At 38.5% G+C, this 72,089-nt stretch overlaps 1 protein-coding gene across 1 annotated transcript; it reads left to right on the forward strand.

Moving 5' to 3' along the window:
- Window positions 1-20,482: 20,482 nt before the first annotated feature.
- Window positions 20,483-23,910, forward strand: LOC131276887 (olfactory receptor 7A10-like). Its single transcript, XM_058290467.2, has 2 exons — window positions 20,483-21,390; window positions 23,871-23,910. Exons 1-2 carry the CDS (start codon window positions 20,483-20,485, stop codon window positions 23,908-23,910), a joined length of 948 nt encoding a protein of 315 aa, XP_058146450.2.
- Window positions 23,911-72,089: the final 48,179 nt, after the last annotated feature.

A 72,089-nucleotide genomic window follows, 5' to 3' on the forward strand; every position in this document is an offset into this window, starting at 1 on the left:
ATGGTGTTTGATGAAATGCAAATTCAAGTGATTTTCTTATTTGAGTTCAAAATGGGCCATAAAGCAGCAAAGACAATTCACAATATCAACAATGCATTTGGCCCAAGAACTACTAATGAATGTACAGTGCAGTGGTAGTTCAAGAAGTTTTGCAAAGGAGATAAGAGCTTTGAAGATAAAGGAGCATAGTGGTCAGCCATCAGAAGTTGACAAAGACCAAATGAGAGAAATCATCAAAGCTGGTCCCCTTAAACTAAACAAGAAGTTGCCAAAGAACTCAACACCAACCATTCTATGGTCATTCAGCATTTCAAGCAAATTGAAACGGTGAGAAAGCTCAATAAATGGGTGCCCCATGAGTGGATTGGAAAAAAAATCGTTTTGAAGAATCTTCTCTTATTCTATGCAACAACAAATCATTTCTAGATCGGGTTGTGATATGTGATGAAAAGTGGATTTTATATCAGAACCAGCAATGACTAGTTCAGTGATTGGATGGAGAAGAAGCTCCAAAGCACTTCCCAAAGCCAAATTTACAACAAAAGAAAGATCATGGACACTGGCAGTTTGCAGCCTGTCTGATACGCTGCAGCTTTCTAAATCCCAGCCAAACCATTATATCTGAGAAATATGCTCAGCAAATCGATGGGATGCACCAAAAACTGCAATACCTGCAGCAAGCATTGGTCAACAGAAAGGTCCCAATTCTTCTCTGAGACAACACCTGATAGAATTTCACCCAACCAGTGCATCAGAAATTGTAAGAATTAGGCTATGAAGTTTTGCCTCATCCACCATATTCAGTGGAGCTCATGCTAACCCACTACCACTTCTTAAAACATCTTGACAATTTTTTGCAGGGAAAACACTTCTGCAACCAACAGAGGGCAGAAAATGCTTTTTAAGAGTTCATCAAATCCCAAATGATGGATTTTTATACTACAGGAATAAACAAACTTGTTTCTAATAGGCAAAATATGTGTTGATTGTAATGTTCTTATTTTGATTAATAAATGTGTTTGAGCCTAAAAAAATGCTGTGTTGATTTTTATTGTGATGACACTAAATATATAGATCAGTTCATGTAGGTAGACATTTTGATGATATTTAGTCTTCTTATCCACAAACAGGGAATATTGTTCCATTTATTTAAATCTTCTTTGATTTCCTTTATGAGTATTGAGTAGTTTACTGCATATTGGTCATATACATCTTTAGTTAAATTTGTTCCTAAGTATTTGATTTTCTTATTTACTATTATAAATGGTATTTTTTCTTGACATCCTCCTCAGATTGCTCATTATTGGTGTACAGATATGGAACTGAATTTTACACACTGATTTTATAACCTGCAACATTACTGAACTAATTTCTATGTATAGGATCATGTTGTCAGCATATAGTGAAATTGTGACTTCTTCCTTTCCAATTTGAATGCCTTTTATATCTTGTTCTTGCCTCAGTGCTTGAGCAAGTACTTCTAAGACAATGGTAAATAGGAAGGGTGACAATGGGCATCCTTGTCTTGGCCCAGATCTTAGTGGGAAAGATTTTAGGATTTGAACATTGTTAATGATGTCAGCTTTGGGTTTTCCATATATACCCTTGATGGTGTTCAGAAAATTTCTTTATTTTCCTATCATTTGCAGTGTTTTTATCAGGAAAGGGTGCTGTATTTTGTCAAATCATTTTTCTGCATCTATTGATATGATCATATGATTTTTTTCTTTGCTCTGTTTATGTGTGTATTACATTGATTGACTTTCTTATGTTGAAACAGCCTTGCATAGCAGAGATGAAATTAACTTGGTCATGGTGTATAATTCATTTGATGTTTTGTTGAATATGATTAACACGTGTTTTTTGTTTTTTTTTTGAGGATTTTAGCATCTAGGTTCAGTAGACATTGTTCTGTATTTTTCATTTCTTGTGGTGTCTTTTTTTGGCTTTGGTTTTAGTGTGATGCCATATATAAAACTCATAGGATGAGTTAGGCAATGTTCCTTCTATTTCAATGTTTTAAAAGAGCTTAAGCAAGATTGGTATTACTTCTTTCCAGAATATTTGGTAGAATTCGCCTGTGAAGCCCTCTAACCCAGGGCACATCTTTGTTGGTAGGTTTTTAAGGGCTAATTCTATCTCTTTACTTGTGATTGGTTTTTTGAAATTACCAATTTCTTCTTTCACCAATATAGACTTTTTATGTGTTTACAGGAATTTGTCCATTTGTGCTTTATGGTGGCATTTAGAGTCTCAAAGTAACCTCTTAAGTTAGTCTTTATTTCTGTGGGGTCATTTCTTATTTCATGTATTTGCTTTTTCTCTCTTTTCTTTGTTATTCTAGCTAAAGGTCTGTCAATTTTATTGAACTTCCCAACTAACCAGCTCTTGGTTTTGTTTGTGTTTTTTTCTAATGCTCTCTAATTTTCTACATCATTAAATTAAGCTGTGATCTTTGATATTTCTTTCTTTCTTCTTCCTATTGGCTTAGTTTGTTGTTTTTTAACTAATTTCTCCAAGTTTGCATTTAGGTCTTCTAAATTAGGTCTTTCTTCTTTTGTTGATATATGAATTTATGGTTATGAATTTCCCTCTCAATACAGCTTTTGCTGCATCCCACAAATTTTGAAATGTTGTGCTGTCATTTTCATTAGGATCAAGGCTGTTACTGATTTTTTTTTATGAGATTTCCTCCTTGTCCTACTGTTTACCTAAGAGAGTGTTGCTTAACTTCCATATCTTTTGGCTTAATCTGGTTATCTGGCCCTTGCAGATTTCTAGATTCATTCCAATTTTGTCAGATAAATTATTTTGTATGACATCAATCTTCCTGAATTCATTGAGATTTTATCTGTGGGCTAGCATTTGTTATACCTTGGAGATTGATCCATGTGCACTTGAGAACAATGTATGTCCTGCTGTATTTGGGTGTAGTGTTCTATATATGTATATCAGGACCAGATCCTCTAGCAATAGTCACAGTCTTTGTTTCTTTATTGATTCTCTGCAGATATGTTCTGTCTAATGTTGATAATGGGGTACTAAATTGCCCTGCTATAATTGTAGAGACATCAGTTTCTCTACTTAGTTTTTCCAATGTTTGCCTCATGTATTTTAAGACATCTGGTTAGGTGCAAAAATGTTTAAAATTGTTCTTTCATCTTGAAAAATTACCCCTATTACTTATGTGTAGCATTCTTTGTCTCTCACAATAGTTTTTCATTTAAAGTCTATTTTGTAGTATATTAGTATAGCTCCTCCTGCCCTTCTTTGGCTATTGTTTTCTTGTAAGATTGTTTTTCAGCTGTTCACTTTCAACTTCCTTGAATTCCTGGGTCAAAGTTGGGTTACTTGTAGAGAGCATACAGTTGGGTCGTATTACTTATTATTATTACCTTTCCCATTTCGCCAATCTGAATCTCTTGACTAATGAGTTGAATCCATTAATATCCTGTGTTATTACTCTCGAGGAATTACTTACATTAGCCATATTTTCTTTGGATTTGTGTATGTCATATGGTGTTTTTTATTTCTCTTTTTGTCTTTTTAGTTGTACTTTTACTCTCCTCCAACTCTGTCTCAATATCTGTACATCAGTTTCAGTAAATATGATATGAATAAGTTAAACGATTATCGCTGTGGAAGAGAAAAGGTTTTATAATGCATATGTGGGAGTGCTGTATATTGTATATATGAATTACTGTGATCTAAGGCTCTTGTGAGGAGAAGCTCAATAATTAGGGAAAAAAGAAAAGAAAAAGATAGGATGTAGAATTTTTCCAAATCAATACGTATTCTATATCTAACTTTAAATTCATTACTATACTCCATTTTACTATTAAGAGACTGTTCAAGGAAATCAGAGAAGACCTAAATAAATGGAAAAATATTCCCTGTTCATGAATAGGAAGACTAAATATTATTAAGATGTCTATTCTAACAAAACTGATCTACACATTCAATGCAATCCCAATAAAAATCAACACAGCCTTCTGTAAGGAACTAGAAAAACTAACTATGAAATTTATATGGAAAGGAAAGAGGCCCCGAATAGTCAAGGACATATTGAAAAAGAAAAATGAAATTGGAGGAATCACACTACCTGACTTCAAAACATACTACAAAGCTACAGTAGTGAAAATGGCATGGTACTGGCATAAGGAGAGACACACAGACCAATGGAATCGAATTGAAATTCTGATATAGAATCTCATATATATAGCCATATAATATTCGATAAAGCCACCAAACCCTCTCAACTGGGAGAGAATGGCCTATTTAGCAAATGGTGCCTGGAGAACAGGATATCCATATGTAGAAGAATGAAAGAGGATTACCATCTCACACCTTATACAAAGATCAACTCAAGATGGATCAAAGACCTAAATATAAGAGCCAAGACCATAAAGACCTTGGAAAGAAGTGTAGGGAAACATCTACAAGACCTTGTAATAGGAAATGGCTTCATGAACATCACACCAAAAGCACGAGCAGCAAAAGAAAAAATAAATAAATGGGACTTTCTCAAAATTAAATCCTTCTGCACCTCAAAGGAGTTTGTCAAGAAAGTAAAAAGGGAACCTACACAATGGGAGAAAATATTTGGCAACCATACATCTGATAAGAGACTTATAACCTGCATATATAAAGAACTCCTATACCTTGAAAATAAAAAGATAAAATCCCATTTTAAAAATGGGAAAAAGATTTAAACAGATACTTCTCCAAAGAAGAAACACAAATGGCTAAAAAGCACATGAAAAAAATGCTCCAAATCTTTAGCTATCAGGGAAATGCAAATCCAAACTACAATGAGATACCATCTTACTCCCATAAGACTGGCAGCTATGAAAAAAACAGAAGAATACAAATGCTGGAGAGGATGTGAAGAAATGGGAACGCTCATCCACTGCTGGTAGGAATGCAGAAGGATCCAACCATTCTGGAGGACAGTTTGGCGGTTTCTCAAAAAACTAACCATATGTGGGAAAAGTGGCCATGGTGGCTGATGGGTATGGGGAATGGGAGGAAGAGATGAGATGTGGAGGCGTTTTTGGGACTTGGAGTTGTCCCGGGTGGTGCTTCAGGGACAATTACCAGACATTGTAAATCCTCCCAGGGCCCACTGGTTGGAATGTGGGAGAGTGTGGGCTATGATGTGGACCATTGACCATGGGGTGCAGCGATGCCCAGAGATGTACTTACCAAATGCAATGGATGTGTCATGATGATGGGAGTGAGTGTTGCTGGGGGGGGGGGAGTAGTGGGGTGGGGGTTGTGGGGTTGAATGGGACCTCATATTTTTTTAATGTAATATTTTTACAAAATGAATAAAATTAAAAAAAACAAAAACAAAACTAACCATAGATTTACCACTTGACCCAGCAATTCCACTGCTGGGTATATACCCAGAAGAACTGAAGGCAGGGACACAAACCGATATATGCACACCAATGTTCATAGCAGCATTGTTCACTATTGCCAAAAGGTGGTTTGTAATTTTTGTTGCTCTCTGGTCATCATTTTGTCTTGATGGTATTGTTTAGTTAATTAGCATTTCTCTCTTTCTTGGGATTTATTTAATTGTTCTTTTTCCATGTGTGTTAAGTCTCTTTGACACTTTGTTTTTTTTATTTTATCAAGGAAAAAGATTAAGGCTAGGGAAAGCAAAAGAGGTCAGAAAAGAAAAAGTATAATAGTAGTATTGACAGTAAATGTTGGCTGAAAAACTGTGTAAGACCTAGAAGAAAGAATAATTAAACTCATGTAAGCATTATAGAGTTACAGGAATAAAAAAAATGAGGGCCCACAATGAAATGGGAAACTGAATATGGAGAAGAATATATTATGAATTAAAAGGCCAGTGTGATGATGAGAGAGGGAAAGAGAAAGGAAAGGACAATAACAGAAAGTGTTAATAAAAGATAGAAATGGATGGCAGACTTGGCCAGTGGTTAGAGTGTTCATCTACTACATGGGATGTCCACGGTTCAAACCCTGGGCCTCCTTGACTCATTTGGAGCTGGCCCATGTGCAGTGCTAATGTGCACAAGGAGTGCCCTGCCACGCAGGGGTGTCCCCGTGTACGGGAACCCCACACACAAGGAATGTGCCCCTGTAAAGAGGGCCACCCATCATGAAAGAAAGTGCAGCCTGCCCAGGAATGGTGCCACCCACATGGAGAGCTGACACAGCTAGATGACGCAACAAAAAGAAGCATAGATTCCTGTGCCGCTGATAACAACAGAAGCAGAGAAAGAAGACACAGCAAATAGACACAGATAACAGACAACTGGGGTGGGGGGGGGAAGGGGAGAGAAATAAATAAATATATAAATCTTAAAAAAATTAAAAACAAAAGATAGAAATGAGAATAGAAGTGTTAGAAATAAAAAGCCATAAAAACTGGGGTCTAGGCAAAGAAAGGTGGAATAGAAGTTGGAAGATAAAATGATGTAGGAGGGAGAAGAAATGTCATTGGTAGCCAAAGTCTGTACACATGGAAAAGAGGAGATCAAGGAAGAGGAAACATATCCAACAGGAAACTATCCCACCGCACAGTTTTAATTTCAGCAATCACTATTTTTGTTGCACTCTCTCCATAGCAGTATCCTGAAGCATCCTGTTTTGTGGGTTCCCAAAATAACTTATTCATGCCAGATTTTGTCCCCACTCAGCCATTTTATTGCAGGAGAGAAGACGTGGCTGCCCTTACTCCAATGCCATCTCGCCCCTCCCCCTATCATTTTTGACTGCAAACTTCTCTGGATAGAGAATTCTTGGCTGGGATTTTTTCCCCAATTAGTACCTTAAATAGGTCATACCCCTGCCTTTCTGTCTCCATGGTTTCAAATGAGAGATCAGCTCCTAATCTTATTAAATTTCCTGTATATGTGGTGGTTGTCTTTTCTCTTGCTGTTTTCACTGTTCTCTATCTTGAACATTGGACAATTTGACAAGTACATGTCTTGGAGTAGGTCTGTTGAGATTTATACTGTTTGGGGTCCATGCACTTTCTTGAACTGTACATGCATTTCTTCTATAGGTTTGGGAAGTTTCCAGCTATTATTTCCTCCAACATCCCTTCTTTTCTCTTTCTCTTTTCTTCTCCCTCTGGGATGTCTATGCTACATATGTTTGAGCATTTTGTGTTTTTGTTCAGATCCTTAATTCCCTGCTGTTTTTTTTTCCCTATCTTTTTATCTGTCTCTTCTATTACCTCTTTGATTTTAGATGTACTCCTTTCCACATTGATAATTATTTCCTCTGCCATTTCAAATATGCTGCTATGTGCTTCCGAAGTATTTTTGATTTCTTGGATTGGGCCTTTCATCACCATCATATCTGTTATCATTTTATCTATGTCCACAATTTCTTCAGTATGTTCTCCCAGTGTCTTCTCAATATCCTTAATTTCTTCTTTCACTCCATAATTGGTCATGATATTTGTTTGGACAGCCCTGATTAGTTGTTTCATGTTCTGCATCTGCTCCTGGTTTTTGGTTTGTTCATTAGACTGTGACATATTTATCTGTTTCATAGTATGGCTTATAATTTTTTGTTTATATTTAGGTACCTCTTTATCTTGATGGATTTATTCAGTTGACTGTTTTCTCCCTCTTTTCTAGGCTTTTATATAGTTGCTGTATGTGTGTTTGTGTGGTAAGTTTTCTCTTTGACACTTTGCTGATCTGATTGTTTTCTTGCTGCTATGTTTCCTCGATAGCAAAAGATTAGGTCCAGAGAAAGGTAAAGAGGTAAGAGAAGAAAAAGAATAATAATAGTAGTAGTAAAAGGAAGGAGAGGAACTATATAAGACATAGGAAGGTGAATAATTTATTTATCTAAGAAATGCAGTGGGATAAGATAATAAAGTGGTATACAAACAATTAAATTAAAAAAACAAATAGAGAAAAAATATCTAGAATGAATATAAATGGCCAGAATGATAAGAAAGGGAAAGAGGAGAAAAAAGGCAGTAAGAAAAAAGTTTAAAAAAAGAAAACAGAGAATAGAAGAGATAGAAATAAAAACAAGAAAAATTGAAGACTAAACAATCAGAGTTGAAATTAGGAAGAAAAACCGTAAGCAGAAGATAGGAAGATGAAAAAAGGAAAAGAAATAGCATATGTAGGCAAAATTAGTATACAGACCAAAGGAGAAACAAAGGAAGGGTATATATAGCAAACAAGAAACAAGACAGGAGCACCTAAATAAAATGAAAAGGGAGTGTGGGTAAAAGGAGATTTTAAAAAACACACAACAAACAAACTTTCAAGCAAGCAGTCAAACCAAAACTTAGAAAAAGCAGCCTTCTCTCTTAAACACCTGAGGAGCTTCTCAAGGTGGTGGTGTTTATCAATTGCCTTGAAATCTGTCTCCACAGATTTTGGATTGGGGTTTGGCAAGTAAGCTAAGTTAAAATTAAAGAAATGAAACTTATTTTTTAAAGAAAAATAAGAGACCCAGGAGAAGCTAATTCAGAAGTATTATCTATGTGTTCCCCATCATAAGGTATCAGATGGGTGTTTGATAATCCTGCAGATCACTCACTACTCTAAGAGAGCTGGGAATTGAGCCAGAGACCTTGTGTTTTCGAGGCAGATACTCCTCCACTGAGCTAAATTTTCTGATGGATCTGATAGCTAGAGAGCTATCCAGTCGCATTCCTTAGGACAGGTTTGACTCCTTCAGTTGGGTTGATTCCTGGTGATTAGGACCCTGTGTGTCCCTGCTCCTTTATATTCTTATTAATTTCTCTACCAGGGCAGCAGAATTCAATAGCCTGTGTGATGGGATCCCCACTTACCTTTCCTGGTCAGGTTGAGTTCTCTTCTGAAATACAAATGCGACACTGGTATCTGAACTCTCCATAGAGAAATGAATCTCAACTCTTCCAACATCCCCCTCCACCTAGGAGGCCCTTGGAAGGGTATTAAGCATTTCCTACTGCCTGCCTCCCTTATAGAATTTGGAATTTTGATAGCTTACAGCACTAGATTAGTGAATCACCTGATCTTGCCCTCTCCAAGCCCAAGTTCCTCTCTCTCAGGTGGGCAAGGTAAATGTCTGCCTGTGCTGATTAACCTTGCCCCTCCTCCTGGGGCTCCCTGTTGCTAGCTGGTATGCTTTCTAAAGTTTAAAGGGGGTCCAGGTAACCAAACCCTCTGAAAGGAAGCGCCCTCCACCCTTTGCCAGATAGCTCTTACTCCCAAGGAATGCTCCTTCTTGCTCCTTGGCTGGTGGGAGTGAAGGTTTTTGCAGCAGCTTTTTGCCTTGAGGATAGGGCTTAGCAAACCACCATTTCCAGCCAGCAGGGTGAGAAACTCATGGTTTTCCCTTGGGCTTTCTTTTAAGATTTATTTTTTATTTATTTCTCTCCCTCCTCACCCACCCCCAATTGTCTGCTCTCTGTGTCCATTTGCTGTATGTTCTTCTGTGACTGTTTCTATCCTCATCAGCAACACCTGGAATCTGTGTTTCTTTTTGTTGCATCATCTTGCAGTGTCGGCTCTCCATGTGTGTGGCACCATTCTTGGGAGGCTGAACTTTCTTTCACACTGGCCAGCTCTCCTTACAGGGTTCACTCCTTGTGCATGGGGCTCCCCTATGTGAGGGACACCCCTGTGTGGCATGGCACTCCTTGTGAGCATCAGCACTGCACATGGGCCAGCTCCACATGGGTCAGTGAGGCCCAGGGTTTGAACCATGGACCTTCTATGTGGTAGGCAGATGCCCTATCCATTGGGCCAAATCCGCTTCCTTCCCTTATGCTTTTTATGTCTTTGTCCAGTTCTCTCCAGATTGATGTCCTGATGTCTCCTGCTTTGTCAGTTCCCAAAACAGCTCAATCGGGCAGGATCTTGCACCTCCTCAGCATTTTTTTGTACGAATGCTAGTGAGTGCCCACTTACACTGACACCATCTTTCTCCCATCTCATAGTTATTTCTATTCCCCATTTTAAAAAAAGATTAGTTTATTTATTCCCTCTTCCCTGGTTGTTTGCGCTTGCTGTCTACTCTCTGAGTCCATTTGCTATGTACTTGTCTACTCTTTAAGAGGCACTGGGAGTGAACCTAACTGAACAAGCAATCTACTGTGTGGGAGAGATGTGCTCAATCACTTGAGCCGCCTTAGCTCCCTGCTTTGTTGTGTCTCCTTGTGTCATCTTGTTTCAACTGCTTGCCAAGCCTGTCCAATTGACAGGTCACTGTCTTGCTCTTCTCCAGGAGACACCAGGATTCAAACACAGGAACTCCCATTTGGTAGGCAGGTACTTAATGATTTGAGTCATACCCACTTCCAGGATTATATGGTTTATGAATGTGTTTCAATACCATTGATTCTAAAAGCAGGGTAGGTATATTGGCCACTGCCAGCTAAATATTTTTTTCAGGTAGTTATCTCAGATATTAGGGGAAAAAAAAGGTGTTTCTATATAAACCCACTGTATTCTCTGTGAGTTAGAAAAAGGCTAATGCTTCATTCATCACCTGATGTCAGAGCCATTATTTAGAATGGAAAACCAGAGTGGCATTTTCAGGTTAGTAATTGTTCAGAGCTTGTGAACCCACTTTACTATTATAGAATCTCAAACTCTTCAACATTGACAAGTTTGTCAAATCTTCAGCTCATATTTGAAATCTATACAGCAAGGTCTCTATTATCTTTTTTTTTTAATTTTTTAATTTTTATTGACTTTGTAATAATATTACATTAAAAATATATATGTGAGGTCCCATTCAACCCCATCCTCCCACCCCCCCTCTCCCCCCCCCCCCAACAACACTCGTTCCCATCATCATGACACATCCATTGGATTTTGTAAGTACATCTTTGGGCACCTCTGCACTTCATATACATTGGTTCACATCATAGCCCATACTCTCCTCCATTCCATCCAGTGGGCCCTGTGGGGATTTACAATGTCCAGTGATTGCCTCTGAAGTACCATCCAGGGCCGCTCCATGTCCCAAAGACGCCTCCACCTCTCATCTCTTCCTATTTTGTGACTAAATGAATTATTTATGTCAGGCAAGGTTAGGGATGAATTTAAAAGAAGGGAAATTTATAAGTTTGAATGACTATATAATAAAAGAAAGATCACAATCAATATTATATCTAAAATCTGGGGGAACTATAAAAAGTAGGACAAACTGAACTTAAACCTAATTGAAGGAAGGTAATAAGAAATATATGAGTGGAGGGAAATGAAATAGAAAATGCACAAAACAATTGGTAGATCTAATGAAATTAAAAGTACTTGGAAAGATGATAAATTTGCAAAGATTTAGTTAGATTGGAAAAGAAAAAGAAACACGCAAATTATTAAAATATAAAATGAATTTGGTGACATTGCTAGATATTGTATGTATTACAGCAATTATGAATGAATACTATGAAGAATTGTTTGCCAACAATCTAGATAATATAGAAGAAATGCACAAATTCTTAGAAACACACAACTTACCTAAATTGACTCAAGAAAAAAGAGATATTCACAGACTTACAACAAATTAAGAAATTCAATCCGTATTTAAAACCTCCCAAAGGGTACTTATTTGGGGTTGAAGCTTACATTCACAAGGCCCTAAAGAGTCAAACCCAAGGTATTATAAGAGGTACATTTTGACCCCAAGTCTGTCGCCATGTGTTGATGCAAGATAGTGGACAATGTCTATGAGGGTTCAGCCTTCCTCCTTCCTCTTAAGACTTTGTGACTCCAGCCTCTTTAAATCTTCAGCTTTGAACTGGCATAAGGCTCATCTCTCTTCCTGGGGATCATCTCTTTCTGGCCTTAGCTGCTATGCTCTCTCCACAATGTCTGCTGTAGACCATCACTCATCTCTCTTCCCAGGGTCATGCCTATGGAGCACTCTCTCATCCTGCACATCTGCTCCTGTGTGTCTCCTTCCAAATGAGAGTTTGTTTTATCAGACCAAGGGGACTATGACTCATTACTGAGACACATTCTAAAGATGTGGTTGGATCAAAGCCCTAATCATAACAGAATTTAATCAGACAGCTGAATCCAATAAAATCAAAGGGTCTGATCATCCCAGAGGATCAGACAAGTTTACAAACATAATCTATATTTCTTTTTGGAATTCATAAATATTATCAAACTACCACCCCCAAGATGCAAGGATTTTCAGCATAAGAAAATCAATAAAACGCATAACATAATTATTGGGGAAATCATGTGAAAATTTCTATTGATGAAGGAAAATCACATGAAAATCTCTGTTGATGTAGAAAATGCATTTGACAGAATCCAATGCATTTTCACAAAAAACACTCAGAAAAATAAGAATACAAGGTACATTCCTCAACATGATAGAGTTTTATATATATGTGTGTGTGTGTGTGTGTGTGTGTGTGTGTGTATGTATATGTATACATTGTATAATACTAGGCTAAGTTTCAATTTTACAAGAAAAGGTTCATATATATAATCATCAATATGAGGGGCCTGGAGTCATGGTTGTTCTTCCTTCACTATTCACTCTCCTTGTACAGAGGAGATTCTTGAAGTTCTATTAAAGTGTAGAAGGACACCCCAGGATGGGAGTTCAATATTCTTTCTGTTATTATGTGGGTTTCCACCCACTTAGAGTATAACCAGTGAATACTTGAACATATTCATATGCCTGGAGGCATGTCCGAGTTGCACCCCTCCACACATTTCCTATCACTTACAAGCCACACCAAATATCCTCCTTTGCCACAGTTGTGACGATTCTATGATGTAAAAACTCTCCGAAATCAAAGCCAACAAAATACTCAATTAAAATAAAAAAGAAAATGAAATAATAGCTATAAAAATAACAAATATAATACAAAATAATTTTAAAAATTGAAATAAAATCTTTTTTAGACATTTCCTCTTTCATCACTGTAAGATTTGTTGTCTTTTTTTATTGACTTTGTAATAATATTACGTTAAAAATATATATATATATGAGGTCCCATTCAACCCCACCACCCCCACCCCACCTCTCCCCCCCCCAGAAACACTCATTCCCATCATCATGACACATCCATTGCATTTGGTAAGTACATCTTTGGGCACCTCTGCACCTCATGGTCAATGGTCCACATCATGGCCCACACTCTCCCCCATTCCATCCAGTGGGCCCTGTGAGGATTTACAATGTCCGGTGATTGCTGCTGGAGCACCATCCAGGGCAGCTCCATGTCCCAAAGACGCCTCCACCTCTCATCTCTTCCTGCCTTTCCCCATACCCATCAGCCACCATGTCCACTGTTCCCAATCCAATGCCACCTTTTCTATGTGGACATTGGATTGGTTGTGTCCATTGTACCTCTATGTCAAGAGGAGGCTCAGATTCCACATGGATGCTGGATGTTGTCTTTTATATACAATGACAATTTCTTCCTTATATTTCCCAAGTGTCTTATTTTTTCTATTTTATCTTCAAAGAAGATTTAGGTTACAAAAAAGTCACAGAGAAAATATAATGTATTCCCATATACCCCATGAAAAATACCTTGATCAAATGGAGTAAATATTAAATACACATAAATTTCCTTTTTCATTAGTGTGGAACATTCATTGCATTTGATGAATACATTTTGCAGCACTGCTACACAGCATGGATTATAGTTTGCATTGTAGTTTATACTTTCTGTCAGTCCATTCAGTGGGTTATGGCAGGATATACAATGTCCTGCATCTGTCCCTGCAGTAACATTCAGGACAATTCCAAGTCCCCAAAATTTCCACATATCACACCTCCTTTTCCTTCTCCCTGCCTTCAGCAACAGCTGTGGCCACTGCCTCCAAATAAGTGATAGAGTTTCTTCTATTGCTAGAGTCACAATAATCCTATTGTGACTCTAGCGATGAAATCTTCTTGAGTGTGGGTGGCTCCATTTGTGAAAGCCATCTCAAGAGGAGAAAGATCAGCAAAATAAGATATTTTACTGTATCCAGAATCATTGTACCGAATCAGCAACAGGGAAATCAATATGAAACCTGGCAATAATAGAGCCCACCCCTTGAGAGAGATGACCTCCTCCTGGGATGTAGGTGTCCACAGGGATAAAAGATGAATATGGAGCTCCAAAGCTGTCAAATGGAACAAAATTGATGCAAGTTTTCCTTCTGCTTTCCTTTCTTACCTCCAGAGAAGTAAATATCTCAGGGGATATTGAGACAAAAGAATACTTCATTAATGCAGCTCATGGGAATGGAACCTCTAATTGCTCAGAAATTCTGACTATATAAAATTTACTTTATTAACGTCTGGTGAAGAGAAAACACAATTTGTCTTTTAGAGATCTCGAGACTGTTTTGATCTCCCTTTTCTTCCTGGGAGCAGAGCTTCCAACTTCATCCATCATTCAAGGAAGAACCTGCATTGATGAACTTAGACCCTGTCTTGATTATTTCAGGATGAGTTATAGAACCTTCACAGGTACTGAGGGGAATGTATTTTGGCTCCATGAACCCCTTTTATTGGTATAAGCTATAAGGACATCAACAGGTTATGAGCATAGAGAAAGCTTAAAATACAAAAGTCCTGCCTTATTAAAAAGGCTGTGTGGAAATAGATAGCTGATACACTAAAATATTTTCTTTTTCCAAACTGTCTCCTCTTACCTCTCCTTTTGGGTATTCCCACTCTCAGCAGCATTTTTCCATGTTTCACTCATTCTTCTTTCTCTTCAATTGTTGAACGTATGTGTTTAACTGCATTCATTCATTTTCTCTTTTAGTCATAAAACCAATGTTTAGTCATCGATTACTTCATAATGAGCTATAAACATTATTTCAGGAATAAAGAAATGAGTAAGACATTGGTCCTCATACTAAAGAAATTACATCCAAGTGGGGTAATACACATACAAATGAATATATCCTGTATCTTGAGGTGGCTCTGAAATCCTGGTGAAGTGGATCAAAAAGTACAGAATTATCCTGTGGAGGTTAGTGAAGACATCACAAGGAACCTTTCATTGTAATGACACTTGAAGGATTTAGGGTAATTTCAGGAAGAGAAAAGGGTAGAAGTAAACCAAGAAGTGATGACAGGGATACAAATGTACAATCAATATAACCATTAGGTTTGGTGAGGTTTTAAAAATAGTTCTTAATATCTGATGGACAATGAAGGGCAGGGACTTAAAAAGGGATACATGAGCCTGGCTGGGTGGGAAGGAGTCAGAGAGCAGAGAGCCTTGTGTTTTGTCCACAAAATGGATATTTATGTTTGGAGTTATTGGAGAGTCAGTGCTGGTTTATAGAAGGTGATGATCATGAAAAGTCTTGCCCTGAGGAAAGCTCACGCTGGGTCAATGTGAGTATTGCTCTTGTTAAAACCCCACATTGATGATAAGAGTTGGAAATTGCACCATGGACATGGGGATGGAGGTGTGAGGACTGAATCTGTTTGGGGTTGAATCATAATGTATAACATATTGCCTATTAATACTGGGCACAATATCATACATTTTATATTCATTATTTAATTCTTTCAATCATTCCACGAAATCGGTTTCACTATTCTAATTCAAGGGATGAAGAATGCGAGATTGAGCACAATGTTATATTCTTGTACAAGGCATGTAATTGTGTCTGGATTGAATCTTGGCATTCCAAGTTCCTAGGATTTTGCATTAAACTAATTAAAAACTTAATATATTAGAACAGAGTTAGATGTATAGAAAAATTTCAAGGACGTTAGAGATAGTTTCCAAGAACATCTCACCCCCTTCACACTGTTCTTAACATCTGCCATCCAAAATAACACCTTACATTTATTTGTCATAGCTCTTTATCCTTTTTGATTGTGGCATCTTCTCAGGCTATCCTTGTTTTTGACAACTTGGATAGTTTTGAGGAGTGGGGATTAGGTATACTGTAAAGTCTCTTTCAGTATTTTCTGATGTTCTACTCATAATTAGATTTTGTTTATGAGTTTTTGGAGGAAGACACCTGAGATGAAGTGTCATTTTAAACACATCCTACCCAGGGTGCAGCCGATCAAAGGGACTTATCACTATTGAGGTTGACCTTGATCAGCAATGTTTTGAGGTTGCCCAGTATTAGGTTCTTCATTTCTCATCCTTTCCTTTATCAACTTTGGAAAGAGTCATGAGGAGGTCTTCAGAAGTGGAATTTTTGTTCCCGGGGCTAGAGAGTAATGTATGTATATCAATTATTACATTCTCCCACATGAGATATTTACCTCTTGTTATTTACTTAATCAATAAATTAGTTATTTCAGGATGGACTCATGACACTTTTTTCATACTTTGGGTTGTGAAACAATACTAATTTTTTTCTTGTTGTTCAATTTTTCCACTTTTAGCCATAGGAACACTTTCAGATTCACCCTCTTTCTCTCTGAGTGGTTTACTTTAGTGACTATTTACTCATTGATACTACAAGATTTGCCAGATATTTCTTGCATATTTCTATCCTACAGCTGTTTTCTCCAAGAAGACATTTATTGGAGAATGGTGCTAAATTGTAAGTTCCGGGCACTATATGTGCTCCTTGCTACTGTGGACTCTAGGTCCTCTTGGCAGAGAGTGTAAGGTATACATATATATGTGTGTATACTAAGCTTGTACCTATTAATGTATAAAAATGTGTCTACACACAACCATCATTATCTTTGTTCACCTACACATGAGTTCATTCTGTTGTATCTAACTCTAAACCACTATCACATAAAGCTTTCTAGCCTCCTCCTCTTATTTATCTTTAAGCTTCCATTTCACAGTGAGAAAAATATTCCCTCATCTGCCATCTTTCTATGGATTTCTTGATTCCAGTGTATAGGGTTTGAATTATTAAAATTGTTAATCCATACATGGTGGAATGCTACTTTATTAAATGGTGTACAATCTTTATGTATAGTTTCTTTGACTTCATTTTACAGGCTCCATTCATATCTAATATTACGTTTTCAGCACCTTTGTGCTCAGCCCCTACTGTTAGGGCAATTATATATTTGCAATATATTAGGTAGATTTGCAACATTTTCATTCTATCTGGCATTCACTTGACCTTTTAAATGAATTTCACTTGCATACCTAAAATGCACTCTTTGTGTTGTCAAGTTTAATGTGTTTTAACAAAGGGATAATGTCATTTGTCTACAACTACAGTATTACAAAGAACAGATTCGCTGCTCTAAAAATTCCCTTGTATTTCACCTATTAAAATCTTCTCTCCCCTCAGTCCTGTAGCAACTAGAGAACATTATATTCGCATTTGGTTTTTTCATATCCAGAAGGTAATAAAATTGATACCAACATATGCAGCATTTAAAAACTGTTTTCTTTTAATTAGCAATGATTATTTAAAATTCATCCATATCAGTTTTGGCTGGATGGAACATTTCTCTTTATCTCAGTAATGTTCCATTGTATAGACATAGCACAATGAGTTTACCTATGAAGCTATTGAACATGATATTTTTCGCTTTCAGATTTGGCAATTACAAATACAGCTTCTCTAAACATTCATGTGTGGCCTTTTGTGAGGACTCCAGTTTTCATATCAAGCACATTTACACCTAAAAGGACAATTGCTGGATTGTATGATAAGACAAAGTTTAGTTTTACAAGAAAATGCTAAACTGTCTTCTAGCTGATCCATTTTATGTTCTCACTACCAATGAATGAAAGACGTATTGCTCCACATACTCAACAGCAATTGGTATTATCAGTGTTTAGTTTTTTTTCATCTTTTAATAAGTGTGTGATGATATATCATTGTGGTTTAATTTTGCAATTTCCTAAAGACGAATGATGTTTTTATCTTTTAAAAGATGTTTATTTATTTATTTTAATTTTTAAATTTTAGCATAGGTTTAGATTACATAAATGTCACATAAAAATATAGGAGTTTCCATATGCATCACCCCTTCTCCCTCCCATTCTTTCCCATATTAACAAATTCTTTCATTAATGTGGTTAATGTTACAATTGATGAACACATATTGAAGCAACTCTACTAACCGTGGACTATAGTTTATATTAGAGTTAACTGTGTGTCCTGCACTATTTTAGGTTATGACAAAACATTTAATGGCCTGTATCCATCATTGCAGTATCATGCAGGACAATCCCAATGTCCTGAAAATACCCCCATGTTACACCTATTCTTCCCTCTCCCTCCATTCAGAATCTCTGGTGGCCATGGCATTTATAACAATGTCAAAAGTTCTTCCATTGCTAAAATTATAAGTCATAATAGAAAAACAGTAAGTCTATTTGGTCCCTTGTACATTCCCCAAGTTTGAGGATTTTGTGATGGCGATGCCCACTATGTTACTAATGGAGAGGGTGCTTAGATTTCATGGGGAATATGGATGGAACTATCTTGCTTGCAGTTGCAAACACTCTTTGTTCCTTGGAATGGGCATTGTCCATTATCATCTCCTTGTTAGTTGTCCTGGGTAGGATCAATGAACTGGAACATAGGTGTGGAAACTCTGCTTAGATTATGGGTTCAACTGGCACATTAAGAGACCAAAGATTTAAGAATCTGTGACACATGATTAGTAAGTATACTGCTAATTTTACATTCAAATAAAATGTACAGAAGAGCTCCATATTGGGAATCTACAATTGATTCTAACTCTTTTACTCTGGAGAGTATAAATTTTAAGTTAAGGCCTACTGCCAAGGTGCTGAATTCCTAACATGATCTGCACTGCTTATAGTGTCTAGATGTCTCTAGAGCCATCAGGAGCACTGCTGTTTTAGGCACTGTTTAGTGTAGCAGTCAGATTCTGCTAAGATATGTATAACTGTCACCTCTGGAATGAGCTTCTGACTCAATTTGAAATCTTTTAGTCATAAAAACTCATTTGTATTTAATATTTCCTCCTTTTGGTCAAGGTCTTTTTCCAGATGCATTGGTGGTTGACACTTGGTGATAGTACCAAGGTGCTTGTGAGTTTGAGTTTCTTTTTGTATACTTATTTGGGAACTGTATATCTTCTTTTTTTTTTTTATGGATGTTTTTTACATGTTGATCTTATACCCTGTCACTTGACTGGACTTGTTTTATTTATTTTTTTGTTTCTAATAGTGTTTTAGTGGGTTCTTTAGGATTTTTTAAAAAGATTTATTTATTTATTTATTTATTTATTTATTTCCCTCCCCCCTCAACCCCGGTTGTCTGTTCTCTGTTTATTTGCTGAGTCTTCTCTCTTTGTCTGCTTCGGTTGTTGCCAGTGGCACGGCAAACTGTGTTTCTTTTTGTTGCATCATCTTGTTGTGTCAGCTCTCCATGTGTGTGGCATCATTCCTGGGCAGGCTGCACTCTCCTTCATGCTGGGAGGCTCTCCCTACGAGGCGCACTCCTTGCACGTGGGGCTCCCCCACATGGGGGACACCCCCGTTTGGCATAGCACTCCTTGCATGCATCAGCACTGTGCATGGGCCAGCTCCACACAGGTCAAGGAGGCCCGGGATTTGAACCATGGATTTCCCATGTGGTAGACGGACGCCCTAACCACTGGACCAAGTCCACCGCCTGTATATCTTCTTATGTTAGGATTCAATTCAGATCTTTTGCCCATTTTTCAATTCAGCATTTGTTTTCTTATTTTGTGGTGCTAATAGTAATTAGTACATTTGTATACGAATCATTTATCCAATGAGCTTGTAAATACTTTTTCCAAAACTGCAAATTTTCCTTACATCCCCTTATCAAAGTTTAACCCAAAACCGCAACTTTATGTTTGAATAAAAACTAATTTATAAAGTTTAACCTATCATGTATTGTGCTTTGATTACTATATCTAAAACTCACAACCCTAATACAGGCCCCTAGATTTTCTTCATCTTTTAGTCTAGCACTTTTACAATGCATTTTACTTTTAAATGGCATGATTCACTTTGATTTGATTTTGTGAAATGAATAAAATCTGAGTCTAAGTTCCTTTTTTCTTTGGCATGAGTACATCTTATTGTTCCAGCACCTCATCTTGAGAAGACCATACTTCCTAACTCAAATTGCCATTGTCCTCTGTGAAACATCAGTTGACCCCATTAATGTGTGGTCAATTGTCTATTTCTTTAAGAGGATACTGTTTAATTATTGTGTTTTTATAATAAGTGTTGCAACCAGGTAATATGGTTTCTACAACTTTGTTCTTCTTTACTATTTTGTCAAAGGATGCAATAAAGATTGGTCATAATGTTGGTTGTTTAAAATAAAGTCTGAGAGAATTTACCATGGAAAATATTGCTTTGACAAAATGTTTTCTATTAAGGACAAAGATTTCTAGTCAGAAAAACTATCAAGGAGAAGCAAGAATAAGTTCTCCCTGACATTTTCAGATAAAGATACTAGATCTATCTAAAAACAGTAAAAATATTAACTTAATGTATTTATAATACAAACCATACCATTTATTATACTTTTCTGCTAAGTGCTTGTGACTGAAATTGCATTGCTCTGATACCTCTTCCAGGAAATTCATCATCTACATGGAAACAGAAAACCAAACATATGTTTTAGAATTTGCCCTCCTGGGGCTTTCAGAAGATACAGAGGTGCAGCCCCTCCTGTTTGGCCTGTTCCTCGCCATGTACCTGGTCACCTTCATTGGAAATCTGCTCATCATCCTGGCCATCATCACTGACTCCCGCCTCCACACACCCATGTACTTCTTCCTTTCTAACCTGTCTTTTACAGATATCTGTTTCACCTCCACCACGGTACCAAAGATGCTGCTGAACATACAGATAGGCAGCAAAATCATAACGTTTGAAAACTGTCTCATCCAGTTGTATTTTTTCATACTTTTTGCACAATTAGATAACTGCTTCTTGACTGCAATGGCCTATGACCGCTTTGTGGCCATCTGTCACCCACTGCACTACACAGTCATCATGAACCCCCAGATCTGTGGCCTCCTGCTACTGACCTCCTTGATATTGAGTGTTTTCATCTCACTTTTACATGTTTTAATGGTTTTGCGATTGTCTTTTTGTACAGAGTTGGAAATCCCCCACTTTTTCTGTGAACTTAATCAGGTGGTCCAACTTGCTTGTTCTGACACCTTCCTCAATGACCTAGTGATATATTTTGCATCTGGACTTCTGGGTGTTATTCCACTCACTGGGATCCTTTTCTCTTACTATAAAATTATATCCTCTATTTTGAGAATTTCTACAACCGAGGGCAAGTATAAAACATTTTCTACTTGTGGGTCTCACCTCTCAGTAGTGTCCTTGTTTTATGGTACAGGTCTTGGAGTTTATCTTAGCTCTGCTGTTTCTCAAAACTCAAGGGCAAATGCAATAGCCTCAGTGATGTACACTGTTGTCACTCCCATGCTGAACCCGTTTATCTACAGTCTTAGAAACAAGGACATAAAGCAGACATTTAAAAAGATGAGAATCACCCTGTCTATAAAATTATACTTTGTCTCAAGTTTACAAAAGTGCTCACGATTAAGAGGTCAAACCCTAGATACTTTATCTGTGTATAGAGAGATAATTCGTTGTTTTCCTAATAACAGAATTCTATTTATTTAATTTTTATATACCAAGGACACCTGATTCTTTTTTATTATTTCACATCATGTGTTCTCTCATTGTATTCCCTGAAATTAAGTTTGAAAGCAAAAACTGTTGCCTGGATTTTCAGCAGTAATGTATTTCATACAGATGATGCATTATATATAAATTATAGCAGATTCTGGATGAATAAAGATGTACTGCAGGCATGCCAGATGAAAGAAACTGCTTGTGTTTTACAGTTTTAGTGAAAAATAAGCTCTCATAGCAAAGACTGTGTATTAGCTAACAAGTGTCCATTCACTGGTTCCTGAAAGAGGTCCTTCCTGAACTGCAGACATCATCTGCCTGGTTTACAATAACCCAATTCCATCTCTAATATGTGCCTTTCTCCTGCACATTCCCGATCATAAGTTAAGTGAGATTGCAATCAACAACACAATCTCTGATTTTTCAAACATTCATGGTCTCAATACTTTCTATCATTCTTCCAGTGATGTAAGGTTGACATTTAAAAATTATTTTCATAGTTGAGGAAATTTTCTGGAAATTTCTTTCAGCACTCCCTACAATAATAGTCCACATACACAGATCATAAAAAGCAGTGTGTGTTTTCCCCATTTCCCACTATATATTATTCTACTATTAAACCCAGATATTAGGACATCATTTCAGATTTTTATGTAGGCTTGCTCTTTTCTTTCTGTGGTAGACAAAGGTGAATACTTCATTCATAAAGAAATGTCTGTGCTATGACTACAAATGGCACACCAGAGTGGCATTTTGGAATCAGTGATTTCTCTGAGACAATTGTCATTTTTTAAAAATATTCATAATTGGTTATATTTTGTATTCACTTTGCATTCTTTGGGAAAGCAATGAATTTATTTTCAACTGTAATTTATTGCCACACAAGTTCAGACTATGATGTGTCATATGCACATCAGAACTGCAATCTTCAGGGAAAGATATTTAATTCACACGGTATTATATAATATCTTTGTTTTGTTTGCACCATTATCTGATTATTAAAAATATTCAGCCTTTCATTTCTGTCTGGAATTCTCTCCAGTGAAAGTAAGAGCCCCACCTTATTTCAACATTACTTGAATTAGGATTCTCAGTAAAATCATTTATCACAAAAATCATTCAGTTTGTCAAAATATTTCCTAGGTGCTTTCTTTAGATGATACAGCAAACAATATATTGTGAATTAAAAATGAATCTTTTTTTTTCAAGCTATACATATACAATTGTGTATATTTATCCAGTGGAAATAGAATCACTGGTGTTATCACTCCAAACAATTTGATGTATCAATTCCCAGACTGATGCCCTGCAAGACTTATATTTTTTTTCCTAAGCTATGTTTTTTTAATTAAAAATGTAACATTCAAATATTTATTGTGGAATCAGTTCTTGTGCAAAATTGTTTATAGGAAAGGCTATTGTCAAAGTGAAATATCTTTCCAAAATATAAGCTTTTAAGAATTCTGACTTTAGTCCATTGATCATTATAAGTACACTTATTATTCAGGCAATGGAAGAACTTTTATCATTGATATAAAGGCAGTGGCCACAAGAGGCTCTGAGGAGAGGGACAGGGAAGAATAGGAGTAATGTAGGGTCATATTGGAGACATTGGAATTCTCCTGCATGACAATGCAATGATGGAAACAGGCCATTATACATTTTGACATAACCTATAAAGTTGTGTGAGACAGAGTGTAAACTGTAATCAAAACTAGAGTCTATGGTTAGTAGCAACACTTTCCCCATTTTCTGGATGACAGGAAAACAAGCCAGAAAGAGGGAGAAAATGCTGCTTAGAGCCATGTACCCTAGTGACCTCATACCGTCTCATGAAGACTCGATGGTGGATGCCAAACTTACTTGCACTTTGAGTGTATTTATGGACAGAGGGTGATAGCATATCTTTCAAAATCCCCTAGAACTTCCCCTGTTGCCTTTCTAAACACCTAGCTATTATATTGATTCATAAGATAAGATTTTTATTAAGCACATGCCAACTGTGAGTGATAGAGACGTTCATGAATCTTTTATATTCTCCTGGAACTTATGTTCTTACCTAGGTCCTTTCTTATATCTCCATTCCTGCATTTTCTATTCTTATTTTAAAAAAAAAATGCATTCCTGGTTTTGTCAGTAGATTTTTACTCTTCTCCAGGACCCTAAAATATGTGGAAACAATAATGATTCACTCTAACTGAGGATATATATTTGTTCTCATGGGAAACTATATTTATTCCTTAATAATCTATAAATGGCTACAAGAAAAAAAAACATCATATTGTCTGCTATCGGTGAAACTTAAGTGCAGTTTATGTTTTTTTTTTTTAAAGGAAAACTTGGAAAGAGTCTGTAAAACATAGATTTCAGCTAAAGACACTTCCATAAATTCAGTGTGGGATAAACACCAGGTCACAGAGGGAAAAACTAGATTGTTTTTGTTGTTTTTATCCTGGAGAATTTGGAGACTTAGTTACTATCTGTAAACCATGAAATGTATCTTATATAGAAGGAGAACAAGACTTATTTTGAGTGAGCTCAGATCTGTTAAATTGTATTACATTTTGTGAGTAGAATAATTATTTTGGGAACCTGACAAATTTAGAAAAGATGAACACTGTTAATTGAAGATTAACTGCCCAGAGTGGGTGAAGTGAGAATAAACATCCTCAGTTCCAAGGAACATCATTTCAACTAGGACACAGTAGAAAACTGTAACAGAGCCTTACCTCTTATACTGCATCATGATAATGTAGCTAGTGTCTCAGTGAGTATATTTCAAACCTAGGGACAATGATTCCGTCCACCACTACCAAGACCTGATTTTCCAATAGAAGCAAATTCTAGAGGAACAATATTAAATAAGGAGGTCCCTGGAATTCTGGACATCTAAAGAAAGTATAGAATATAGAGGTCATGCACATGTATAAAACAAAACAAAACAAACTAATACATGGGATAACATGGATGAACCTTGAGGCCCTTATATTGCGTGAAGCAAGTCAGGCATTGAAAGACAAATGCATGACTTCTCTGATATGAATTAAACAAATTGAGCTGTCTCAGAGAGCTAGAGACTGGAAGAAAGGCTTAAAGGAAAGAAGGGGTAGAGGAATGTTGTGAGGCATCACCCACATGGGCAAAATCTATGATAAAGTGGAGGTGAAGCATATGGTCTAAAATGAAAACCATAATGTAAAGCATAATGTAATAAAAATTTATGAAAATGTACAATATAAAATGTAAACCACAATATAAACCATTTGTAACCATGCTTAGTGGTTATGCTTCAATATTTGTACATTAATTGTAGTAAATGAAGCATCTGCATGTAGAAAGATCATTGCTGAGGAGATAGGAAGATGGGGAAGACGTTGGTTCTGTGGGCATCTCCTGTATTCTGTAAGTGACTTTACTGCAACCTAAAACTTTTTTGAAGACAAAATAATACAAAAAAGATGTAAGACATTGAGGAAGAAATGGAAGAGATTGTCTTGATACTGTACATAGAGGGCAACACCTCCTACAATAAAAAAGGTAAAATGCCAAGCATTTTTAATGATATTTTTCATTTTTTCAATACCTCAATTTATTTTTTACTTTATTTTAGTTTTTCTAAATTATTATGTATTTTATTTCTAATCTTAAAACCTATCATTACAATTTCATTTCCCTATTAATATAATTTAGCAATATATTATGTTTCATTTTTGAAGAAGTTTTGGACCTCAGAGGGGTATTCTATGGCAGGGTAGGAGCATTTGTGTGGGATGTCATTGAGGGGGATGCATGGGTGGGAGGGAATTTTCCAGGGGATGCCTATAGGGTATATAGATATGTTCAGATATTCATTGGGTACTGGCATAGTGGATAAAATTTCACACTACAAATGAGTGAATGCTGAGTTCCCATCCTGGAGAGCTTTGTTGCATTCTCCAATGGAAGAGCAACAATCCTCCAGGTGAAAGGGCTAAGACCATTGAAGAAGAATGGCCCAAGGGTGGGACCTTGATACTGATGACTATGCTTACGATCCCGTGTGCTTAAAATTTCAACTTGGCCTAGAGTTGCAGGATGCCTAAGATTTACCTCCTGAATCCCTCCATATTGCTCAAATGTGGCAATTCTCTAAGCCAAACTTGGCATGTAAATGCATTACCTTCACCCCATTGTGGAACATGAGTACTGGGGATGAGCCTCTCTAGTGCTGAGGGTTTAAAACAAAGCACCAGTTTGAGATGCAACTAGTAAAAGACCTTAAATAAAAGATGGAAATGATAAAGACAAATGTGTTCATATGACTAAGAGACCGCAAAATGAGTCAGGAGTTCATCAGAGGGGTCACACTTATGCATGTCTCAGCAGGAACTCAGAGACAGCCAAAGTAGATACAACTCCAAGTAATGATTCTCCTGTTGGTTACAGAGACATCCAGGTGCTATGGTCATGGCAGGTATTTCTGAAGTTTAGTGCCTTGCCAGTGGGCCCTACTTTGGAATTTGTGCTCCTGATTGTGATGGCGGTAGACTCAGATGTGCCTTCTCTATACATGCCTCTTCTGTCACATTTGCTGAACTTCTGGTTGGTGTTGGGGTTGGTGTATGCCCAGGAGACTTTAATCTCTGGACTGTCCATGTGCCAGTTGGACCCTAAGCCTCAGCAGAGTTGCAAAACTTACTCTCCAGTTCATTTGAATAACCCAAGTCAGCTAAAAAGGAGGTAAGATCAGTCAACCACCACACCAAGGAACCGAAAGAGTCTACAGCCAAAAGCAGAATACCATTCACCAGTCATGGGAGATCTAAGACCCCTCTTGATTTATTTACTTATTTTTTTAATATCATTTTGAACTTTATTTTTGGACACGTTGCATGTTTTAAGACCCCTCTTGATTTGAAGGTCAGTGGGTACTCCCACCCCAATGTCCTCAGGACAGAGGAATAAAATATGGATTAGAGTGGACTTACTTGTATTCTACTATAGAATTATTGTTACTCTAGGAATGGAAGAAATTGTATCATTGTTGTGGAGACAGTGACCATGGGATTTGCTGAAGGCAGGGAGTTGGAAAAAGGTGTGATACAGGGGCATTTTGGGGACTTGGAGTTGCCCTGAACGATATCGCATCAACTGATGTAGGACATTGTATATCCTGCCATAACCCACTGAATGGCTGTCTCCTAAGGATCTACACAGGCACAAGTTTGCATTGTGTTTTTCTTTCTTACCTCCAGAGAACTGAACAGCTTATGGAGCAGAGAGAAAAAAGAATACTTCATTAATGAGTCTCATGGGTATGAAATCCTGAAAGACCTGTGTGGCAGTTGGATAGTACTTATGAATTCCAAAAAGAGATTTAGATTATGTTTGTAAACTGGTTCATTCCTCTGCACATGATACCCTTCAACTGACTTAATATCAGAGCTTTTACATTTACTTTATTAAACCAAGATTAGGCCTATAAGTTGAGCACATCATTAGGGCAACTCACAGTTGAGTCCACGCCCCCTTGGCACCCTATAAAAAATGGACACTCACTCAAGAAGATACACAGCAGCAGATACAGAGGAACACAGAGAGCTTCATAGATTTTTTAACAAGTTTTATTTATTTTATTTATTTCTCTTGCCTCCCCTCCCCCCAAGGGTCTGTTCTCTGTGTCTCTTTGCTGCGTCTTCTTTGTCCGTTTCTCTTGTAGTCATCGGCACCGGAATCTGTGTTTCTTTTTGTCATCTTGTTGTGTCAGCTCTCCGCGTGTGCAGCGCCATTCCTGGGCAGGCTGCACTTTCTTTCGCACTGGGCAGCTCTCCTTACAGGGCGTACTCCTTGCGCGTGGGGCTCCCCTATGTGGGAGACACCCGTGCGTGGCAGGGCACTCCTTGCATGCATCAACACTGTGCATGGGCCAGCTCCACATGGGTCAAGGAGGCCTGGGGTTTGAACCACGGACCTCACGTGTGGTAGACGGGCACCCTAACCACTGGGCCAAGTCCGCCACATAGGTTTAGAAGAGAAGAATTAATCATTTCAGTTCTGTCATGTGACAGAAAGGAAAAGGCTCAAGGAGCTAAAGTCCTGGGAAGTGAAACGAGCCCTATGCCAGGCTACAACTGACATGAGAAGATGGTAGAACCATGGAGATTTAAGAGGGAGAAGGAAGCCTGAACCCTTGCTGAGATCAGCAATAATATTTGGTGAGAAAGTATCTCATAGTACAGTGAGTTGGACTGTTTAGGGCCTTGTAACTGTAAGATCTACTCCAAATAAATACACTTTGTAAAAACCAACAGATTCTGGTACTTTGCATCAGTACACCTTTGGTTGACTAATACAGCATGGAGACTATAAATGCATATTCTAAACTTTCTCAAGTGTACTTTATCTCTGGTGAAGTGACAACACAAACATGACTTCTAAAGACACCTGAATGTGTCCATCTCCTATTAATTCCTGGAAGGAGAGCTTTCACTTCATCCATCATTCTAGGAATAGTACGCATTGGTGAACCCTGCCTTAATATTTTCTTGGTGAGTCACAGATCCTTCACAGGTGCTGGGCAAATGTGATATGGCCCCTTTGATTCCTTTTATTGGTGGTAACTGTAGGTGTTTAAGTGGGTATACACATAGAGTAAAAATTACAAAGTCCTATAGGTTAAAAAGCTTAAGTGGAGGGAGATAAAATATACATTAAAACATCTTCGTTTTCTGATTTGCTTCTCTGGCCTTATTTTTCACTCATGGGACTTCTATCTTTCAGCAAGATTTTTATTGGTTTCATTGTTTCTTTATCTACAATTTTTGGAAGATTCTGGTCAAAACATTCATCCATTTTCTTTTCAGGCTTTAATCAACATTTAGTCATCAAATACTTAATTTGAGGAACTAAATATTAGTATAGAAATAAAGAATGAGAAACACATTGTTCCTTTTACAAATAGACTGTATCTAAACAGGTTAGGAGATGTAGGAATGAGTTCATGAAATATTCTGACGTGGGTCTGAAATCCTGATGAAGAAGATATAGAAATTTGGGCTCATCATGTGGAGATTAGTGAAGGCTTCACAAAGGAGCAGTTGCTTGAACTGAACCTTGAAGGAGGAATTGGAATAATTCCATTAGGAGGATGAGGTAGGAGCACACAAAAAAGAGATAACAAAAACAAAAATGTGGATTCAGTATGAAAATAAAAAGTGGTGAGATATAATTTTGTAAATCTTTTAATACCTTTTTTTAAGAAATATGGGTCACACAAAATGTTACATTAAATAATATAAAATGTATCCATATACCCCACTCCCCACCTTCCCCACACCTCCCACAACAGCAACCTCTTTCATCAGTGAGGCACATTCATTGCACTTGAGGAATAGATTTTCAGGCACTGCCACAGTGCATATTTCATAGTTTACATTGTATTTCACACTTTCTCAGAGTCCATTCAGTGGGTTTTGGCAGGATATATAATGTCCTGCATCTGTCCCTGCAGTATCGTTCAGGACAATTCTATGTCCAGTAAATGCCATGTATCACACATCTTCCTCCCTCTCCCTACCCTCAGCAACATCCAGGGCCACTGTCTCCACATCAATGATACAGTTTCTTCCATTATTAGAGTCAAAATAATTCCAGAGTAGAATACCACTAAGTCCACTCTAATCTATATTTTATTCCTCCATCTTGTGTACTCTGGGATGCTGATGTCCATTCAACCTCTAAATCAAGGGTGGGATTCTATCCCACATGGCTGATGGATGCAATTCTCCTGCTTGCAGGTGTAGAAACTCTTATTTACCTGATGTGGTGGTTGATCATTCTCACCTCCCTGTCAGTTGCCCTGCATATGTCCAATGAACTGGAGAGTAAGTGTTTCAAATCTGCTGAGACTTGGGGTCCAGCTGGCACATGGACAGTCCAGAGATTCAAATCTCCTGAGCATTTAGACCAATCCCAGCACCAATCACAAGTTCAGTAAAAGTGACAGAGAGACATGTATAGAGAGGTCACATCTGTGTCCAACTCCATCACAGTCAGGAATACAAATTCCAAAGTAGGGACCACTCACAATGCACTGAAATCCAGAGCCATCTGTCATGACCATAGAACCTGTGTGTCTCCATAACCCTCAAGAGCACCAGTACCTGGGGTTGTATCCACTTTGGCTGTCTCTGGGATCCTGCTGAGATGTGCATATATGTGACAGCTCTGACAACCTCCTGACTCATTTTGAAATCTCTTAGCCATATAAACTCATTCATCTTTATAATCCCCCCTTTTTTTCAAAGATTTATTTATTTCTTTCCCCTTCCCCTCTGCCCCAGTTGTCTGTTCTGTGTCTATTTGCTGCATGTTCTTTGTCCGCTTCTGTTGTCAGTGGAATGGAAATCTGTTTATTTTTCTTGTTGCATCATCTTGTTGTGTCAGCTCTCTGTGTGTGTGGCACCATTCCTGGGTAGGCTGAACTTTCTTTCATGCTGGGCGGCTCCCTTTAAGGGGCACACTCCTTGTGCATGGGGCTCCCCTATGCGGGGATACCCCTGAATGGCAGGGCACTCCTTGCGTGCATCAGCAGTGCACATGGCCCCTTTTAGTCAATGTCATTTTCTAGTTACATTACCAACTGGTGATGGTGCCAGGGAGGCTCATTCCCAGGAGTCATGTCCCATGCTGGGGGGAAGGTAATGCATTTCCATGCTGAATTTGGCTTAGAGAGTGGCCACATTTGAACAACATGAAGGCTCTCAGGAGGTAACTCATAGGCAACCTGCGGTTCTAGGTCTAGTTGAAATTTCAAACACACAGGCTCATATGTATAGTCATCAGTATTAAGGACCTATCATTGGAGCATCCTTCTTCACTGGTCTTTGTCCTTTTACTTGGGGGATTATTGCTGTTCCATTTGGTCATGCAACAGTGCTCCACATGATGAGAACTCAGTACTCCCTTAGTTGTCTTGTGTATCTATCCACTAAAACAATTCCCATGTATATCAAACACACACATATATATATATACACACACACACACACATATGTATACACACACACACAAAATGAATCACCTGAAGAACTCCCTCCCACCCATGCATTCCCCATCAGTGACACCCCACATTAGTGCTCCACCCTGCCATAGTAGAAACCATCTGTGATCCAAAACTTTTTCCAAAATGAAGACTAATATATTGCCATAATCAATTAGTAGGAAAATGAAATAGTATTGACTGGTTTAAAGATTAGAAATAGAACATATAATAATTTAGAAAAACTAAAATAAAGTAAAAATAATTTTGAGTATTAAAAAATGAAAAATGTCAGAAAACTTTGTTTTGATGCTTTGTCTTTCAGTAATAGGTGTTGCCCTGCATGTACATTGGCAAGGGAAACTCCTCCAGTCCTTTCACAATGTCTACATCCTTTTTTTAATTTTTAATTTTGTCTTCTGAAAAGTTTTAGATCACAGTACATGTATATACAATATATGGAATCTCCATACACCCAACATCAAATCTTTTCCCACTTCACCAGAAATTATCTTTTTATATGTGGTTATATTTTTTAAAGCTGATGTAAAGATATTGAAATGTACCTACCAACCATGGTTCCATTATGACTTACATTATGGTTTATATTTTAGACTGTACATATTTCTATATTTTTGGTTCCATTATTGCTTACATTATGGTTTACATTTTAGACTGTACACTTTTAATAATTTTTTGTGAAATTTAACATGGCTTATATCCATCATTGCACAAACCTGTAGAACACTTCCACAGTCCCCCAATTACCTCCACTTCCATCTATTCTCTTCCTCTTTCCTCCTCCCCTCAAGGCCCAAAGTGACACCAAGCTTCAATGCTTGAAGCACAAGATTCATAGATAATTACAACAATGCTGAGGGCTTGACACTCTAGTCTGTCCTCCCCCATTGGGAGACATCTATGCTCTTGAGAGAAATCCTCTTCTTTGTTTGAGAACATCAGTCTACCCTAGGATGGTGGTATAACAATTTCCCACTCATTGAATGTGTCTATAGCCCCTGATATAACAAAATATGAAAAGAGGAGCACACACACACTCCCTAGAAGTCTTCTCCAGGTGAACCCTCTGCCAGATGTCCCCTGTCAAACACCCCAAATATCTAACCCTCTTTTAGCATATTTTCCAAGGAGTTTATCAGCATTATAGTTTCAACCATGTACCTGGCACTCCTCATGTTCACCTGCTCAACAAAACCCTCCTCCCAATCCCATGGACCGTCTGATCCATCCTTCCAACCCTAGGCCCCATAAAGCCTGCAAAACCCCACCCAACAGTATCCCCGTGCCCCCATCTTATCCTTTCACTGCACAACTACTTAGCTCCACTTTATCATAGATTTTTCCATTGTAGGCATCAGTTCACAACCTTCCTCACTCTCATTTCCTTTTAGGCCATCATCCCATCTCTACCTCTCTGAGATAGCTTGGTTTGCTTAATTCATATCAGGTGAGTCATGTAGTATTTGTCCTACAATGACTGCCTTGCTTTACTCAACATAAGAACTTCAATATTCATTCAAGTTATCACATGTGTTCCAGATTCATCCATGCACTCAGGTGTGATATTTGTTCACGAGCCTCTCTTGTTTCTTTTACCGGAACTGTAGTTAGTGTTGAATCTCTGAACTGACCACATGGTAGCCAGGCCCTGAGCCTCAACAGACTTGCAAATCCTACACTCTGGTTTATTGGACTTACCCCATTCAGCTAACATGGAGGTGAAGAAGGTCAACCACCACACCAGGAGAAGAGAGTGCCTAAAACTGAAAGCAAGAGAATTGCATCCAGCATCCATTTGGAATCTAAGCCCCTTCTTGATATAGATGTGGAGTGGACACAACCATTCCAAGATTCACAGAATGGAGGAATAGTGTATGGATTAGATTGGACTTACTGATATTCTATTCATGAACTATTGTGATTAGTAATCAAAGAAAATATGGTTTGGTGTGGAGAAAGTGGCCATGGTGGCTGCTGGAGGTAGGGAGTGGGAGGAAGAGATGAGATGTGGGGGCATTTTTGGGACTTGGAGTTGTCCTGGGTGGTGCTGCAGGGATAGTTACTGGACACTGCATGTCCTCCCATGGCCCACTGCGTGGATTGTGGGAGAATGTGGGCTATGATGTGAACAATTGACCATGAGGTGCTCAGAAATGTATTCACCAAATGCAATGAATGTCTCATGATGATGAAGGAGATTATTGTTATGGGGGGAGGAGTGGGGTGAGGGGGCTGGGGGATATGGGGTCCTCATATTTTTTTAATGTAATATTAGAAAAATAAATAAAGACCAAAAAATTTCATCCATGCTATCCTGTTTGTTAGTTCTGTATTCCTTCTTCAAGCTGAGTATTATTCCATTGTGTGTGTATATATCATATTTTAAAAAATACATTCATCTGTTGATAGGCACTTGGGTTGATTCCAATTTTTGGCAAAAATTTATAATGCTGGTATGAACATTGGTGTGCATAAATCTGTTCGTGTCCTTGTTTTCAGTTCTTCTAGGTATATACCCAGCAGTGGAATTACTGAGTCATATGGCAAATCTATAACTAATTTTTTTAGGGACTGCCAAACTGTCCTGAAGAAGGGCTGGATCCTTCTACATTCCCACCAGAAATGGATGATGATTCCCATTGCTCCACATTCTCTCCAACACTTGTAGTCATCTGCTTTTTTAATAACCTCCAGTCTAATGGGTGTGAGGTGGTATCTCATTGTAGTTTGGATTTGCATTGCACTAATAACTTGTCATGTTGAGTATCTTTTCATATATTTTTTGGAATTAGTAATTTCTCTTTGGAAAATAGTATTTTTAAATGGTTTGTTTGCCTTTTTATTTTCATGAGGTAAGATATCCTTATATTTGTTGGATATTAGACCCCTATCAGCTACATTATTCCCACATATTTTCTCCTATTGGGAGGATGCCTTTTCGCTTTCTTAAATTTCATTTAAGCCCAAAAGTTTAAAATTTGCAAATACCCATTTATCTATATATTTCTTTTGTTGCTATATCATTAGGTGAAACATATATGAAAGTATTTCCCACTACAGGATCTCACAGATGCTTCCCTGTATTATTTTCTAGGGGATTTATGGTCTTGCCTTTTTTAAAAAAATTATTTATTTATTTATTTAAATTACATTATGAAAAATATGAGGTCCCATTCAACCCCACCGCCCCCGCCCCCCACTCCCCCCACAGCAACACTCTCTCCCATCACCATGACACATCCATTGCACCTGGTAAGTTCATCTCTGAGCATCACTGCACCCCATAGTCAATGGTCCACATCATAGCCCAGACTCTCTCACGTTCCATCCAGTGGGCCCTGGGGGGATCTATAATGTCCCGTAATTGTCCGTGAAGCACTATCCAGGGCAACTCCACGTCCCGAAAACGTCTCCACATCTCATCTCTTCCTCCCGTTCCCCACACCCAGCAGCCACCATGGCTACCGTTCCCACACCCATTCCACATTTTCTCTGTGGACATTGGATTGGTTGTGTCCATTGCACATCTATGTCAAGTGAGGGCTTGCCTTTTATATTTATGACTTTTATCCATCTTGGGCTAATTATTGTATAGGGCATAAGATGGCAGTCTTCTTTCATTCTCTTGGATATATTTATCTAGTTCTCCAAGCACCATTTATTGAAGAGACTGATCTGTACCTGTTGAGTGGATTAGTGGCCTTATCAAATATAAGTTGACTGTGTATATGCTGGTCTTTATCTGAACTGTCAGTGCAGTCCCATTGGTCAGTATTTCTATCCTTGTGTGAATCCCAGGAAGTTTTTAGCACTGTAGTTTTGTAGTGTGCTTTAAAGTCAAGTAATATGATTCCTCCAATTTTATTTTTCTTTTTAAAGTTGTTTTGGCTATTTGCGGCCCTTTATACTTCAAAAAAGAAAATGGTAATTTGCTTTTCCAGGTCTGTTAATAGGTGCTGGTGTAACTTTTATTGGGATTAGGTTGAATATATAAATCAATTTGGAAAGGATTAACATTGTAATTATACTTAATCTCCCAATCCATCAATATGGAATATGCTTCCATTTAATTAGGTCTTACATGACTTTCCTTTAGCGATGTTGAATAATTTTCTTTCTACAAGTCCTTTATGTACTACTTAAGGTTATTTATAGATATTTGATTGCTTTAGTTGCTATTATAAATAGAGTTTTTTTCTTGATTTCTTCTTCAGATAGCTCATTACTGGTGTACAGAAAAGCTGATGATTTTTGCCTGTTAATCTTATTCCTGCCACTTTACTGAACTGCTTTATCAGCTATAGATACCATGCTGCAGATTTTTGTTTGGTCTTCCTATATGTAGAATCATAGCACCTGCAATTAGTGAAAGTTTGTCCTTTCTAAACTGGATACCGTGTATTTGTTTTTTTGCCTATGTGCTCAAGGAAGTACTTCTAATACAATGGTAACCAAGATTGGGGACTGTGGGCAGCCTTGTCTAATTTCAGATCTTAGAGAGAAAGCATAAAGTCTTTCACCACTGAGTATAATGATATCTGTGGGGTTTTCATATATGCCTTTTATCATGATGAGATTTCCATCTAATCCTAACTTTTGAGGTGATTTTATCAAGAAGGAGGCTGTAGGTTGTTTGAAAGTCTTTTCAGCATCTGCTGAGATGATCATGTGATCATAGACTGAGTCAGGTAATCTACCCTCATCTCCAATATAGTATTTGCCCATCAAGCCACCTGGTTCTGGGATTTTCTTGGTTGACAGGTTTTTATGACTACTTCAATCTCACTACAGGTGATTGGATTGTTTAGTCATTCGATTTTTTCATTCATCAATGTAATTTGATGTATCTTTCTAAAAATTTGTACCTTTCATCTAAATTGTCCATATTTGTGGCATAAAAATTTCAATGCATGCTTTTTTAAAATTTTTAAAATTTTATAATTTTTTAAAAAATTAAAGTTAATAAATAAATCACAAGAAATGTTACATTAAGAACATAAAAAGCAAGAAACATAAGAGGTTCCCATATAACCCACTCCCTACCCCCACCACATCATTTTTGTAAATTGTATTTTTTTGAAAATATATACATCACAAAAAAACGTTACACTAAAAATATAACAGGCTCCTGTGTACCCCCACCCCCACCCCACTCCTCCCACACCAACAACCTCTCTCATCATTGAGGTACACTCAACACACTTGGTGAACACATTTTGAGGCACAGCTGCACTACAAAGATAATAGTTTACCCTGTAGTTCGCACTACTCTATTTGTTTGGGGTCGTGGTGACTTTCCCTCACTCATTTCTGATTTTATTTATTTGAATCTTCTCCATGTTTTCTTTGCTAGCCTATCTAAGGTTTTTTCAATTTTATAAATTTTCTCAAAATACCAGCTATGGTTTTGTTTACTCTTTCTCATTTTTTTCTTTTTCTCAGTTTCATTTAAATCTGATCTATTCATTGCTTTTTCCTTCCATCTGCTTGCTTTGGGATTAGTTTGTTTTTCATTTTCTAGTTCTTCCAGGTGTGTAGTTAAGGTTTTGATTTTATCTCTCTCTCTCTTTCTTTTTAAATATAGGGATCTAAGGCTATGGATTTTCTTCTTAGCACTAATTTAGCTGCATCCCATAAATGTAAATACTCTTTTACTTTTTTGCCTCATTTTCATTTTCTTTGTTGTAGCTACAATTTCATTAGCAATTTCCTCCATGGAAAACTGATTGTTTAAGGATGTGTTTAATTTCTATATATTTTTCCTAGTACTGTTCTCCTTGCTTTATAGATTTCCAACTTCATTTCATTGTGGTCAGAGAAAATGCTTTGTATAATTTCAGTATATCTAAATTTGTTGAGACTTGTAGTATGAGTTTGCATATTGTCTATCCTGGAAATCTCCTTTCACACTCATGAAGACTATATATCCTTCTGTTTGGGGATGTAGTGTTCTCTATAAATCCATTAGATCTAGTTTCTCTAACATATAATTCAAGGTCTCTGTTCCTTTATTGACCATCTATCAAGAGGCTGACCCATCCTGAAAAAGGTGCATTGAATTCCCCCATTCTGATTTTAGAGGCATCTACTTATCCTTTTGCCTGTATTTATCTCGTATATTTTGGGGCACGTTATTTGGTACATAAATATATATGATTGTTCTTTCTTTTTGAATATTTCCCCTTTTACTAATATATAGTGTCCTTTTCTCTTAGGACACTTTTGCTTTTAAAGTCTATTTTATCAAATATTAATATAGTGACTCCTGCCATTTTTTGGTCATTGTTTTCATGTAAAATTATTTTAAAACATTTCGCTTGCAACCTGTTTTTTTTTTCCTTGGGTCTAAATTGATTTTCTTTTGGACAGCATATAGATGGGTTGTATTTACTTATCCATTCTTCAATCTATGTCTTTGATGAGAGATTTTAATCCTGCAGAATTCAGTTTTATTAATGTCGAAGTAGGACTTACCTTAATCATTTTTCCTATAGTTTTATATTCATATTTTGTTTTTATTTATCTTTTTTATTTATTCTTACTAAATTATCTTACTTTATAAGTTCTCCTCCAACACTTTCTTTCTCATTTGTTTTCAACCAGTAGAACTTCCTTTAATATTTCTTAAAGGTAAGATTCTTGCTGAAAAATTCTCCAAATTTTGTATATCTATGAATATGATGAACACAACCTCATTTTGAGTGTCAGTCATACTACCCAATGTGATCTACAGTTTCAACATAATCCCTATAAGTTCCCCAGGTTTATTTATTTATTTTTTAGAATCAATGGAAAAGATGATCCTCAACCATATGTAATTATATTTCACCAAGACTGCAGTACCATCTTCTGGTGTTATATCAATTTATTTCATGACTTTTGGCCTGTTTATACTGTGGGCTGTTTGAAAGGAGGCACTAAATGGAACCCTTTCTCATCATCCCAGGACATAGTTTAGTGCTTACCACCTATTGTTGCTGAATAATTATTAATAGTATGACTGAGGAAACAAATGGTTGATTGAGAGAAGTAGTTGGTGCTAACTATGGGGGAGAATGGAGAAGCAGTGAGACCAGAGGAAATCCTATTCAGAGAGGGCAACCCCATGTATGAATGCCAAATCCATAGATACAGAGATATTTTAGTGTATCCAGAATTTCTATTTATAATCAGAAATAGGGAAATCATTTTGGGAATCCTTGCCATACTAGAACCCTCACCTAAAGCGGAGTGACCTCCTTATGGGAGGAAGGTATTCACTTGGATAAGAGATGAATATGCAGCTCCAAAGCTGTCTCCCAAGGGGGGGGAATCTAAATCAGCGTGAATTTGCATTGTGATTTTCTCTCTTTCCTCCATTGAAGTAAATGGAGCAACAAAAGAAAACTTCATTAATGATGCTCATGAAAATGAAATCCCAGAAGGTATGAAAACACTAAAAGCTTCTGCTACAATATCACTAACTCCATTAGTAATCTCTGGTAATGGGAAAACAATTGTGTTTACTAGAGACGTCATAAGTTGTTCCATCTCTGCTATTTCTGGGAGCAGAGTTGAACTTCATCTACCATTCGAGGAAGAATCTGCACTGGTGAACTAAGACCCTTCTCTGACAAGTTCAGTTTGAGTCACAGGATCCTCATAGGTGCTAACGGAACGTATTATGACTCCATGGGCCTCTTTTATTGGCAACAGTTTTAGGGAATCAACAGGGTATATACACAAAGAAAGTTTAGTCATACAAAGTCCTGCCTATTTAAAAAGCCTGATTGTGGAGCGGGATAATGGATACACTAAAATATCTTCTTTTTCCAATCTGTCTTGCCTGGTAGCTCTCATTCATGGGGTTTCCTTCCCTCATCAGCATTTAACTTGATTCACTAAGTTTACTTATTCAAAAATTATAGGAAGCATCTCTATAGCCACATTCATTTAAGCATTCTTTTATTCATTCATAAAACATTTAGTCATCAAATATTTCAAGACAGGAACTAAATACCATTCTGGCAACAAAGAAATTACATGAAATTTTTGTTTGTATTGAGAAAATTGCATGTAATAAAGGATAAGATATATTGAATTGTGTACCTACAATATCCTGAGATATATAGAAATCTTGGGGTAGTGTTTCCAAAATGTCAGATGCACCCTGAGGAGTTTAGTGAAATCTTCACCAGGGAGCTGATAATTGTACTGACATTTGAAGGAGAAATTGAAGTAAGTCCAGGAGGACAATTTGGTAGAACCAGAACAAGAGGAGATGAGAGGGACAACAATGAGGGATCAATCAACCTTAAGGTATGGTGAGGTTTTAAAAGTACTTCATGTTATTTGACAAAAAATGAAGTGAAGGGGAGGGAAAAGTGTGACATGAGCCGAAAAAGTTTGTCAGCAGCCAGGTAAAAGCCTTGCATTTTTTCTAAAGATTGATCTGCATGTTTGAAGTCATTGGAGAGTTAGTGCAGGGATTTTACAAGGGTATGTTCATTAAAAGTCTAGCCCTGGAAAGGACAAATGAGTTCATATGGCTATGAGTCTCTATAAAAGAGTCTGGAGGTTGTCAGAAGGATTGCCCTTATGCACACCTGAGCAGAGTCTCAGACACAGATAAAGTAGATACAGCCCCAGGTATTGGTCCTTTTGAGGGCTAAAGAGACGCACAGTTTCTACTGTTATGGCAGATGGGGTTCACTGCCATGCCAGTTGGCCCTTCTTTGGAGCTGGTGTTTCTGCGTGATGGAGCTGGACTCAGATGGGATCTCTTTTCACAAGCCTTTCATGCTACTTTACTGGAATTGTAGTTGGTGCTGGGGCTTAAGATATATCTAGGGGATTTAAATTTCTCAACTGACAATATGATAACCAGGCCCTGAGCTTCAACAGACTTCAGCTCCTACACTCTGATTTATTGGACTTACCCCACTCAGCTAACATGGAGTTGAAGAATGTCAACCACCACACCATGGAATCTAGAGTGCCTACAACTGAAAGCAGGAGGATTGCATCCAATATCCATTTGGAATCTAAACCCCCTCTTGACATAGATGTGGAATGGACACAACCAAGCCAAGGTCCACAGGAAGGAGGAATACAGTAAGGATCATAGTGGACCTAATGATATCCTATTCATGAACTATTGTGGTTAATAATCGAGAAAATGTGGCATTGGTGTGGAAAAAGCAGCCATGGTGGCTGCTGGATGCGGGTAATGGGAGGAAGAGATGAGATGTGGAGGCATTCTCGGGACTTGGAGTAGTCCTGGGTGGTGCCCCAGGGACAATTGCTGAATTTTGTATGTCCTCCCATGGCCCACTGGATGGAACGTGGGAGAGTGTGGGCTATGGTGTGGAACATGGGACATGGGGTGCAGCAATGCCCGGAGATGTACTCACCAGACGCAATGAATGTGTCATGATGATGTGGGAGAGTGTTACTGTGGGGGGAGTGGTGGGGTGGGGGCAGTGGGGGTGAATGGGGACCTCATATTTTTTTAATGTAATATCTTTTTAAAAATGAATAAATTGAGTAAATTTTGGAAAAAAAATACAAAAAAAAAATGTCTAGCCCTGTCGAAAGTTCTTTCTGGGTCATGTGTGTATTTCTGTTGTTGAAAAACCAGAGAGATGATGAAGGCTGGAAATAGCACAGTAGACATGGAGAATGGAGTTTGGGAATGAGTCTGCGTGGGGTTCAATCAAAATTTTAAAATATTCACTATTAATTGTAGGCATAATGGCAGACATTTTCATTCAATTACTTTATGCAATGACTTCACAATTCTCTTTTAATTGACAAAGGATGGGAGATTCACAGCAGTGTGATATTCTAGTCTAAGGTATGAAATTGTGTTTGGATTGACTTGGGATTCGATACTCTTAGAACATTGCATTTCACCAATAATTTTATTTTTTAATAAAATGTCTTTTAGAGCAGTGTTAAATTTATTTAAAAAAAATCAAGGATAGTAAAGAAAGTCTCCAAGACTATCTCACCCTCTTTCCCCGATTTTTGCCTTCTCCCACATAAAATAAAGATTACAATTATTTTTCATGAATTATTAGTTCCTTTTTGATGGGAACAGCACTCAGATTGGTCATTTTTCATGATGGAATAGTTGTAAGGGGTCCGGGGCAGGCTTTTTTAAAAGAGTCCCTCATTTGGAATTTTTATGATGTTATTTTCATATTGTTCTAGCAGAAAGAAGTTGAGTGATCATGGTATTAAGGGCCAGGACACAAGACTCTTCTGAGAAGGAAGGTCTGTTATCAGATGGATGGGCCCAATGGACTTCTGTCCCCTAGAACAAGCCCCCTATTACAATATATTACACCTCTTTTTCCCTCTCCCTGACTTCAGCAACCCCAGGGACCACTGTTCCCATTAAATGATAAGATTTCTTCCATTGCTAGAATCACAATAAGTCTATAGTAGAATATCAACAAGTCCAGTCTAGTTCATATTTTATTTACCAATACTGATGATTCTGGGATGGTGATGCCCAGGTCACTGGTAACTGAGAGATAGCTTCAATCCCATATTGCTTATGTATGGGATTTGCTTGCTTGCAGTTATTGACTCTCTCAGTTCCTTGGTGTGATGGTTGTCCAACCTCACTTCCTATCTTTGGTGTGTCCAATGAACTATAGAGTAGGTGGTTCACATCCACTGAGGCTCAGGTTCCAGCTGGCATATGGACATCTCAGAGATTCAAGTATCCTGGGCATACACCCACCCTCTCCAGCACCAACTATGTGCTCAATAAAAGGGACAGAAAAGGTGTTTGTAGAGAAGACACATCTGAATCCAACTCTGTCACACTTGGGGGCATAAACTTCAAAGTAGGGCCAACTACAAGGCACCAAACTCCAGAGCTATCTTCCATGACCACAGGACCAAGGTTATCTCCAGAGCCCTCAGGAGGCTCACTGTTTGGGGTAGTAACTACTTTGACTGTCTAGGAGAACATGCTGAGACTTACATAAGCATCATCTCTGTGATGACCTCCTGCTTAATTTTGAAGTCTCTTAGCCATATAAACTAATTTTTATTTACCATTTCCCCTTTTATGCAAGACATTTTGAACATTTGCATTTTTTTTCTTCAGAAAATATCTTTTCAGGACTTATGCCCATTTTTATATTGGATTGTTTGTCTTTTTATCAATGACTTGAAGGATCTTTTATTAAATATCCTTGATATTAAACTCTCGTTGGATATGGTTTTGAAGTATTTTCTCCCATTGAATAAGCTACCTTTTTCACCTTTCTGACAAAGTTCTTTGAACAACAAGCATTTTAAATCTTGATACGGCCCCATTTTGTCTATTTTTAGGTTGTTTTTGCTTTGGGTGAAATATCTAAGAAAACACCTCTTACCCCAAGATTTTGAAGATGCTTCCCCACATTTTCCTACAAGAGTTTTATGGTTCTTGTTCAAATACTTAGGTCTGTGACCCATTTTGAGTTAATTTTGTATAAGATGTGGGGATAGGGGTTCTCTTTCTTTCTTTGGATATGAAAGTGCAGCTCTCTCAGCAATGTTTTTTCTTCTTTGAAAGGTTTTAAAGTGTTTTATTTTGAAATAATTGTATATTCACATACAATTCTAGGAAATGATACAGAGAAATGATATGAGGTACCATGTACCCTTTGCAGTTTACACTCTCTCCCAGTCTATTCCATGGGTTATGGCAGGATAAATAATGTCCTGCATCTGTCTCTGCAACATCATTCAGGACAACTTCCAGTTCTGAAAAGGCCCCATACCCGGCACCATTTTTTGAAGAGATTTCTCTGTCTCAACTAAGGGGACTGGCAGCCTTGCCAAAAATCAATTGACCATAGATGTGAAGTTGTACTTTTGAACTTTAATTTGATTTCATTGGTCAATCTGTCTATCTTGCATACAGAAAACTACTAAAATTTGCTACAATAAATCAAAGAAGGACTAAATAAATGGAAAGATATTCCATGTGCATTCGTTCAAAGACTAGTTATTGTTAAGATGCAAATTCTTCACAAATAAGTTTGCAGATTCAGTGTGATCCCAAACAAAATTCCAACAACCTACTTCAAAGAAACGGAAAAGCCCATTATTAAATTTATTTCAAAAGATATGGGGCACCACACTACATTTTAAGTGTAACACTCATTTGCAAATACGTTCTGAGAAATATGTGCAACCTGGGCCTAAGTTCCCTTTTTATTTTGCATGTGTGCATCTGATTATCCTAGCAGCAATTATTGCAAAGATCACATTTTCTCTACTGAATTGTCCTTACTCCTCTTTCTATGATCATTTGACTATACTTGAGGGGGTCTACTTGTGAGATTTTTTTTTTTACATTAGTCTATGTGTCTATTAAACCAATACAACACTGTTTATTGCTCTTATATAATAAGCCTTGCAATCTGGTGACATGGGACTTAGAATTTCATTCCTGTTCAACAGATTTTTTTTTTTTAAGATTTCTAGATCTTTTGCCATTCCCTAGAAGCTATAGAACTGGTTTGTCAATATCTACAAAGTAACTTGCTGGTATTTAGAATGAGACTGAATAGAATATATAGATCAGTTTGGGATAAAGCTCATTTTACCAAAGTTTGGCAATATTAATTACTCTCAAAATATTGTGCTACCATCGCCAATATCTAATAACCAAACTTTCATCACATGGTACAAAATAACTGGTCACAATGTATGTTGAGTTAAATAAAGCCTAAGAGAATTTGTAGTGGATATGGAGCCTTGGCAAAAATACTTACGGTTATGGACAAGGATGGTAATAAGCAAGAGAATCAAAGATTAGGAGAGGCATTTGGTTTCCCTGATGTTTTTAGATAAAGAACATATCTACATATAATAAATAAGAAGTAAGTAATTTAATGTGTTTTACTACATTCCATTGTATTTATATCAATGTGGTGATAACTGTTTTGGCCACCTTTTGCTGTGGTCACTTTTCTAGCAGTTTCGTCACCTACATGGAATAAAAAAACCATGGAGTTGAAAAAGGTCAACCATCACCCCAGGGAGCCCAGAGTGCCTACAATTGAAAGCAAGAGAATTGCACGCAGCATCCATGTGGAATCTAAGTCCCCTGTTGATATAGATGTGGAGTGGACACAACCATTCTAAGGTACACAGGATGGAGGAATAGAGTATGGATTAGAGTGGACTTACTGATAGTCTATTCATGAACTATTGTGATTAGTAATCGAAGAAAATGTGGCATTGGTGTGGAGAAAGTGGCAATGCTGGCTACTGGGGGTAGGGAATGGGAGGAAGAGATGAGATGTGGGGGCATTTTTGGGACTTGGAGTTGTCCTGAATGGTGCTGCAGGGACAGTTACCGGACATTGTATGTCCTCCCACAGCCCACTGGGTGGAATGTGGGAGAGTGTGGGCTATGGCGTGGACCATTGACCATAAGGTGCAGTGGTGCTCAGAGATGTATTCATCAAATGCAACGAATGTCTCATGATGATGGAGGAGATTGTTGTTATGGGGGAAGGAGTGGGGTGAGGGGGATAGGGGGTATATGAGGACCTCATATTTTTTAATGTAATATTAAAAAAATAAAGACCAAAAAAAAGGTAAAAAACAACAACAGCAAAAAACCAAACATGAATTTTAAAACGTGTCCTCCTGGGATTCTCAAGAAGATACAGAACAGCAGCCCTTCCTTTTGGACTATTCATGGCCATGTACCTGGTCACCTCCACTTTGAACCTGCTCAAAATCCTGGCCATCATTTCAGAATTCCACCTCCACACATCCATGTAAATCTTCCAGTGTAATCTGTCTTCTACAGATATCTATTTTACCTCTGCCACTGTCCAAAGAAGCTGCTGAACATCCATAAAGAAAAATAATAACTTATGAAGACTGCCTCAGCCAGATGTATTTCTTGATTTTTTTTGTGTGTGGGATTAAACACCTTCCTCCCGTCTACAATGGTCTATGACCTCTTTGTGGCCATCTGTCACCCTCTGCAAAACACGGTCATCATCAACCCCTGGCGCTGTGGCCTTCTGCTGCTGCCATACTGGTAATTGAGCACTTTAAATGGCTAAATGATTTTGTGATTATCATTTTGAACAGAGTTGGAAATCTCCCACTTATTCTATGAACTTTACCTGGTGGTCGCACTTGCTTGTTCTGACACCTTCCTCAATGACCTAGTGTTGTATTTTGTAGCTGGATTTCTGGTTGTTATAACATTAAATGGGACTGTTTGTGTGTGTGTGTGTGTGTGTGTGTGTTTTACTCCAAGATTGCATCCTCCATTTTGAGAATTTCAACAGCTGAAGACAAATATAAATCATTTTCTACATGTGGATCCCAATATTCTTTAATGTCTTTTTTTTATGGTACAGGTGTGGGAGTGCATCTTAGCTCTCTGGCTACACCAAATTCAAGGGGAAATTCATTTGCTTCAGTGATGTACACAGTGGTCATTTCCATGCTAAAGCCTTTTATCTACAGTCTTGGAAACAAGGACGTAAAGGAGGCCCTGGAGACACATTCTCTCTGTAAAACGGATACTTTTTTAGACATTTACTCATGATTAACAAAGATCTGATACTGAGAAATCTAAATCTAGGTACTTTTATCAGCTTATAGAAAGGTAATCTGCTATGTATCTAGAATTCTATCTCCTGAATTTTATACAGCAAAAAACCTGTTTTGTTTTTCTTAAAAAATCATTTAACTTTTTGATGTGTTTATCCTGATTTCAGTTTTGAAGATAGAATATGCTGCCTGAATTTTCAGCAGTAAATTATTTAATACAGGTAATTGGGTATCTGTAATATTATAGAAGGTGCTGAAGGAATGAAGGTGAACTGCATTTTCTGCCAAAAGAAAGCAAATTTTCTTATGCAAATAAATTTCTGTGTCAAAGGCTGTGTACCACAAGGCTCTACGCCGTCTTTTACTTGAACCTATAATTAGCACTTTACTTGATAAATATATATCCCAGAGTCTTACATCTTTGGTCCATCCATGTGCCATTTGAACCTTGAATTTCAGCAGAGTTGCAACATGCACTTTCCAGTTCCCTGGACTCACTGAGGAAAACTAGCAAGGAGATAATGTTGGAGAATGCCTATCCCAAGGAACAGAGAGTCTCTACAACTGCAAGCAAGATAATTTCATCCATCTGCCCCATGGGATCTAAGCTCCCTATCAATTAGAATCAGAGTGGGTATCACTAGCCCTAAATCAAGATTGGGGAATGATCGATTGTCTAAATAAGGGGCATTTTTGAGACATTGGAGTTGTTGTCCTGCATGAAATTGCAGTGAAGAATATAGGCCATAGCATATTTTGTCTAATCTACAAAATTGTGAAGGACAAAATGTAAACTACAAAGTAAATTATAATCCACACTTAGTGGCAGTGTTCCAGTCTGTGGTCATCAATTGTAACAAATGAACCACACAAATGAAGGATGTTGTTAATGGGGGAAAAAGTGGGAGAGAGAGAGAGTGAGGAGCTTATGGGAATCCCTTATTTTTATTTGACATTTATGTAATCTAATGGCTGTTTAAAAGAAGAAGAAAATAATTATTTTTAAAAAGGCTGTGTAACATCTACCAGATTTGTTTTAATTGGATCCTGAATTGAATTCACCATGGGATTAGATTTACTATCATCCACAAATCTTCTCCAGGACATGAATTTCTACTGCCCATTCCCCAATATTAGTTAGGTGAGGATTCGAGAGATATTATAACCCATGATTCATCACACATTTGTGGTGTCACTAATCTCTGGGATTCTTCCAGTGATGTAAGGTCACTCTTTAAAATTATTTTCATGAGCTGGTAATTTTCAGGAAATTTCTCTCCCCCTTTTCTACAATAATACCTTTCATTTACATACCATAACAGGCAATCTGCATATTTTACCCACTGCCAGCTCTGTATTTTTCAACTATTAATCCCAGGTATTAGAAAACAATATCAGCATTTTTATGTATACCTTCTGTCCTCTCTGTGAGGTTGACTTAGGTGAAGGTTTCACTCATCCCTGACCCCAGGGCAATCACTTGAATTGGCAAAAGAGAGTTGGATTTTAGATTAGTGATTGTTCTTAGCCCATACCCAAGTTTGAAAAAAAAATAAGAGGTTTGGTCCTTTCTTTTTTTTTCTTTTTTTTAAGCTAAAGTTCATGTCTTTTGATACTGTAATAAAGCAGATACAAAATGAGCATTACTGAAGTCTATCAAGATGTGGTTATTTCTACCACAGAACAAAAAACAAAACACAAAATTTTAAAAGAATAGACCATTCATTTCCAAGTTCAATAAAAATTCTTAGAACCTACAGGAAATTTTGACATTGCGCATTTTTAAGCACTAAACATAGCCAGCCAGTAGCAATGCTTCAATATATGTTCATCAATTTTAATAGATGTAGCACACTAATGAAAGATGTTGTCCATGTGGGAGACTATTTGAGAGGGAGGGGTGGGGCATAGGGGAGTACCCTATATGTATATATATACTCTTAATTTTCTCTTTATAGTTTTTCTCTATATTTTTGATATAACTTTATGTAATCTAAAGCTTCTTTAAACATAAAATATAAAAAAATAATGTATTCATATTTTTTAAAAGAAGCAAACTTTAAAATAGGAAAGTTGTATTTTGTATAAAGGGGAAATTCTACATTACCTGTTAAGTTACTCTGTAGAGAATTAGAATTGTTTAAATCGCAGATACCATGACTGTTTTCTTTATGATCAATATAAAGTAAACAATGAAATTTAAAACAAGGATACAGGGCCTTTTTTTATTTATAAATGTCAATTTGTCATTAAGTACAAAATTACAATAGTATGTTTTTATGGTGGCTAAACCATATCCTAGTCTCTCAAAAAGTTTGTCCAGTTTGTCTTCTACAGGAGTCTCAGCATCCTGGGTCCTATGCTAGTTTGGGCATATCTTTCTTTTCCTGCTGTTTTTCTTTTTCTTTTTTTCTCATCCAGATCGAATTCTCCAACTTGCTTGACCTCTCTTCACTCTTCTCCTCACTGCTTTGTGCTGCCAAGGGGCTAATTATTATGCTCTGTGTCAAATAGATTTCCTAATACTCTAGGTACCTGATAAGTTCAGTCAGTGCAAGATACTGGCAGAGGGTAAAAGGGTGGGAGTGGAAAGAGCTCAGCTTATTTATTCCCATGGATCTCTCCCTGCGGAGTAGTACGTAGACAGCAAGTGCTTCCCTCTCTCTGTTGGGCAGCTCTCTCCTAAGGCTTAGGTCTTGCTAGAGTATAGTAACTTCTCCTTCTTGTCCTTTAAGGCACAGAGGAGATGGTGGTTTTCTACCCTTGCATATTCTAATACTAGATTTGCTTGGTCCGGTATAAATAATTCCATTATTTTATTCTTGAGTCACTGCATTTTTGTATACTCTGTTTTCTCCCAGAATCTTTGCTGATTAACTCATCTCATCTCTCTTACCTGATTTTCTCATTTCTTCAGAGATCGAGGGGTAAATAAGTTAATCTGATAACTAGACATAAGTTGATGTGCTAACTCTGGCCCATGCCTTTATTATTTTTTCCTAGAAATAAACTCAGATCAAAGAATCCTCTAACAAAACCTTTCACCTCATTCCCTCTATTTAAGCTATTTAATTTGCGTCATCTTCCTATCCCTCCTTAGTCTAATTTCCTTTAAGAAATTTCACACTCATTATCCCAACTTTTCCTATTCTACTTTATTCCTCAGGCAGTGTAACCTGTCTTCTTTACCACACTTTTGAAATTTGGAAAAGTAACTCATGACCCCTATATTGCTAAACTTAGTGACTATTCATAGTTTTAATCCCTCCACCAACATTTACACCACTAATTTTAAAATCATCTCCTCCCTTTACTTCTATGACATTTTCTGATTATAGACTTTTCTGACTTCTCTTCCTTTCTGTTCTCCTTTGAAGTTGGAGGGTTTTCAGGGTTGTCTGTTCACTAATTTTCCCATTATGCCTGAATCCCCTAGGACATTCCAACCATTCTAATTCCTTCAGTTTCTCCCTGCACAGAGATGACTTCTCAAGTTATATTTCTATATTGGACCTATCTGCCAAAAATCATTATATTTCTTACTTCTCTGAACTATGCAAAGACATATTATGTACTCTGTGCATCTTAAATATTAGATACCAAACTAAAACCATTTCCTTGTTACTTCAACCCAAGATTTCCTTGATTGTAACATGAACCATCATTTTATAAATTACTAAGAAAAAATTAAGTTGACTAAATTGGTAAGATTGCATCAATTATAAGTGTCTTCCCAAATTCAGAGATCTTAAAATGTAATAAAAATCCCTCTTAGGGTCTGTGAAATAGAATATATTTCCCCATCCTTCCTTTTCACAATCCATTTTTTTTCCCCCATCTATTCCCTATTTTTATTAGTAACATGGCATTCACCACTTTTCCTAGTTTGGGACCCTGGAGGACATCCTAACCCTTTCCTCCCCTTTCTTCACATCCTGTAATTAATTATTTTGTCTTTATTTCTAAGGATCTCACTTTTAACTAGGAATCTCTTACCAGAGTTTGCACTTGGATGAGGTTTGTGTTGCATCCTCATACAAACCCTCTTCACTAATACAGAGTGGATAAAAATGACTAAAATCCAATATGAAATTGGAGATGTTGCTAAATGTTGGTGGCATGTGAGTGAAGTTTAAGTGCCAGTCTTGTTCCAGTTTGGAGCCTTTATACTGCTGTGCTTTAAAAGAGAGAGAAGTAGAATTTCCATGGGTATTAGTTTGTTGGCAAAGAGAATAGTATTTTTTAAATTATTTTTAAGAGTTTTGAGAGCTCAGGACATTGTAGATATTTAGATAGGAATAATGAGAGTGGTTTGTGTCCTACATGGTATTGAATGTGTAAAGAAGTGAGAATGTTATATTTTTGCAATTCAGATCAAAGGATTTTTCCGTCTTTCGTAAACCATCCTTCAATTTGTTTTGCTCCAATAAGGGGAAGTTTTAAGCTTTCTTCAGGTGTATAAGGGGGAACAGGATATGGGAGTTCTGGGAGAATGGGTGTGATAGTGATGTGTGCACTTAAGTAGGGTTTGGTAGCCTGTACTTTGGCTTCAGAATCAGCTCAATTATTGCCAACAGACATGGGGCAATTTTATTTTTGGTGTCCGTTGCAGTGAATTATAGCAGCTTGGGTTGGAAGTGATGTCGCATTGAGTAACTGTAGGATGAGATTTTTATTTACAATGGAGGATCCGTTAGAATTTCGGAACCCTCTCTTCCGCCAGATGGGGACATGTGAGTATAGGATGTAGCATAAATATTTGGAGTTAGTGTAGATATTTAGGGCTTGCGCTTTGCCTCTGACTAATGCTCTGGTGAGAGTTATAGGATCAGCTTGTTGTGAAGTTGTGCTGGTGGGAGGGGACCTGATTCAATGGTGGCAGTTAAGGTAACAAGAACATATCTGGCCTGGGTGGAAATGTTAAGTTTTGTGGAGCTACAATCAATAAACCATATGTGAGTAGGATTAGGAAGAGGAGTATCTGAAATATTGGAAAGAGGTTTAGTGAGGAGATCAAGCACATTATCAAAATTATGAGTGTAACCTGTGTCCAGTGTTTCTGGGGATAGGTTGGGATCTATGAGGAGGAGGGTGGTAGGATTGGGAGGAGAACAATGGTGTAAGAAGATGCCAGGATTTTGTAAAGACTTGCATGAAGTGTTTGAGGACAGGTAGAGGAGAAAGTTGCAGTAACTGTGAGTTAAAAGAGGAGATAGGGAATGCGAGAAAAAAACACTGAAATGATTTATTCGGGATTGTTTAAAACTTTCTTGGACTAGGAGAGAACCTGTAGTGAGGACTTTGAGGCAGATGGTTCAACCTAGACTTACGGGATCTAGCTGTTTGGAGAAGTAGGCATTGATTTAGTTATTAGGGCCATATGGCTGCGTTAAGATTCCTAGGGCATATTCTTGTCTGGCATTTATGTAGAGAGAGAAAGGTTTGGAGGGATTGGGGAGAGCTCGAGCTGGTGGAGGTAACAGGACTTTTTAAAGCTGATTGAAGGGAAGTTTGAATGATAGGGGTTGATCAAGTGGCTCATGTAAGGTGCCAGAAGCAGCTTGGTAAAGGGGTTTAGATATAAGTCCAAAGTTTGGAATGCAGAGACAGATAAAGTTGACAAGTCCTAGGAAAGAAAGGTGATTTGCTTTACTCTGAGGAAGAGGATAGTTTTTGATGAGCTGTACTTGGTCTGCAGTTAGATGTTTATGTGATGGGGAAAGGTAGAGCCCTAGATAGCTTATTTCAGATTTAAAAAATTGTCCTTTGCTTGGGGAAACCTGACATCCCTTATTACCAATAAAGTTAAGCATGATGATAGTGTGGTTTATAGAGGTTTGTGAGGAGGGGCTACAAAGGAGGAGGAAATTTATATATTGGAGAAGGGTACTGGAGGGGAGTTGAAGATCAGAGAGATCTCCATGTAGGGCCTTTCCAAAGATATGGGGAATGTCTCTGAATCCCTGGGGAAGAACTGTCCATGTTAATTGTTGGGAATTTAGAGTATTTTCAGAATTTGTCCATGTAAAGGCAAACATGTTTTGGGAAATTTTGTTTAGGGGAATAGTGAAAAAGACTTTTTTGAAGTTGGTTATAGTGTTGTGTGTAGCATCGGAGTACTGGAGGGTGAATTATTTGCATGCAGAAGGCCAGCATTACAGAGTTTGTTAATGGTAGGTTTCAAGCCTTGTCATGCAGTGATGGATAGGGGATACAGAGGAATATTGGTGAAAAACAAGGGTTTCTTACAGACTATTTTGACAGGGGGATGATGTGACGTGACTGAAGAGGAGCTGGTATTCCAGACCTGGGGATGAACTTGTTTGCAGTATAGGGGGAATGTCAGCAGGGGCCTGGGAGGGGGAGGCTGTGGTAGACAGGAAGAGAAGGAAGTTCCTTTGGGGGGATAGGAATGCGAAGGAAATGGAGGACTGACGTTTAGACAGTATATCAGGACCGAGAAGTGGGGAGGGGCAGGTATGGATTAAGAGGAATTGGTGGGAAAATGTATGATGGTTTGTTGAGCATATGAGTGGTTGGGTAAGTAAAGGAGTAGAAAGGATGCCATTAACATCTGCAATATAGATAGAGGCAGTAGATAAAGGTCCTGAATCTTCTAGGAGGACTGAATATGTGGCCCCGTGTTAATTTAAAAGGAGATCGGCTTACCTCCAACCTTGATGATAACCCTTGGTTCGGACTTAATGATGGAGATGTGCGGCTATGCTGAACGGGGACCCATTAAATCAGCTTTTATTGGTCTGAGTAGGTCTGGAAAGGAAGATCCTGGCTCAGGATCTGCAGGTTGTGCTGGACGAACTTTCCTGGAAATAGGGTTTTCAGGACAGTCCGACTTCCAATGACCCATGTGTTGACACACCGGGCAAGGCCAGAGATGGGTGCCTTGGATTAGGGCAGAAACATGCCCAGTGCCCTTCCTTTCCACATTTGAAACAGGGTCCATGTGGTGACTGAGTGGAGGAAGAGGAAAGGGGTTTTTTAGAACTGATCATGAGGGCAACAGCAAGGAAGGAGGCTTTAACCTGATCTCTCTTATACTTTTCCAATTTGGCTTCTTCCTTTCTATTGTTAAAAACCTTGAAGGTGGCTTTAATCAGGTTTTTTTCTGAGGGGTTTGAGGGCCATCTTCTAATTTTTTTAGTTTTTTCTAATATTGGGATAAGATTGGGCAATGAAGTGGGTATGTAAATATAGTTGACCAGAGTCCAAGCCAGGATTTAAATTAGTATATTTAAGGAGAGACTCGGTTAATCTGTTCATGAAGACAGCTGGATTTTTATCACGTTTTTGTGAGATTTTAAAAATTTTATCATAATTGACTGCCTTAAGAGCAGTTTTTTTTTTCATGCCTTTTATTATGCAGGTTAAGAAATGGGTCATACAAGCAAGGTCAGTGGAGCTTGGTTGGCAATCCCAGGAGGGGTTAGTGGTGGGATCTGCAGTGGAACTGGCAGGATGCCTATTGGGATCCTGAGTATGCATGGAGTCTGCAAAAGCAGTAACTGCAGCCCAAATGAGTTTTTTCTTTTTTTTTTTTTTCTTTCTGGAGTTGTGGAGGAGGTAGTGATAACATAAGTGTCCTGAACATGTGAGGTCATATGAGCAAGTGAAGTTTTGAAATTCTTTGATATATGTAGCAGGGTTTTCAGAGAAAGATCCTAACTGGTCCTCTATTTGGCTTAAATCTGAGTGAGAAAGGAATGCGTACTCCGACTATTCCTTCAGCTCCTGCTCCTTCCTGGAGAGGCAAGAGAGGAGCTGGTGTCTGTGTGGAGTTAGGAGCCTGCGTACTGGCAGAGGTAAAGGCTGAGGTGCAGAAGGAGGGGCAGGTAGTCCTCACAAGCGGGTGTGCGGAGGAGAGAAAGGAGGATTAGAGGACAGTGGTGATGAGGAGGGGGAGGAAGGAGGGATGGAGGGTGAGTTCGGGGATAACACCGGAAGATTACAGGGAGGAGGCACAGGAGGAGTGTGATCTGCAGGATCAATGTCAGAGTTTTCAGAAGTTTTAGGGGGTGGAGTTGATGAGGGAGAATTCTGAGGAGGTTTCTAGTGTAAAAGAAGAATTTGGTAGGAAGAACAGGAATGGCAGAGGGAGGGGAGATTTCAAAGATAGAAAAATGCCTGAATGTAAGGGATTTTCTTCACATCAATGCTACAATTTCTTCCATTACTAGTCAAAATAATTCCACAGTAAAATACCAGTAACTCCACAGCAATCCATATTTTATTCCTCCATCCTGTGGACCCTGTAATGGTGATGTCTACTCCACTCTGTATCGAGAGAGGGCTTAGATCCCACATGGATGATGGATGAAATTCTCCTGCTTGCATTCGTAGGCACTTTTAGTTCCCTGGTATATTGGTTGACCATCTTCACCTCCTTGTTAGATTACCTGGGTCTGGACATGAGTATGTTTTTTATTTTCCTCACTTCTTTCATTCTGGACAATTACTCTTACATTGAAAGTCTTGAACTTTTCTAAAATTTTGTACGAAAGGGTCCCAGGAAATAGTCAAATAAGAATATTGGAGTTTACCCTATATAATACAATTGACCTCAATAGTTTGATGTTTTCTGTCAATTCTCCATTTGCTTAGTAACACTATGTTTTTCCCACCCTCCATTCCTGTAAGTTCTATGGTTGAAATCCGTATTTTAATTACTCTTGATGCTTTTCCTTTTAACAAAACCAACATTGCACTTAAGTTTCACCAATACCAGTCTATTTGATGTTATTTTTATTGTAGCCAATAATAGATCCTTTGAGAAAAACAGTTCACTTCCAGGAGAACAGATATATCCTCTCTGTTCTGAGTGAATCATTATTGTTACCACGTATTTCAAGGATTCCGCAGAATAATAAAATCTTACTATATGAGCAATTGTAGCTCAGTAGTTGAGCACCTGGTTCCCATGTATGAGGTCGCAGGTACAATCCCCACTACCACTTAAAGAAATCTAAGAAGATTTTTCTTCTGAGTAAAAATACAAGTTACAGGAATGGTAAATTAAATAAAGTTCTAGGATATATATGGCAGATTTCTAACAGCTTCCATTACTCATGCATGGCATGCTCTACAAAATACCTTTTCTTAAGAACCTATGTATTAGCTAGGTATGTTAGGAATGAAGCAGAAAATATTTAGGGAAATTTGAAATAGATACAATCACCCTCTCTCCTAAATTATACCCAAAATATAAGAAGTTTTGCGAGTACCATCGACTCTATGAGATATGCTGTGAAGTGGGTAGGGTGGCCTGGCACTAAGCAGCCACTCCTTCCTCCTTCTGATTTGTGTCCCCATCTCCAGAGGATGATGAACTAGCAGGCATAGTGTATATTTAACCAATATTTTTTACAAAAGCTTCCTATAGGCTAGATCGAAGAAAATGCGGCATGTGTGTGGAATCAACAATTTTTGTGGATTCTTTTTGATTATACAAGATGATAAAAGAAGTACTAACTTTCATGATGATAAATGAGTATCAGTTTTCTTGGCTGGACTGTTCTTCAATGTTTTCTCCTTCCAACAACTTGAAAGACATATCTTCAACAGGTTTGATTGCACATGCCTACCAATTTCTTCTCAAAATTCCTTTTTTTTTTTAAGATTTATTTATTTATTTTTCTCCCCTTCCCGCCGCCCCCCAGGTGTCTGTTCTCTGTGTCTATTCACTGCATGTTCTTCTTTGTCTGCTTCTGTTGTTGTCAGCGGCACAGAAATCTGTGTTTCTTTTTGTTGCATCATCTTGTTGTGTCAGCTCTCCGTGTGTGCGACGCCGTTCCTGGGCAAGCTGAACATTCTTTTGCACTGGGCGGCTCTCTGTACGAGACGCACTCCTTGCACATGGGGCTCCCTTATGTGGGGGACAACCCAGCGTGGCACAGCACTCCTTGCATGCATCAGCACTGCGCATGGGCTAGCTCCACACGGGTCAAGGAGGCCTGGGGTTTGAACCGTGGACATCCCATGTGGCAGACGGACACCCTAACCACTGGGCCAAGTCCACTTCCCACAAAATTCTTAAAGAGATGTTCTTCAAAAATATTTTTCTACTTTAAATGTTAGCCGTACAGGTAATTATTTGGTACAATAATTAATTGCAAAAACACTGATCTTCCAGGCTAAGGATCTGGGAGTTGATATATCAATTTGTTGGCTGTGAGAACAAGACGGCTCTATTTCCATTGGATAATTTTATAGTACAAGTGTATGTATGATATCCACAAATCTGATTTACAATATAATGTTGGCAGTAACCCCTAAAGACATTGACTAGGCAAATTTTGGCAAGCTCACTGATTAATGTGATAACTGATTTTGTTCAGAATCATAATTAAATGAATCTTCTCATTGTATTGGAAAATTTTCCAAAAAAAAAAAAAATGTCAGACAGAGGATTTTTAATTCTCAGATTAGTATACAATCAGAAACCAGAAATTTTCCAGGACTGTATGAATCAAATCTCTATTTTCCAGAAAACTGCTATTTTGGTGTGGATGTTACTCAAAAACTGTCTGATCCCTTTGATTGATAAATTATAAAATACGATTAATTAACAGCTTTACCAATGAATGTGAAATGAATAAAAAGAAATTACAAAAATACAGGTTATTAGTGGACAGACTGGAACTATAGAATGTGGACCTGAAGTTTAATTTGTATAGAATTTCTATTTAGGGTAATTGTAAAGACTTGGAAATGGATGGTGGGGATGGTAGCCCATTATTGTGAGTGTAATTTAAAGCACTTAATTATGTCTGTGAAGTGATTGAGAAGGGAGATTTTAGGTCATATATATTAGGAGAATGTAAGTTAGAAGATAAAATGTAAGGATGAGTAGTACAGTGAACCTTGCTGTTGATGATGGAGTAATAGAATGTTCATTCATGAATTATAAGAAATGTACAATGTTAATACAGTGTGTTTATAATAGGGTGGAATGTGGTGAAAATACAACTAATGTAAACTATGGACTATACAAAATTGTACTATTTTAATATTCTTTAATCAGTTATAACAGAGATACCACACTAATGCAACATACTAGCAATAGAGTGCTGTTTTTAATGACCTTCTGTAAAACTACAATGTCTCCAATTATCAAATAATAATTAATAATTATAATATAAGAATTAATAAAAGAATATTTCAGGCAGACTTGGAAAAGAGTGAGGAAAATTTCTACCGAGAGAATACCACGTGCAAAGCATAGAAGCATAAGACACAGAGTATAATAATTAGCTTTGTGGGAGCACAGAGCAGTGAAGAGAAAATTGGAGTGATGTTCATTAATTTTTTGTTCTGAATTTTTCTTTTATTTGAATTTTTGAATTTTGAATTTTTTTCTATTCTGTTTTATTATTTTTTTATTTTTTTGTATTTATTCTTAGCATGCTCATTATTGCTTGAGAAATCAGTATGAGAGTGACAGTAATTAGCCAATTCCTCAGAATCATGAATGGATTTATAGGCACTGCTAAGAAACTCGTACTTCATCCTGTAAGCACTGACAAGCCAGTGAAATGTCTAAAACAAAAGAGATATAATCATACTTGCATTTTAGAATTGTCCTTTTAAAATTATCTGAAAGCTGAATGAGAGGTAAGGAAGATATGAATCAGGATTTATCTCAGCTAAGATGTTGTTGTTATAGTCAAGACTAGGGGATGAGATAAACCAAGTCTGTACTTATGAAAGGAGAGGAAAACTTGGGGAGATATTAAATCTCATTAATTAATGAATGTGAAGGAGGGAGAGGAAAGGGATAGGATGCCTTCTAGGGTCCTGAACTAGGAGAAGCAGTGAATGTTCATGCTAGTAATTAAGACAGGGAACAAATGGGGAAGAATGGATTAGGGTCGGGAAGGACAGAGAAATATATCCTATTTCACAGGTTCAAAGATAGATTATTTATTAAATTTTAACATCTCTAAAATTGAGATGACTCATAATTGATGGTATCTTACCAATTAAATTCACATATTTTTTTCTTAGTAATTTAAAATGATGGTCCATCTTACTATCAGTGACATCTTGGGTTGAAGGAAACAAAGGAAACAAGGTAATGGTTTTAATTTGTTATCTTAGGTTTGAAATGCCTGCAGGACACAATATGTCTGCATTGAACAGAGAGGTAAGAAACAATGAAATTTGGCAGAGAAACCCAACATAGAAATATGACTTGAGGAATCATCTCTGCAGGTGAAAGTTGGAGGAATGGGAATGGATGGAATCCCCTAGGGAATGGATTCAGGTATAATGGGAGTAATAGTGAATAGACAACCATGAAAATCAGCAACCTCCAAAGGGTGAGAGAAAGGAAGTGAAGTCATAAAAGTCAATAATCCAAAAATGCCATAGAAGTAAAAGGAGAAGATCATTTAAATATTCGTGAGTGGTGTTAATGTTGGTGCAGGGAGAGAAGCTGTAAGTAGTCACTAAGTGTGGGAATACAGGGGTGATGAGTTACTTTTCCAGAACAATTTCAAAGGGGTGGTAAAGGAGAGAGGTTGCATTGCAAGAAGAATAAAGGAGAATAAGAACAGCAGGGATAATGAGTGTGAGCTTTCTTAAAAGGAAATTTGACTAAGGAGGGATAGAAAGAGGAACAAATTAAGTAGAGGGAGTGAGGTCAAAGGTTTTGTTAGAGGCTTCTCTGACTTGAGCTTGTTTCTAGGATAAATAATAAAGGTATGAGCCAGAGTTAGCACATCAACTTATGTCTAGTTATCAGATGATCTTACTTGCCCCTCGAACTCTGAGAAATGAGATAATTAGGTAAGAGAGAGGAAATAAGTCAATCAGCCAAGATTCTGGTAGAAAATAAAGAGTACACCAAAAAGCAATGACTGAAGAGTAAAATACCTGAACAAATTACATTGAACCAAGGAAATCTAATATTAGAATTTGCAATAGTAGATAGCCACCATCACTGCGGTGCCTGAAAGGACAAGAAGAAATAGAAGTTACTAGAATCTAGAAAGACCTAAGCCTTAGGAGAGAGCTGCCCAGCAGGCAAAGAAAAACACCTATTGTCAACACACCACTCCATAGGGAAAGATCTATGGGAATAAATAAGTTGACCTCTCTCCACTTCCATCCTCATACCCTGTGCCAGTGTCTCAAATTGTCTGAACTTACCAGGTACCTTGCCTATTAGGAAATCTGTTTGACACAGAGTATAATAATTAGCTTTGTGGGAGCACAGAGCAGTGAAGAGAAAATTGGAGTGATGTCAAGAAATTTGGAAAATGCATCTGGAGGAGAAAAAAGAAAAACAGAAGGAAAGGAAAGATTTGTCCAAACTGGCATAAGACCCAGGATGCTGAGACTCCTGGTGAAGACAAACTGGACATTTTTCAGAGACTACAATATGCTTTACCCATCATAAAAACATACTATTGTAATTTTGCACTTAATGACAAATTGATGTTTCTAAATAAGAAACTGCCCAATATCTGTGTTTTAAGTCCATTCTTCATTTTATATTGTGTATAATGAATACAGCCATGATACCTGTGATTTAAACAATTCTAATTCTCTGCAGAATAACTTAACAAATAACATAGAATTTCCTTTTTATATAAAATACAGCTTCCCTATTTTACAGACGCTTCTTTTTAAAAGTATAAATACATGATTTTTTTATATTTTTTGTTTAAAGAAGCTTTTGATTACATATATGTTACATAAAAACTATAGAGGAAAAACTGTAAAGAGAAAATTAAAAGTATATATATATATATATATATATATAGGAATCCCATATGCCTTATCCTCTTCCCCACCCACACTCTCCCATATTGACAACATCCTTCATTAGTGTGGTACATCTGTTACAATTGATGAAAACATATTTAAGCATTGCTACTGGTTGTCTATGTTTAGTGCTTAAAATGCACAAAGTTAAAATGTTCTGTAGGTTTTTAAAATTTCCATTGAGTTTGGAAATGAATGCTTTAGTCTTTTAAAATTTGTGTTTTGTTTTTTGCTCTGTGGTAGAATTAACCAAATGTTGATAGACTTCAGTAATATTTATTTTGTATCTGTTTTATTACTGTATCAAAAAATATAAACTTTAGTTATAAAAAAAGAAACAAAAGAAAGAACCAGATCATTGATTTTTTTTCAAACTTGGACATTAGCTAAGAGCAATCACTAATCTAAAATCCAACTCTTTTACCAATCCAAGTGATTGCCCTTCGGTCAGGGATGAGTGAACCATTCACCTAAGTCTACTTCACAGAGAGGACAGAGGGTGTACATAAAATTGCTGATATTATTTTCTAATACCTTTGATTAATAGTTGAAAGATACATAGCTGACAGTGGGCAAAATATGCAGATTCTCTGTCATGATCTGTAAATGAGAGGTATTATTTTAGAAAGGGTGAACAGAAATTTCCTGAAAACTTCCAGCCCAAGAAAATATTTTAAAGAGCAACCTTACATCACTAGAAGAATCCCAGAGATTAGTGACACCACAGATGCTTGAAGAATTAGGTGTTATAATATCTATTGTATCCTCACTTAACTAATACTGGGGAATGGGCAGTAGAAGGGCATGTACTGGAGATGGAATGTGGATGATAGTAAAGCTAATCACATGGTGAATTCAATTCAAGGCATGACCCCTTTCAGGATACAATTAAACAAATTTGGTAGCTGTTACATAGCCTTTCTAAAAATAATTATTTCCTTTTGTTTTTAAAGAAGTATTAGATTACATAAATGTTACAAAAAAAATATAAGGGATTCCCATATGCCCCATATTCTCACCCTCTCACTCTTCCCCACTAACAACATCTTTCACTAGTGTGGTATATTTGTTACAATTGATGACCACATATTGGAATTTTGCCACTTAGTGTGGATTATGCTTTACATTGCAGTTTATGCTCTGCCCTTCACAATTTTGTAGGTGAAAACAAAATATACTATGGCCTATATCCATCATTTTAATTTCATTCAAGGAAAATCCAGTGTCTCAAAAATGCCCCTTACTTTAGTACATTGATCATTCCCCAGTCTTGATGATTTGGGGTTTGTGATACTCACTCTGTTTCTAATTTAGAGGGAGCTTAGATCCCATAGGGCAGATGAATGGAATTATCTCGCAGTTGCAGACACTCTCTGTTCCTTGGGATAGGCATTCTCCTTCATCATCTCCTTAGTAGTTTTCCTCAGTGATTCCAGTGAACTGAAATGTTCATATTGCAACTCTGCTGAAATTCAGGGTTCAAGTGGCACATGGAAGGAACAAAGATGTAAGTCTCTGGGAGATATATTTATCAAGTAAAGTGCTAATTATAGGTTCAAATAAAAGACCGCGTAGAGCCACATGGTACAAAATCCTTAACACAGCAAATTATTTTGCACCAAATACACATGGCACATGAAAAGTAGCTTTCTTTTGCCAGAAAATGCAGTTCACCTTCACTCCTCCAGCACATTCTATAATTTTACAGATTCCCAGTTACCTGTATTAAGTAATTTACTGCTGAAAATTCAGTGGGCACATTCCAACTTCAAAACTGAAACCAGGAAATACATGAAAATGTTAAATAATTTTTTAAAAGAAAAACAGAACAGGTGTTTTGATGTATAAAGTTGAGTAGATAAAATTTTGGAAATTATGAAAATAGCAGATTACCTTTCTTCAAACTGATATAGATTTCTCAATGTTTGATTTCTGCTAACCATGAGTAAATGTCTAACAAATTATCCACTTTATAGAGAGATTTCCTCTTTAAGACCTGCTTTATGTTCTTGTTTTTAAGACTGTAGATAAAGTGGTTCAGCATGGAAATGACCACTGTGTACATCACTGAGGCAATTGAATTTATCCTTGAATTTGAGGTAGCAGCAGAGCTGAGATGCACTTCCACACCTCTACCTTAAAACAAGGACCTTACAGAGGGGTGGGACCTAAAAATAGAAAATGATTTATATTTGTCCTTAGCTGTTGAAATTCTCAAAAAGGAGGATACAATCTTGGAGTAAGAAAAAACATCCCAGTGAGTGGAATAACACCCAGAAGTCCAGCTTCAAAATACAACACTAGGTCACTGAGGAAGGTGTTAGAATAAGCAAATGGGACTGCTTGATAAAGTTCACAAAATAAGAGGGGGATTTCCAACTCTGTTCAAAATGACAATCACAAAATCATTAAACCTGCAGCTCCTTTCAGGGACATCCCTGAAGGACAGTGGTGAGGGCAAACCCTCCCAGTGGGCAGAATTTCAAGCAATGCACTTGGTTGTTCATTTTGCTTGGAAGAAGAAATGGCTAGAGGTGCGTTTGTACACTGATTCATGGGCTGTTGCCAATGGTTTGACTGGATGGTCATGGACTTGAAAGGAACATGATTGGAAAATTGGTGACAAAGAGGTTTGGGGAAGAGTTATGTATTTTGACCTTTCTGAGTGGACAAAAAAGCATGAAAAATTTTGTGTCCCTTGTGAATCCTCACCAGAGGGTAACTTCGGCAGAGGAAGATTGAATAAGACGACCTGCTCTGTTGCTAATGTTTGGCCTCTTTTGCCAGCCAGTCCTGTCATTGCCCATTGGGATCATGAAGAAAGTGGCCATGGAGGTAGAGATGGAGGTTATTCATGGGCTAGCAATGTGGACTTCCCCTTACCAAGGATGACTTGGCTACAGCCACTGCTGAGTGCCCAATACACCAGCAGCAGTGACCCACATTCAGCCCCCGATATGGCACCATCCCTCAGTGTGGTAAGTCTTTTACCTGGTGGCAGATTGACTACACTGGACCTTTCCCACCATGGAAGGGGCATGATTTCTTTTAAATGGAATAGACACATACTCTAGATATGAGTTTGCATTTCCTACATGCAATATTTCCTCCAAAAGTACCATTTGTGGACATACCAAATGTCTTTATCTATTGCCCTGGCATTCCACACAGCATTGCTTCTGACCAAGTAACCCATTTCACAGCAGATGATGTGCAGGAATGGGCACATGCTCATGGAATTCACTGGTCTTACCATATTCCCCATCACCCTGAAGTAGCTGGATTGATAGAATGGTGGAATGGCCTTTTGAAGACTCAATTATGGTGCCAACCGTACAGGGCTGGGGCAAGGTTGTCCAGGAGACTGTGAATACTTTAAATCAACATCCACTCTATGTTGTTGCTTCTCCTACAACCAGGATCCATGGGTCCATGAATCAAGGGATGGAAATGGGAGTGGCACCACTCACTATAACCCCTAGTGACCCACTAGGAAAATATTTGCTTCCTGTCCCTGCAACCTCAAAGTCTGCTGGTTTACAGGTTTTAGTACCCAAAGGAGGAGTGCTGTCACTAGGGAACACAGGATTGATTCCATTGAAATGAAAGGTAAATCTGCCACCTGGCCACTTTGGGCTCCTCTTACCTCTGAAAGAAGGGAATTACTGTACCGGCTGGGGTGACTGACCCTGACTATCAAAGAGAAACAGTACTGGGCCTACATAATGGGGTAAAGAAGTGTGGAATACAGGAGATTCTCTGGGCATCTCCTATTACTGCCATGTCCTATAACTGAAGTCAATAGAAAATTGTAACAACCCAATCCAAGAGGAGTAACAATGACCAAGATTCTTCAGGATTGAAAGTTTGGGTCACCCCAGCAGGCAAATAACCACAGCCAGCTGATGTGCTTGTTGAGGGTAATGAAAACATGGAATAGGTGGTGGAAGATGGTAGTGATAAATATGAAATTCAACTACGTGACCAGTTCCAGAAAATAGGACTATAATGATCATGGATCATTCTTCCTTGTTTCATTATGATGATGACTGTATATGTACACAAAACGAATTTCTTTGACTTCTTCCCCAAAATTTCCCCTTATCATATAACCAGTTATATCCATTTCATGTCATAATATTTGAAGATGTCAAGTTTGAGAGTGAATATTAACCAAAACTTGCACCCTATTCTATATGGAATTAATGCATTTCCAGTTGTATGCAGGAAAGATGAACATTTTTAGGCAGATACATATATATATTAGGCATATATATATATATATATATATATATTCATGTCTGATGTCTGCTATTGTTTTTATTTAAAGACTAAGTGTGGTTTAACTTGTATGGTTGCCAAGTTGACAAAGGGTGGACTGTGATGGTTAGGCTATTGCATCAACTCAGCCAGGTAATTGTGCCCAGTTGTTTGGTCAAGCAAGCACTGGGCTAAATGTAATGCAAGGGCATTTATGGACTTTATCACCATTGACTTTGCTGCAGTGGTAAATCATAGATCGCTTGTTAAAATCAATCAGGGAGATTGCCATCAGTAATGAGTGAGGCTTAACCCAATCAGCTGAATGCCTTAAAAGGGGAAGTGATTCCAGCATTAAGAGAGAATTTCTCGGCTCATCTTTGGACAGCCAACATCTCCCCGAACTCACCAAGAACCTTCATTGGACTTTCACTGCAGCTCCTGTTTGTAGCCTTCCTGCAGAATCTGGACTTGTGCATCCCCATGGCTGCATGAGAAACTATTAAAGAATTGCATATCATTGACAGATATCTCTTCTTGATTGTTTCCCTAGAGAACCCTATAATACTATGCACTAAAATTTTTACCAATAAAAGCGGTCCACAGAGTCATAATACAAGCTCCCAGCACCTGTGAAGATCCTGTGCCTCAATGTGAGGTTATCAGAGAAGGGTCTTAGTTGACCAATGCAGATTCTTCCTGGAATGATGGATGAAGTTGGAAACCCTGCTCCTAGGAATGGCAGAGAGATGAAACCACTCACAAGATCTCTAGAAGACACAATTTTGTTTTCCCTTCTCCAGGGATAAGTAAAGGAACCTAGAGATACTATAGCCGAAGCTTTTGGATTTTCCATACTTTTAGGGATTTCATTCTCATGAGTATTCCTTTTATTTTTTAAAAAATTCATTAATTTATTTCTCTCCCACCCCCCCTCCAGATGTCTGCTCTCTGTGTGGTCTCTGTGTGTCTGCATCTATTCTTGTCAGCAGCCCAGTGTCTCCTTTCATTAAGTCATCTTGCTACATCAGCTCACCATGGGTTCGGTGCCACTCCTAGGCAGGTTGGACTTTCTTTAATGCTGAGCATCTCTGGTGCACACTCCTTGTTCATAGGGTTCCCCTACACGCGGGTGCACTGCTTGCACGTGGGTCTCCCCTACACGGGGAACATCCCTGCATGACACAGCACTCCATGCATGCATCAATGCTGCACGTGGGCCAGCTCCACATGGGTCAAGGAGGTCCTGGGTTTGAACCTCAGGCCTCCTGTGTGGTAGGTGGATGCTGTATCCATTGAGCTAAGTCAGCTTCCCATGAAGTATTCCTTTGTCATTCAACTCTCTGAGTATTTAGTTCTATGGAGGAAAGAGAGAAAATCACAATCCAAACTAGTGCTGATGTAGACCCTTGGGAGACAACTTTGGAGCTCTGTATTCATCTCTTAACCCAATGGATACCTTACTTCCACCAAGAAGTGACTTCTCTTTAAGTGTGTACTCTAGTATGGCAAGGATTCCCAAAATTACTCCCCAATCTCTGATTATAGGTTGATATTACGAATACACTAAAATATTCCTGTACTCTCTTTATTTGTCTCTCAGACATGGGGTGCCCTCTCTAAATAGGATTTCCTCTGTTCTCACTGCCTCTCCTTTCCTCTCCATAGTTAGCCCCATCTGTTACCCTGCATCAACCATTTGTTTTCTCAGTCATACACCTAATGTTTATTCATTAATACTAGATGGTAAGCACAAAACTATGTTCTGTGAGGAACAGAAAGCATACAATATTGTGCCTTCTTTCAAACAGCTCACAGTATAAACCGCCCAAAATTCATGAAATAATTTGATGTAACACGGAAGGTGGTACTGAAGTCCTGGTGAAATATAATTACATATGAATGAGGATCAGCTTTTCCAATGATTCTAAAAATCACCTGGGGGAATTATAGGGATTATGTTGAAGCTATAGATTGCTTTGGGTAGTATGATTAGCATTCAGAAATAAGTTCATGTTCATAAAATTTGTCGATATACAGAATTTGGAGAACTTTTAAAAAGAATAGTTCTTGCAAGAAATATTAAAGGGAGTTATACTGGTTGAAAGGAAATAGAGAAAATTTGGAGGAAAGCATAGAAAGTAAGCTTATGTAATAAGAATAGCAAAAAATTAAAAAAAGAAATAAAAAGAAAATATGATATATATAATCTAAAGTAAAAATGGTGAATGTAAATACTGCTTTGTCATTAATAAAATTGAATTGTTAATGGATTAAACTTTCCAATCAAAAGACACAGATTGACAGAATGGATAAGGAAATAGAACCCATCTATATGCTATATAAACTCACCTTAGATCCAAAGAAAAATAAAACAGTTTGCAAGTTGAGGGACGAAACGGGGTCCCTGTTATGGGATGAGCTGGGTCCCTGTTATGGGGCATGTGGGGTCCCTGTTGCGGGACAAGTGGGGTCCTGTTGTGGGACAAGAGGGTTCCCTGGGATGGGGAAGAAAGCCTCGTACGGCCGCTGAGGCTTCCCTTGGGGGCTCCGAAGGCGTGGACGGCGCACGACCCAGGAAGAAGTCGCAGAGACAGGCTGATGGCACAAGTCTGGTTTATTGCGGAAGGGGATGCAGATTTATAGGATTGGGGAGTGGTGTGGCAGGTTCTGATTGGCTAGGGCAAATGCTGTTTCCATATAAGGCAATGTTCTGGCATTGGGCTAGTGATTGGCCAGTAGAGTATGTGCTAACTCTTGATAGGCTGACACTGTTACTAAGCTGATAGGTGGTTGTAAGCTGTTGCTGGGCAAACAGCGTACTAAGAGATTAGGTTTAAGAAAGGGGGGAGGGGAAGTGAGAGCTGGGCTAGGTGGGAGATAGGAAGGGGGAGGGCGGTGCCGGCTAGCTGTTAGCAGCAAAGGCCTAGTCAGGCGTGGTCACCTTGTCTAGGCCCAGTGGGCAGAGGCGGTGTCACCTCTTGCTGCACTGTTTGCCACTGAGGCAAGCTGGGTGCCCCTCCTCCCACATCTCCCCCTTTGTTTTTAATATGCCGGGGCTCTCGACGTTGGGGGGGGGAGGATGCAGAGGGGAACAGGGCTAACATGAAAAGCAGGAGAGAGCGTAGATTTTTAGGTTTCTTGTTTGAAGCCAAGGTGCAGACCGCAAGTTGTACTAGCTGTCCAAGGAGGAGGGTGTCATGAACTGGATCCACGACCACGTTCAGCCTCTCCATCCGATGGGCGAGTGCTCTCGTCATCCATCGTTGGGACCTGCTGCTGGCTGGTGGCAGATTTGATGTTTCTCCCGGGGATCCAGAGCGGCTGGGAGGCATTTTGTGGGGTTCCCGATGCTATAGGGCCTTCAGGCGGTGGCGCTTCCTCCTCCCTAGTTTCGGCTGCGGTGGCAGGTTTGATGTTTTGGCCTGGGATCCAGAATGGTTGTGAGGCATTTTCTGGAAAGACAATAGAGGCTATGGGAAAGGGAGGACCCCATGCCGGGAGTGGAGATAGGTAAGGACTAGGGGAAGGGGGAAGACGTGCCGTAGTCCAGCCCAGAGGGCAGACGCGAAGAGTCTGGACCTCAGCGAGAGGGGGATGCAAGTCCGGCCTGAAAGGGTCGGATGACAAGAGTCCTGCCCCGGGCGATTAGAGGTCCCAGGGATGGACGAGAGTCCTAACCTGCCAGAGGAGGGAAGCGAGGAGAAGGGCGCAAAGGGGCGAAAGGAGGAGGCAAGGGAAAAGGTTGCTGGGGCTCATGGCGTCCCGTGGCAGAGCAGTAGCGGCAAGGCAAAAGGCAGAGAGTAGGACTATGAACACAAAGGTGACAAGAACAGGGGAGGAGGCAGAGGTGAAGGCAGGGGTGGAGGTGCTCAGGCACACGCTCCTGAGAGTTTTATTGGTGCCTCTTGATCATAGCGGGTCGGTATAAGCCCCTGACATGGAAGGAGAAAGCCATCCAGCGATTCTCCCAGACCGCCGTGGATCGTATGAGGTCACCAAGGTTCAGGAGCAGTGCAGTCACCCCTCGGGCTGAAGTGTGGTTTGCTGGCTTGGTGAGGGGAGCGGCCGCAGTAGGCCTAATTCTGCTGCCCCCATAATAGGGTGGTTGGTCGGGCCCACCGCCACCCCTGAAGGGAGCTCGGCATGGGCGCAGAGTGCCCTCGGGTCTCCCCTTCTCGGCAGCCATGCTTCCGCGGTCGCCCCTCCTCCCGGATGGCACCACATGATGCCTGTGGGGCGGCACCCTTCCTCTTCTTTCTCCCTGCTCAGGCGCAGGGTGGAAAATTCCAGTCTGCCCTTTTCCCTTCCCCCGACAGCAGCAACAGCCAGGCATGGGCGGAAAAAATCCAGTCTGCCCTTTTCCCTTCCCCTGACAGCAGCAACAGCCAGGCGTGGGCGGGAAACTCAAGTCTGCCCTCCACCCCAGCAACAGCAGCCACCAATCCCTAAACCCTGCCCCTTCCCCCAGCAAGAGCGACAGCCAATCCCTAATCACCACCCCTCCCCGGTCCAGTACTGCCCACTGACCTTTCGCCGGCAACCAATCAGAAGAGGGCGTGGCTTCGACCAATCAGCCTTCCCCAGCCCCTATAAAACTGTTGCCTCTCCCTCAATAAAGTGGACTTGCGTGTTTACCTTGTCTCCACGGTAGTTCTTCTGCCGTGCGCCCTCCAGTCCTGAGAGCCCCCGACAAGGGCCTGGCCTCCCTTGTCCCCAGTTCGTCGCCTGCTTCTCCGGGTGACCCCTTCATCGCCGGCTTCGCCGGGCGACCCCGTCAGCCGAACCGTGCAACCCCTTGTGAGACCGATCCCTCGTCTGCTGCCGGACTGACCCCTCGTCCCAGGTGGGAATGACCCCTCGTCCCAAGTGGGACTGACCCCTCGTCCAAAGCTGGACCGACCCCTTGTCCGCAGCCAGACCCCACCTCTACCGACCGAGCAAGCCGTCGCAGAGCAGCAATGCAGAGTGAAAAGATAGGGGTGAGAAGAGAGGAGTGGGGGCGCCAGGTTATGGAGTGAGGCGGCGGAGGTTCTCAGGGCCCTTGCCCTTGGAGCGGTGCAGTGGTGGGGTTGCTTGAGCCCCATGTTGGGCGCCAGTTGAGGGACGAAACAGGGTCCCTGTTATGGGACGAGTGGGGTCCCTGTTACGGGACGAGTGGGGTCCCTGTTGCGGGACGAGTGGGGTTCCGTTGTGGGATGAGAGGGGTCCCTGGCGTGGGTCGTATGGCCGCTGAGGCTTCCCTTGGGGGCTCCGAAGGTGTGGAGGGCACACAACCCAGGAAGAAGTCACGGAGACAGGCTGATGGCAGAAGTCTGGTTTATTGCGAGAGGGGATGCAGATTTATAGGATTGGGGAGTGGTGTGGCAGGTTCTGATTGGCTAGGGCAAATGCTTTTTCCATATAAGGCAATGTTCTGGCATTGGGCTAGTGATTGGCCAGTAGAGTATTTGCTAACTCTTGATAGGCTGACACTGTTACTAAGCTGATAGGTGGTTGTAAGCTGTTTCTGGGCAAACAGCGTACTAAGAGATTAGGTTTAAGGGAGGGGGGAGGGGAATTGAGAGCTGGGCTAGGCAGGAGATAGGAAGGGGGAGGGCGGTGCCAGCTAGCCGTTAGCAGCAAAGGCCTAGTCAGGCGTGGTCACCTTGTCTAGGCCCAGTGGGCAGAGGTGGTGTCACCTCTTGCCGCACTGTTTGCCACTGAGGCAAGCCAGGTGCCCCTCCTCCCACAGCAAGTGAAAGGTTTTAAAATACTTTTACATCCAAACAATGACCAAAATATGGCAGGAGTTGCTACAGCAATATTTGATAAAAGAGAATTTAAGTTTAAAAGTGTTCTTAGACACAAGGAAGTACACTATGTATTAATAAATGGGGAAATATTCAAAGGGGAAAGAACAATCATAAATATTTATGTACAAAAAGTGTGCCCCAAAATACATGTGATAAATACTGGAAAAATAAAGGAAAAAATAGATGCCTCTGAAATGAGAGTGGAGACTACCATACACCATTATCAGAACTAGTTAGATCTTCTTGGCAGAGACTCAATAAAGAAACAAAGACCTTGAATTATATGTTAGAGGACCTGATTTAATCTTTTTATATGGAACATTATATGGCAAAACAGCAGGATTTATAATCTTCTTGAGTTCTCTTGGGACTATCTCCAGGATAGACCATATGCAAGCTCATACAAGTCTCAACAAATTTAGGTATATTGAAGTTATACAAAGCACTTTCTCTGACTACAGTGAAATGAAGCTGGAAATCAATAAAGGATGGAGAACAATACTAGGAAAAATACATGAAAGTTAAAAACACCCTTAAACAATCAGTTTGTCATGGAAGAAACTGCCAGAAAAATTGTAACTACCTCGAAACAAATGAAAATGTGAAGAAAAAAGATATTAAAATTTATGGGATGCAGCTAAATTAGTGCCAAGAATCAAATGCATAGCCTTAAATACCTACATCAGAAAAGAAAAAAAGAGCTAAAATCAAAACCTTAGCTACACACCCAGAGTAAATAGAAAAAGAACAACAAATGAATCTCAAAGCAAGCAGATGGAAGGAAATAATATTAAATAGAGCATAATTAAAGGAAACTGAAAATAAGAAAAATTAGAATGAACAAAACAAAAGGTGGTTCTTTTAGAAAATTTATAAAATTGGAAAATAATTAGCTAGGTTGGCATATAAAAAATGAAAGAAAGTGTAAATAAATAAAATCAGAAATGAGAAAGCATGTATTACCACGGACCACAAAGACATAGAGTATCATAAGGGGATACACTGAAAAATGTTGAAAAATTTTATGCCAAAAATATCGATAATTTAGATGACAGATTCAAATTTCTAGACAGACACACCAAACTACATTGGTGAAAGAAAAAATTGAAAAACTGAACAGTCTAATCACTAGTAATGAAATTGAAGTAGTCATATAAACCAGTCAACCAAGAAAAGCCCAGGAACAGATAGTTTCATGGGCAAATTCTATCAATCATTCCAGAAAGAACTAATGCTCATCCTGCCTAAAATTTTCCAAAAATTGAAGGGGCGGTTACTGTTACCTGACTCAGGTGATGATCACATGATCCTCTGAAAAGACTTTCAAAAAAATATAATCTCCTTCTTGATAAAATCACCTCAAAGGTAGGATTAGATGGAAACTTCCTCAACATGTTAAAAGGCATATATGAAAATTCCAAGCTATCATCACACTCAACAGTGAAAGCTATAGGCTTTCTCTCTAAGATCTAAAACGAGAGAAGTATATAAACTGTCCCCGTTGTTGGTTACCATTATATAAGTAGTACTTCCTTGAGCACTTAGGTAAGAATAACAAATAAATGGGATCCGGTTTGGAAAGAGCAAACTTTCATTAATTTCGGATATAATGATTCTACAAGTAGAAAGTAAAAATAAAAATCTGCAGCATAACATTTAGAGCTGATTAAACAGTTCAGTAAAGTGGAAGAATATAAGAACAACAGGCAAAAATTAGCAGCTTTTCTGTACAACAGTAATGAGCAATCTGAAGATGAAATCAAGAAAAATAAATATTTGCAATAGCAACTAAAAGAATTAAATATCTAGGAATAAACTTATATAAGGATGTAAGGGATTTGTAGAAAGAATATTCTACATCATTGTTATGGTAAGTAAAGTAAGACCTAAATAAATGGAAGCATTTTCCATATTGATGGATTGAAAGACTAAATATAATTAAGATTCCAATCGTTTCCAAAGTGATTTACAGATTCAACCCAATTCCAATAAAAGATCTAACAGCACCATTAACATACCTGGAAAAGCAAATTACCAAATTTATTTGGAAGCATAAGGGCCCCAAATAGCCAAAAACACCTTTAAAAAGAAAAATGGACATGGAGGGATCATGCTACTCAACTTTAAAGTATACTACAAAGCTTCAGTGGTTAAAACTTCATGGTATTCACAGAAGGATAGAAATACTGACCAATGGAACCACACTGAGAGTTCAGATATAGACCATCATATACACAGCCAACTGATAAACCAAGTCACTCAAGTGGGACAGAACAGTGTCTTCAACAAATGGCACTTGGAGAACTGGATATCTATATCAAAAAGAATGAAAGAAGATTGCCTTCTCAGACCCTATACAACAATTAGCTTAAGATGGACCAAAGTCCTAAATATAAAAGCCAAGTCCATAAAGCCACTAGAAGGTAACTAACATAGGGAAGCATCTATGAGATCCTCTACTAGGAAATGGTTTCATATATTTTTCACCCAATGCATGAGCACCTAAAGAAAAAGAAAATAAATGGGACGTCCTGAAGTTTTAAACTTTTGAGCTTAATGGAGTTTGTTAAAAAAGTGAAAAGGCACCCTACTCATGGGAAAAAGATGTGTGGGAATAATGCAGCTGAAAGGGGTTTAATATCAATCATATATAAGGAAATCTTACCACATGAAAATAAAAGTCAAACAAATCACTTAAAAATGGGCAAGAGACAGTCTCGAAGCCAAACTCAGCATGTAAATGCAATGCCTTCCCCCCAGCGTGGGACATGACACCCGGGGATGAGCCTCCCTGGCACCGAGGGACCACTATCAACTACCAACTGATGATGCAACTGGAAAATGACCTCATACGGAAGGTTCAATGCGGATCAGCGGAATATCCCTGTCTACATAATATAACATGACTTTAAAATGCTGTCTGACCTAATGTAAGGGGGAAATGAAAAGGAGAAATGAGTTTATATGGCTACGAGTCTCTAAAAAAGAGTCTGGAGGCTGTCAGAAGGATTGCCCTTATGCACAACTGAGCAGAGTCTGAGAGACAGATAAAGCAGATACAACCCCCAGATATCGGTTCCTTCGAGGG

The sequence above is a fragment of the Dasypus novemcinctus genome, chromosome 30 (assembly GCF_030445035.2).
Source record: "Dasypus novemcinctus isolate mDasNov1 chromosome 30, mDasNov1.1.hap2, whole genome shotgun sequence".
Classification (NCBI taxonomy): domain Eukaryota; kingdom Metazoa; phylum Chordata; class Mammalia; order Cingulata; family Dasypodidae; genus Dasypus; species Dasypus novemcinctus.

What these genes read in the sequence shown, in the direction of transcription:
- LOC131276887 (XM_058290467.2), top strand. Translation starts at nt 20,483, where the DNA reads ATGGAAACAGAAAACCAAACATATGTTTTAGAATTTGCCCTCCTGGGG. An exon ending in ATAAAGCAGACATTTAAAAA is followed by an intron (nt 21,391 to 23,870) that starts GATGAGAATCAC and finishes TTTATGTTTTTT; the next exon opens with TTTTTTAAAGGAAAACTTGG.